The 72,089-nt window shown below is 42.0% G+C and overlaps 1 protein-coding gene across 1 annotated transcript; it reads right to left on the bottom strand.

The window, feature by feature from the left end:
• Positions 1–15,241: 15,241 nt before the first annotated feature.
• LOC145406680 (DBH-like monooxygenase protein 1 homolog) lies at positions 15,242–64,138 on the bottom strand. The gene is made up of 13 exons (XM_080277777.1): positions 64,080–64,138; positions 56,372–56,600; positions 51,551–51,823; positions 50,742–50,830; positions 46,263–46,425; positions 43,956–44,106; positions 39,957–40,009; positions 34,216–34,370; positions 26,009–26,184; positions 24,284–24,427; positions 20,934–21,108; positions 16,341–16,515; positions 15,242–15,478 (listed from the first exon to the last, which is right to left on the bottom strand). Exons 2-13 carry the CDS (start codon positions 56,588–56,590, stop codon positions 15,266–15,268), a joined length of 1,986 nt encoding a protein of 661 aa, XP_080133903.1. The 5' UTR covers positions 56,591–56,600; positions 64,080–64,138; the 3' UTR covers positions 15,242–15,265.
• Positions 64,139–72,089: the final 7,951 nt, after the last annotated feature.

The following is a 72,089-nucleotide window of genomic DNA, read 5'->3' as shown; positions in this document are numbered from 1 at the left end:
TCCTAAGACTTCTTCAGGATTTTCTTATGTGTTGACCTTGATTGATATGGCTACTCGTTATCCTGAAGCCATTCCACTTAGAAATATCTCAGCAAAGAACGTGTTTAAGGAAATGCTAGGGTTCTTCACCAAGTTTGGTCTGCCCAAGGAGGTACAGTCAGACCGGGGAAGTAATTTCATGTCAAATGTTTTCAAGCAGTCTCTGAAAGAGTTGGGCATCACCCAGATCACGTCTTCAGCTTACCATCCCCAGACCCAAGGAGCGTTGGAAAGATATCATCAAACACTCAAATCGATGCTCAGGAAATACTGTTTGGAACATCAGAATGACTGGGATAATGGTCTTCCATTTGTTGTATTTGCCGCATGAGAATCTCCAAATGAATCACTGGGCTTCTCAACCTTTGAACTACTGTTTGGCCATGAAGTAAGAGGACCCCTTAAGCTACTCAAGGAATGCTGGCTGTCGGAGGAAGATGACGTCAACCTGCTGGAGTATGTGATGAAGTTCAAAGAACGGCTGTCCACTGCTTTACAGCTGGCGAGAGAGAATTTAGGAGCAGCTCAGGAGAAGATGAAGACTTGGTATGATAAGAAGTCCAGGTTACGCCACTTTCAGCCAGGAGATCAGGTTTTGATTCTGCTACCGGTGCATGGGCAACCTCTTCAAGCCAAGTTTAGTGGTCCTTATTTCGTGGAGAAGAAACTCAGTGATGTCAACTATGTCATCGCCACACCAGATTGTAGAAAAAACAAGCAACTTCGTCACATCGACATGCTAAAGTTATATCACAGGCGGGACGAAAATAACCCAGTCTGCACTGTAACTGTTCCACCCGAGTCTGCAAGTGAAGTTCTCCCATGCAGTATGAGCCTGAGTGATAGTTTGGGAAAGAATCCTGATAACATGAATGATCTCCAGACTAAGCTTTCTCATCTAGCTCCCGAGGAAAGGCGGGAGTTTTCGGCATTACTGCAGGAGTACCCGCAAGTGTTCCGTGCCACTCCAGCAAGAACCACTGTGTTGATGCATGATGTCGATGTTGGAGACGCAAAGCCAATTAAACTGCCTCCTTACCGTGTGAACCCAGTGAAAGTTCCTCTCATCCAGAAGGAGCTTGGCTACCTGTTGGACCACAAGATGATTGAGCCCTGTCAGAGCGAGTGGAGTTCTCCTGTCACTCTAGTCCCTAAGCCAGGTGGGTCACAGCGGCTTTGCATCGACTACAGACGTGTTAATCAGATAACCAAAACAGACACTTACCCTCTCCCTCGTGTGGAAGATTGCATAGACAAGATCGGAAAGGCTAGGTACATAAGTAAGTTTGATTTGTTAAAGGGATACTGGCAAGTACCTATGACTGAACATGCTAGGATCTTATGTTTTGTAACACTAGGAAAGACTTTTGCATGTTCTGTAATGCCAACTTTTCAGAAGCTCATGAATTTTGTAACAGAGGGTTTGGCAGGGTGTGTTGTTTATATTGATGATGTATTCATCTTCAGTGACAACTGGAAAGATCACCTATGCCATGTCAGTAAATTTCTTGAGGATTTGGTTCAGGCTAATCTTGTAGCTAATTTATCAAAGTATGAGTTTGGTCAAGCTAAAGTTCAGTACCTTGGGTACGTAATTGGTGATGGTCACGTTGCACCACCAGGAGCTAAGGTTCAGGTTATAAGTGATCTTCCCAGACCTTAAAGTAGGAAAGAGCTACAAAGATTTTTGGGAATGGTAGGTTATTACAGGAGATTTGTTCTTAACTTTTCAATTCTTGTATCACCATTTACAGACCTACTGAAAAGGGAGTTAAATTTGTCTGGACCGATAACTGTGAATCCTCTTTCAGCAAAGTTAAAGCTATCCTATTAAGTCAGCCAGCGCTCGCTACTCCAAATTTTGCTAAGCCTTTTAAGATGGCTGTTGACGCAAGTGATACAGGAGCTGGGGCTGTTTTGCTGCAAGAGGATGATCAGGGTATTGAACACCCTGTATCTTACTACAGTAAGAAGTTCACTCCACCTCAAAAGAACTACTCAACTATTGAGAAAGAGCTTTTGGCCTTGATTTTGGGTTTACAGCATTTTTCATTTTATTTGTGTTCTAGTTTTGATCCCATAGTCATTTATACCGATCATAACCCACTGAAATTCCTTAGTAAGTTTAAAGATAAAAATCAGAGATTGACAAGATGGAGTCTACTTCTTCAGGAGTATTCATTAGACATACAACATGTCAAGGGGAAAGAAAATGTTATTGCAGATTGCTTATCTAGACAGATTGTTTAGACAGATTGTTTTAGAGTAATAAGAAACTTCCTTTGTAAATTTCTTTTTCTTTATGGGGAGGTGTTACATAGCCTATGATTTCATCATCCTTTGTATAATTCTAACGTACAGTATGCTGCATGTTTGATCACGATTCACCTCGTGGCTTCCATAGTGACCAGGCTTGCGTGTTCTACTTCACTCCCCCCTTCTCCCCTTATAGTAGAGTAAGTCGTTCTTTCTGTTGTTCAGCGCAGGACTGTCAACTCTTCCTCCCCTGTGCCTTCATTTCCACGTCCTTCTTGCAAGTTGAATCAAGCTCTGCTGGCCCCTATATAATGAGCTCAGTCTCTGCATTATTGCCACTTAGATCTACTCCTCATTTTGTTCACATCTCTGTCCTCCCCTTATAGTGTATCATTATTTTTGTGAGTGCTCAGGAAGTCTCCAACCATCTAGCTGCTGTATAATTTGAGTATAAGTGTTGTTACCATTTTTCTTGTACTGTATGGCCTAAGGTGTTAATTCGTAGGCCTGGTAAGGTTTTTGTGATTCATGTGGAGTTTTTGATGTCAGCCATTATTAATAATATTTTGTATCTGTAATGATATATCTTGCATTAACTGAGCATTATCCGGTTTTCTCATTTTATCAGGGCTGACTTAGATAAATTTACTCTTGCTAATTTCGGGTTAATAGAGGCTATTGCAGTTAACCATATATTTAACCTGTTTTTTGTCATTACATTATCCTTATGAGTCCTGAATGTTTAGTTGTTAGTTTGAGCATTAAACTTTAACTTGTAATTTTACCTAACTCTTTTGTTTTGAACCTGGAACTTTGCGGGACAGTAGTGATTTTAGTATTCTCACTTGAAGTGTTCATTATCTCTCTCTGTTCCGTAACAATATATATATATATATATATACCGGCACACACACACACACACACACACACACATACACAGACACACACTTCCATGCATATGTACAGACACACTTTCATGCATACGTACATATATATATATATATATATATATATATATATATATATATATATATATATATATATATAATTTTTATTAATTTATATATTTTTATTTTTTATTGGTTTTATATTTTTTAGACCTTATAAAGAAAAACCTAATCCAGAGACCCTAAAACTTATCACCTGACAGACAAATCGCTAACATATACTAAATCCTACATAGACAAATAGCTAGACCTACACTAATGGAAAAAATACCTCGACTAACAGAACACCATCGACTGCAGATATGTAATGCCTTTCTACATTACATACCAGCGCTCATCACCTGGTGACTGTCAGTCGAGGCACACTTAATATAGGGGACATCAATATATGAAAGGGGACCAGACGAGTCAGGAACAGTTCCATATACGTCAGCTGTCGGCTCTAATTAGGACAACTTTATCAAGATGGTATAATGTATTCACCTAATATGTACAAAATGTGAAGAACCTCTCCCAACAGATGACCATCGACTGCAAGTGCCCAATACCTTTCTATATTGCACACTTGCTCTCAACAGCTGGTGATTGTCAGGCAAGGAACGGGGTTTAATGTAGGGGATATCAATATTAGAATAGATCAGTGGGAGAAGGAACTATTTCAAATACGTCAACTGTCAACCCTAATTAATAGTACAATATATGCATATTTACAATCGATAAAAACCATAACCACACAGTAAAAAAGTCACATCACTCTGATCAATCCGGTCTCTCTCAAGAAAGCCATCAATTTATCAGTCATAACAATGTCCTCATCACCCAGGATGGTGGAAAGGGTGAAGGGGACGTCTGCTGCGCCGCAGTGATTTATAAGTGAAGCGCGTTCACGAATAAATTGCCGACAGCGCAGGATGATATGACTGATAGATAACACCGCATCACAGATGTCACAGTGCAGTGGGAATCGTTTTTCCATATAAGGTTTCATATGTGTTAATATGATGGCATTAAGCCGTAATCAAGCCAACACTTTTTCTTCCAGGCGACTGGGACGGTTGGCAGTGTCCCAGTCGCCCAGGTACGGCTTACACGTTCGAATATTTAGTCTGGTCCACTGACCTTGCCACAGAAGATTTATTGATTTCTTTTCGAGAGAGAGACTCGACCGTAGATCACGAGGAACGTCCCAAGTCTTCTCGAGCTCTACAGCCTACTTTGCAAGTAAGTCAGCCTGCTCATTGCCGTAGATACGACAATGACCAGGCACCCAGATCAGCGTGAATGACCTGTTGCATGAATGCAACTAATTAACGATTCCGCCCTGGATCTCGTGAGAGTCCGTAGTACAAGATGCTATTGCCTGAAGGGGTGATTTTGAATCCGAAAATATGACAGACGAGTCATGCCTAGAACTGAGAGCATAGTCTACGGCTTTGTCAATAGCAAGAAGTTCAGAGGTAAACACAGATGTATGAGTCGGCAACCACTACCTGAGGGCACATTCAGTCGACCACACACTTGCACCCACACATTCACTCGACTTCGAGCCGTCGGTGTACAAATGGTGGGACCCCAAGTGACGAATGATGATATTACGAAACAAGTGGTGGACTTCTGCCTCTGGTGCCTTGGTCTTAGGTGCTGGGAGCCATGCAACATCAACAGTAAAGCCGGGTGCTCCAAAGGCACTAGATTTTTAATCATCCACTTGTTACAGTCTCTGAGGTCCACACCAAGCTCCTGAGTCAGTAAGTGGAGGCGAACGGCAAGTGGCCGACGCACCCCCTGCATAAGGTGGTGGTACTGATGCAGGGGGGTACAGGCCACATTGCCGATATTACTTTTCCTAAATGTTCATAGTCCATAGGACAAGGCCAGGTGGTCATGGCGAAAATGGAGGGGAGGCACATTCGCCTCCACTTCCATACGAGCTAAACGGGTACACCGGACAGCTCCAAGACACATTCGCAAACATTTATTCTGCAACACATCCAATCCTTTCAGCGTGGCATCGGATGCTGAGCCATACACCTATGCGCCATAATCTAGCTTTGATCGAATAAGGGACTTATACACCATTAATAAAGATTTTCTGTCAGCACCCCATGTAGTACCCGCTAGGTACTTGAGGACATTTAAAGGTTTATCACAATGAGCAATCAAATTATTAACATGAATTTTGAAGTTCAAACGACGATCAAAATGTATTTCCAAAAACTGTACAGAATTTTGAAAAGGTACCGCCTGATTATCCAAAGTTAAGCACAAATTAGGTACGTTACGAGTCGTAAAAATTACAGTGACACACTTAGGGACGGAAAACTTAAATCCCCACTGCAAGGCCCATTGGTGGACGGAATAAAGGGCTGCTTGAATCCGCCCAGCCGAAAATTGTGCATTACGGGAAGAGTGCCATATTGCACAATCGTCAGCGTAGAGTGAGTATTTAAGATTCCTCGGGATTGGAGCTGATGACAGAATATCATTGATCATAATGCTAAATAAAGTAGGACTAAGCACACTTCCCTGCGGCACCCTGTTTTCCTGGATAAATATATCCTATGTTATGTTACGGGGCAATTTGACAGAGAAAGTCCTGTCCCTTAAGAAATTTGAAATAAAAATAGGCAAATTTCCTCTTAAACCATAAGCATTGAGCTTCATTAGTGTACCGTGTCGCCATGTCATGTCATAGGCTTTATGGATGTTCAAGGACACCCCTATCATGAATTCTTTATTGGCAAATGCCTTTGAAATACAGTGCTCCAAATTCATTAAATGATCTAGTGAACTTCTGTATTTACAGAAGCCACAATGTTGATCATTTAACAAATTTTTCGACCCAAAACAAAAAGAAGTCTATTGTTTACCATACGTTCCATGACCTTACATAGACAAGAAGTGAACACAATAGGACGAAATGAAGTGGGATTCATAAGACGACCAGCCTCTTTGGGTATCAGTATGACGTACGCAAAGTGCCATGAGTTTGGGAACGTTCGAGACTCCCAAATCTCATTGTACAATGCTAACATCTTAATCAGGCTGTCCTGATTAAGATGCTGGATCATACCGTATGTGACGGTGTCAGGTCCAGGGCTGGTGTCTTTACAGGATTTAAGAGCAAGGAGCAGTTCATCTAGAGTAAACTCTTGGTTGTACGGGGAGTCTACGTCTTCTGTGGCAAAGCTATTATCTGTAGCTCAGCTGTGCGTTTATGATGTTGAAAACGCGGGTCGTAATTGGCTGAGCTACTTACATGAGAAAAACTCCCGGCGAGGATGTTAGCAACGTCCACTCGCTCGTCATAGATGGTGTTGTTCACCTGCAGGGTGGTGACAGGGAAGTATAGGCCTTTATTATTTAATATTCTGATAGTGGACCAGACATTACGTAATGGTGGAGTACGAGTCACTGTGGACACAAAGGACCGCCAGAAGTCACGTTTGGCCCTTCTTATTATTCTCCTTGCCTCAGCCCATGCCTGTTTGTATGCAATAAAATTTTCCTCAGTAGGCTGACTATCAAAAATCCTGTATCTCGTATTGCGTTTCCTTAATGCTTGTTGGCAATCCAGCATCCACCAATGTGCTCTATGCTTCGCATGAACTGTAGAAGTCTTGGGAGTAGCAGTCTCAGCTGCGTGTAATATGGAAGTAGTTACATTTTCGACCTTAACATCTATGGTCTCCCTAGATATATCTAAATTGGCGATCCTTGAGAAGGATCCCCAGTCTGCTTTCTTACAGTTAAATTTTGGAGGTGGAGGGTCCGAAACAATGTCGCGTGTATAAGAAAGACAGATGGGTAAATGATCACTTCCTAAGAAGTCGTCATAAGGGTCCCATGAGAAATCTTGATGTATACCAGGGGAGGCCAAAAACAAGTCAATGGCCGAAAAGTTACCAGTACGATCATCTACACTAGTCGCTCTACCATCGTTCAGAAGACAAGGTTGGACTGTAGTATTAGGTCGGCTACTTGCTCCCCATGACCATCAATCCTCGAGCTTCCCCAGTGATAGTGATGGGCGTTAAAGTCGCCCAACACTAAATTATTTCCAGGAAGATGTTCAAATAGTGAAATTAAAGCATCACCATCAATGATGCCATGTGGAGGACAGTACAGAGAACAAATAGACAGATACATGTTATTAAATTTTACTCTGCACACGACAGTTTCCAGAGTAGAGTTTAGAATCACTTCCGTTTGTGGGTGTGATTTGTGTGTGTATATGGCAACTCCGTGACCTTCATATCTTCTATACGAGTGATAGTGTTTGAACTGTGGAGGATCAGGATGATCCTCCAGGCGCGTCTCCTGTAAACAAACAACGTCTGGCCTTGTATAGAAAGCAAGATTGCTCTATTTTGTAACTTATTCCCAACACCTCTACAATTCCACTGTAATACAGTGAAAGTGACAGTTTACGCTTTACGAGGGTGGCCAGTGCTCTTAGTTTTTTTTATGCCGCCCGCTAACAGGCGAGTGGCTACCGGGGGACCTTTCCCAGTACTTGCTCATGGAGATCTCCATATTCTCGTCAATAACAAGGCTCCCAGACTCCACCGAGGAAGAGCTATTCTTTCTCTCCCTCACTAGACCAGGAGCGGGAAGGACATGAGGGCGTGCCGGCTTGGTGAGTGTGGTCAAATTAATCTTGCCTGACTTGTCAGACTTCTGACTGCGAAGGAGCAGCGGCAGCCTGAGAGTACAAAGTAGCAACAGGGATGTTCGTCAGAGAGTTGGAGCATACAGGAGGCTTAGACTGAGAGGTAGGGCGTGGGGCATGAGGAGCGAATGTAAGGTCAGTCTGCGTTTCCACTGTGCACATCGCGGGACGGGACACAACCGCCGATGCATGGGAGATATTAGGCTGGGGAGTTGTATGCAACTCCTTCACCTTCTTCCTTACATCGTAAAAGGAAATGCCCTAAGTTGCCTTCACTGTGCAGGCCTCTTTCTCTTCCTTCCACTTGGGACAAACACTCGAGGAAGTGGAGTGAGCATCCTTGCAGTGAAAGCAGCACTCAGTCTAGGATGTACAGGGTTCAGTAGAATGTCCTACAGTCGCGCACCTGCCACACACGAATTTGGAAGCCCGACAAGCCTTTCCATGATGCCCATAAATCTGGCATTTTAAGCAACTAAGGGGGTTCGGGATGTATGGTCTTACGTTAAGAATTTCGTATCCAATTCTAATGTTGGAAGGTAAAGCAACTTTGCCGAACGTTAGGACAACAGTGGCGGTCTTCGTCCTCCTGCCTTCCGAGAATCTAGTAATGAGCCGTGCTTCTATAACATCCTGCTGAACAAGTTCCTGTACGAACTCTTTCTCCTTCATAACCACAAGATTCCTGCAGATGATGACACCCTTGAAGGAATTCATGGAGTGAGGAATCGTGGTCTGAACGTCATAACAATGGAACTTTCTCAGTTTAAGCAAATCCTTTACCTGACCTGAATTCATAGTTCTTACGAGAAGGTCTCCACTCGCAATTTTTTTCACTTGTTCCACCTCTCCTGCACACCCATCAGTCACCTTCTTGATGATGAAGGGATTGAGGCTCGACAGGGGAGTGGAACCAACCGCATGAATCTGTACAAACATGGCGTTTTTAACACTGCTGTCAAAACGGGTACGTGTCTGGGGCCGTTCAGTCTGGGGACAGTCCGTCCGTGAGACAGTCGAGGGTCGGTCAGGACTACCTTCCCCCCTGAAGGGAGGGGGGAGGCAACAGGGGCGTCTGCCATAGTGACCACTTCCCCCTCACGGGGGAAGTGGGAAGAAAGAGAAGAACGAGCAAGGGACAAATTAATCACCCAGGGAAGACACACCTAGTCTGAGATTCCCCTCTCAAACCACTCTCCGGAGGACGCATCTGTGTGTAACTCACACCCCAGAGCGATCAGTAGGGGTACACTCCAGAGGTGAGTAAGCAAAGACTATCTCAGTAAGCTGATCTAGACACCTACTATATCTCTATTAAGGACAGGGAGGAATATTAAAACTAGCTAACCTAACCTTTATTGATGTTATGTACAAAACTAATATCGGTGAGGGAGCCCTGCAAAGCTAAGGAAGAGCGCAACGAGAAGCACGTCTGCATCCTTCGCGACCATGCATAAAAGTCCCACAATTCTGACATCAACTTAGCATCCTTTTATACCTTATTTCACTATGTCCAAGTGAAAGATGAGGACGGTACCACGACTCTACCTCCTTCCCACAGCACTGCATCGTGACTAGCATCACATACAAGTGTTAATTAGTTGCTACAGTTCAGCATGAAAGATGGAGAGATAGCAATGGAAGGTGTCCGCGCTGATAAAACTAGTGCAAAATGAATTGTAAGTTAACACAAGCAAAATTCTTATGGATTTTCAAATTAAGATCAGCATTTCATTTCTACAAGTACTGAAAAAAAAAAAAACTTATTTGAATATAATTATGAGTATAGTATAGCGAGCTGTTTCTCTATCTTATTAATAGGGGCCAGAGGAGCTCATTTGGTAGCGCTCGTGCTTCATGACCGTAGAGTTGGCAGTTCGAGCCCCCACCAGGGTAACGTGTATCTGATGAGAGATGTAGCGGCCTCCCCAAAGATCTGTTCTTGTCCTCCAGAGCTATATAGTCCAATAGTCCTAGCTCGGGAGATTCGCTCTTTTACCCTTTCTGCATTTATCTTTTCTCCGTAAGTTAATTACATGGACGTCCCGCTAAATGAACGTCCCCCCTCCCCTCATTGAATTTCCTGGATATGGTCCCGAATTCTTTCAGTGATCAAATGTTAAGAAATGTTTGAGGCGTCACTGGTGTACTGTTCACTACAGTAAAGTTTAGTTAACCATACTGACGTCTTGATACAATGTAACCATACTGACGTCTTGATACAGTGTAAGGCTTAATCAAACAATAAATATCCAGTAACAGGTTTATTTGCTGGTTTTCATAGTGATGAGAAGCCTTATCTTTTGTTACTGTTTTATATATATATATATATATATATATATATATATATATATATATATATATATATATATATATATATATATATATATTGTGTGCACCAAGTACCCCGATGCCCCTCTGGTAGACAGTCAAAAAAACAAAACAAAAAAACAATCGCAATCTGTGAGCCAGGTAGTCTGTAATAATGCTGTTAGATGAATCCTTGACTATTATGTATCCATCCTGGATGACTCCCAATGCTGGTTGAGTGACATGTGAACTCAAGTTGTGACTCTATACAAGTCTTAATACTATTTTTTATTTCTTCAATCAATACTTTCTGAGATTTGAGTTTTCGACGCAGACACACACAGATACAGTACATTTCGTACAAAAATAATGACCATCAACTTCGTCTACGTGCCTCAGTAATAGTAATAATAAAAATAATAATAATAGTAATAATAATAACAATAATAATAATAATAATAATAATAAATATGATAATAATAATAGGTATATAAATAGTCACGAATATATAGTGATTATATTCTACAGTATAGTCACGAATAGAATCTGCCATTCTCAGCAGAAAATCAGAAATATTTATAAAGGATCCCAACCAAGTTAGATAATACACAAGAGTTCAAAGCAGTCTGCTATTATCACACCATTTTTTCCCTGTCAAAATTCCTTTATTTCCCTAACCGCTTCTCTGTGATTTTCACTTCCCCAGATTCATTTCCCTCCAAACTTTAACTCACAGTAGTTCAAGTCCAACTGATACGAATTTCGTTTTGTGAACGAAGGACTCCTGTAATTTGGTATATATGGATTTTCTTTTTGTATTTAATTTTTCTTTCCTCTGTTCATCTTCTGTAAAAACTGTATATAAATTAATTAACTAATACTCATCGTGATTTAACTGTGAAATGTATGGTACTTTTTTTTTTTTTTTTTTTTAACAACAGAAAAAAACAAAACTTCCATACGCTAGATTGCAGGTGTCTTACAGCCATTAAAAAATCTGTAACAGTTAGACTTGATTTGCTGTAGGTTGAAGTTTGGAGGGAAACTAATCTAGGGAAGCTAGTTTCAAAGAGATACAGTTCGAGGAATAAAGGAATTCTAATAGGCAGAAGTTCTGTAATCTGGTAGTGTGATAGTCATGAGCGTTACCAGATGCCTGTGTAGCACGGGGGAAAACGTGGAGAGATGGCACAATGGATGCAACTTCCTCTGAGCATTTGCCATAAACGTATCTGTAGCATAATGCAAGGGAGGCAACACTCTGTCTTACCTGTAGGGGAAGTAGTTCATTTGTAATTGCTGGGTTATTAATTATTCTTATAGCTTTGTTCTGAATTTTGTCCAGTTGTTTAAGTGCAACCTCTCCACGTGCTACGTAGACTGTAGCACCTGTCGAGCAGGGCAGTACTCCCGAGGTGGATGGAAAGCTGATGACAGGGAGTGCTGGAGCTCCCGTTCCATCAGCCCTCAGGACTAGTTCCTGACCATCCCCCTTTGCTGAACTTTTTCAGTGTCTCAGTTACACAGAGAGTAGGCCAGCATGCTCTCCAGGACAAATTTCTCTAACTATCTACACGAAACTACATACACAGTACACACTACACTTCGTTTTCCAAAATTCAAAAAATTATGGCGTCTCATCACCAAACCTCGGAGTCCTCAGGGGAGGGGGACCATAAATGCCCCCACCATCCGTCCCTCTCCCGGTGATGACTCGAGGTGCTTTGAACCACTGTCTGACTCTTTTCTTCTTCATTTCTGCAACATTTGCGGCCTTCCCTCTAACTTTCGCTCTGTTGAGCACCACCTCTCCTCCTCTAAACCTCACCTTCTTTTTCTAACTGAGACTCAGCTGTCTGAGGCAACTGACAGCAAACCCTTTTCTGTATCCTCCTACTTTCTCTATACTCATTTCAAAGCCAAAGGTAGCTGTTGTGTATATATACGCAACGACTTATCTTGCTCTCGTGTTCCTGAACTCGATTCTTCTGAATTCTCTACACTCTGGCTTCGGCTTTCCTGTCATTCTCTGACTAAATATATCTGTGCTGTTTACTTATCCCCTAATTCTACTGACTATCAAAAATTCTTCGACTATCTTACTTCTACGATGGAACACATTCTATCCATTTCTCCTTTCTGAAATTTCCATTATAGGAGATTTCAATGTTCACCACCACCTTTGGCTCTCCTCTCCTTTCACTGATCCACCTGGTGAACAAGCCTACATCTTTTCTATCCTTAATGACCTAGAGCAGCTTGTACAGCACCCTCCCCGTATCCCTGACCACCTCGGAGAGAGCTCCAACATACTTGACCCCTTCCTCACACCTAATCCTTCTGCTTACTCTGTTAATCTTTTCTCTCCATTGGGCTCCTCCGATCACAACCTTATCACCTTAACCTGTCCTATCACTCCGGTACGGCCTGTGAACCCTCCAAGGAAACGTCGTCTATGGCATTTTGGAGCCGCGGACTGGGAGGCCCTCAGGCAGTACTTCTTTGATTTTCCCTGGAATGATTATTGCTTCCATGGCCGTGAGCCATCTGGGTGTGCCTTGCACATTACAGAGGTTATTCTCTCGGGCATGGAAGCATACATTCCTTTCTCATAGCCTTTGACTAACGCAAGAAAGCCTTGGTTTAATCACGCTTGTTCTAATGCTGTCCACAACAAGGAGAGGGCCTACAAAAGGTACCGGAGCCAACCCACCCCTGAATCACATCATCTTTACGTTTCTGCCCGGAATCGTGCCAAGTCTGTTCTTCGCTCTGGTAAAAATAATTTCATCCGTACTAAATGCTCTCAACTCTCCAACTCGAATTCTTCCCGCTCCTTCTGGCACCTTGCCAAAAACCTTTCTAACAACTTCACCTCTTCATCCTTCCCTCCTATTTTCTACTCTGATGGTTCTGTAGCTATTTCTTCTACTGATAAAGCAGATCTCTTTGCACAGACTTTCTCCTCCAATTCCACCTTAGACGATTCCGGTGCTGTTCCTCCATCACTTCCCCCCTCTGACTTCCTCATGGCTGACATTAAAATTTCTTCAGCTGATGTATTTTCTGCCATCACTGGCCTCAGTACTAACAAAGCATATGGGCCTGATGGGGTCCCTCCTGTTGTTCTCAAGAACTGTGCTTCTGTGCTTACACCCTGCCTAGGCAAACTCTTTCGCCTTTGTCTGTCAACTTGTACCTTTCCTTCTTGCTGGAAGTTTGCTCTCATTCAGCCAGTCCCAAAGAAGGGTGACCACTCCCAACCCTCCAACTATCGTCCAATTGCTTTAACGTCCTGTATTTCAAAAGTTTTCGAGTCAATTCTCAATAGAAAAATTTTAAGGCATCTTTCCTATCTCAACCTTCTTTCTGATCGTCAGTACGAGTTCCGTCAGGGACGCTCCACTGGCGATCTTCTCACCTACCTTTTAGACTCCTGGTCATCCTCCTTTCGGGACTTTGGCGAAAGCTTTGCCATTGTACTTGACATCTCAAAGGCTTTCGATCGAGTCTGGCATAGATCTTTAATTTCCAAACTGCCCTCTTATTGTTTCTATCTTTATATCTGTGCCTTCATCACTAGCTTCCTTTCTGGTCGTTCTATAGCCGCTGTTGTAGACGGCCATCGTTCTTTTCCTAGATCTATCAACATTGGTGTTCCTCAGGGCTCTGTCCTATCACCAATTCTCTTCTTTTTATTCATCAATGATCTTCTAAGATGTACATCTAACCCTATCCACTCATACGCTGATGACTCCACCCTTCACCTTTCCATTCGGTTCCCACAACGCCCATCTCAGCAGTTACTTCAACAAACAAGGGATGAGGCTATGTCACACCTAATGTCTGACTTGGCTCGTATCTCTGATTGGGGTAAAAATAATATGGTTGTTTATAATGCATCTAAGACTCAGTTCGTACACCTATCAACCCGACAAAATCTTCCACAGGTATACTCACTAATGTTTGATAATATTCAGCTTAATCCTGCATCATCCTTGAACATGCTTGGGGTTTCATTTACTCTGGACTTATCTTGGAAAGATCATATTACATCTCTTGTAAAATCTGCTAAGCCGACTCCGCTCTTTCTTTACCCCCGGACAATTGTTGACTCTATACAGGGGTTTTATCCGCCCCTGCGTGGAGTACAACTCTCATGTGTGGGGAGGCTCCCCACACACAGCTCTTCTCAATAGGGTGGAGTCAAAGGCTTTTCGTCTCATTAACTCTCCTCCTCTTACTGACTCCCTTTAATCTCTGTCTCTTCGCCGCACTGTTGCATTTTTGTCTCTTTTCTATCGCTTCTTTAATGGTCACTGCTCCTCTGAACTGTCTGCTTGCATTCCTCCACCTCTACGACGGGCGCTTAGCACCCGTCTGGCAGTAAACTCTCATCCCTTTTCTGTCCAACTCTCTAATGCAAGAGTTAACGGTTACTCCCAGTCTTTCATTTATGCAACAGGTCAACTCTGGAACTGTCTCCCTCTGTCTGTATTTCCTGCTGCCTATGATCTCCAGTGTTTGAAAAGCAGTGTGTCCAGGCATCTCAAAATGATCGGATCTTGAATTTGGCTCTCTATTGTATTTTGTATTTCTCTTGGAGGGAACTGTTACTGCGGGCTCATGGCCTTTGGTTCCTTCTTCCTCGCATACAAAAAAAGAAAAAAACTCCACAAGGTTGAGCAATATTCCAGCTGAGAGCGCACATGGCTCTTGTAGATTATGGTTAACTGCTCGTCAGCAAAGAAGTTGTGTGAACGGCATTATATAGAAGCAGTCCAATACACAGCTGAATCCCAACCACTGACGCATGTTTTAAAGTTTTTCTTTCTATATCCAGATGATTTGCTCAGTTTTATGTACGATATTTTAGCAGTGAAGGAATTTTCAAAAGCTCCATTTATCCCATTCCAGTTCGAAGTCTCTTAAACTGATTAAAAGTATCTGAAACAAGAAAAATAAAAAACAAAATATGTTACTGATTTGCAGGGGGTTCAGAGAATCTACTAATACAGGGTCTAGCGTGAGAAAGCCACCCCTACCAGCGTGATGGGGGCGAGGCTTTCCACACCACAAGGGGGGCCAGCATCACTGTGAAGAAAAGGATGGGGACCAGGCCAGCCAAGGGGGTAGAAAGGCGGCCACTTGAGGTCACCTGGAGGATGGTGGACATGTGGACATGGGCACAGGCCTTGTCTTCAGGGGGTTCGTAAGGTGCCGCTCTCGGGTACCGCGTGAGGTTCGTGGACAGCTGCCAGAGAGAACACCATTTAACATAGAAACTACGAGAAACATCGTCAACTGTACTGCATTTACTCTAACCTCGCCTAAAATTGCCATTTGCATCTTCATTGCTGAGTTGTAAAAACAGATTAACACTAAGTATGATGATAGTTATGAAGAGGTGCAATGAAAGTATGCAGAGCCATAGTACTGTCCTATTCTGCCACTGATCTACGCGAAATTAGCTGACAAAGGGACGAAAATCTGTGCCTTGTTAAGGAAAAAAGTGTAGTATCATAATGAGGCTAATGTAACTGTACCGTTATGTTAGGTCAATGGAATAAACATCATGTCAAGTCAAAGGGATTAGTAGTATGTCAGGTTAAAGAGATTAGTAGTATGGTTGGTTGAAGAGATTTTATTATGTCATGTCAGAGGTATTAGTCCTCTGTCAGTTACAAGAAGTTAGCATTACGTCATGGTAAAAGAATAAGCAATATGTGAGATCAAAGGTACTAACACTAAACGTTATGTTGGGGCAAAGGAATTAGCATTATGTTTGGTTAAGGTAATTAGTATTGTTACCGTAGGTCAAAGAATGACTATAATGTTAGGTCAAAGAATCACTATTATGTTTGGTCAAAAGATTTAGCATTAAGTCAGAGCGACTGATCTTATATCAAGTCAACGGGATTAGCCAGTTAAGATGAAGACTTTCAAGAATTAGCAATATGTTCGGCCAAAACGATAGCGATCATCTCTAGACAAAGGGACAAACCAGTCAAATGTAACTGGAATGGCTTACCTTCTTGGATTAACATTATCTCTTGTCAGAGGGATTAATATTAAGCTACGTCAGAGGGCCTGGCTAGTCAAAGGTCAAGACTTACTTTCATGGAGACACGATGGTTGTATTGGCAATTGATGATGTGGCCGCCATTTGTCATCCTGTTGTTGATAAGCTGAAGGTCAAGGGTGTCCCAGGGAAGCTTGTTCACCACCTGCTGGTACCGCCGTCCGTCACCCACCTCAGGGTCTAATATAAAGTCGGCCAAATTCATGTCTCTGGAAGAAGAAAAAGGGTTAGATCTATGTCTGACGATTGCACGATGGTCATTAACATCTTGAACCCGGTACTGTTTTTCTAAGTTTATTCTTGCTATCCCCAGGCAATATTATTCATGTTAGGATAGGGGTTTTGAACACAGAGATACAAATTGCAGCACTCCACTAAGGTCTTCAAGTGAAGTACCGGGAGTGGGTCATCCGCCATGTCGTAAAGCCCAGTTTAACGACGCCTACATTAAATACAAGGTAAATTAGGCACTTGACTGTTGTTTCTTGCAAAGTACAGAAAATTTACTGTCAAAATGATTCAGTGAGAGTTGTTTTATTGATTAAGTGCAGGAATTACGTAAAAAAGATAAAGAAAGGCTGCTGATGCTCTATCAGGTCCGCCTTAGCATACGAATTATATGATCATTTTAGTGATCAAGGATTGTGTGGGTAAGATTGAAAGTTGGAATACAAATGTGGGCGATTGTGTGCGTGTATGCGCCAACGCAAGATCGTGCAAGCAGAGTGAGAGAAGAGTTCTGGACAAATGTGGAAGTGTGCATGGAAAAGTTTGGAAGGAATGAGAGAGTGTTTTTGATCGGTGATATGAATGGTAAAGTAGGGAATGTGAAGATGGATGGAATAGTTGGTGAATGGGGTGTGCCTGCTGAGATAGATAAGAATGGCAGTGCGTTAGTGGACATTTGTGCTGGGAGGGGGTTGGTGATAGCCAATACCCTCTTCAGGCACAAGATGATCCACAGGTATACATGGCAAAGTGATGAGAAGGGTGGGTGGTGAACTGAATGAAAGGAAGGCAATGATTGATTATGTGTGTGTGGATGAAAGGATGCGAAGATGTGTAATAGATGCAAGAGCTTCTAGAGGTTGGGGGAGTGGACTTTCTGACCACTACTTGATGGTGGCCAGAATCAAGATCCAAAACAGATGGAGTAATAGAAGAAGGGAAGGACGGGAAGAAGGAGTATTTGCAAGGAGAGTGGAAAGGTTACAAGAGGATGAGAAAAAGGCAGATATAAGGGAGAAGTGGAGGAACGATTGGGCAAATATGAATTGGAGCAGATGGGGGACGTGGAAGGTGTGTGCAGGATATTTACAGAAGAAATATGTGCAGCATGTGATGTGGTGTGTGGGATGAAGAGAAGACGGAGGGGGGTGCAAGGAACAGCGTGGAGGAATGAAGAGGTGAGACAGGCTGTGGCACAAAAGAAGAAGCATACAATGAATGGATGAGAAATAGGGGCGTGGAAGAAGTTGAGAGGCAGAAGAGAGAGTTATATGTAGAAAGAAAGAGAGAGGTAAAAAGATTAGTAAGAGAGAGTAAGAAGGGAGTGGATGAAGAATTTGGAAGGAATTTGAGTGTAAAGTGGAGGGACTGTAAGAAAATGTTCTGGAAAGTGTTGAAGAGAGTAAGACAGGGTGGAAGTGAAGTTAGCAGGGGAGTGAAAGATAAAAATGGTAGATTACTAGTGGAGAAGGGAGAAGAAGTGAGCAGCTGGAGAGAACACTTTAAGGAATTGTTGAACATAGAGGATGGAAGTGATGCGAGTATAAGTGGCTGGGGAATGGCTGGGTGAAGGAGGGAGGTAAGAAGACAGGAAGAAATCAGTAGGATAGAAGTTGTGGAAGCAATGAAGAAAGTTAAATTGGGGAAAGCCCCAGAAATTGATGGAGTGTGTGGTGAAATGTTGAAGCATGGGGGAGAGATAGTAGTAGAATGGATGTGGAAGATGTGCAGATTGGCCTGGGAGGAAGGTAGAGTTCCGGAGGATTGGAAGTCAGGTATAATTATTCCCCTGTGCAAAGGAAAAGGGGAAAAAGAAGTGTGTGGTAATCACAGGGGCATATGTCTTCTTAGTATAATTGGAAAAGTGTTTGGTAGGATACTTATTGACGGAGTTAGGGAAATAACAGAGGGATTAGTTGGAGAAGAACAGGGAGGCTATAGGAAGGGAAAAGGTTGTGTAGATCAGATATTCATTCGTAGATCTTTAGTGGAAAAGTTTCTAGAGAAGGGAAAGAAGTTGTATGAGGCTTTCATGGATTTGGAGATTCATATGACAGGGTGGATAGACAAGGGTTGTGGAAAGTATTAAGAATATATGGAGTAGATGGGAAGTTGTTGAATGCTGTGAAGGGTATATATGCTGATGCTAAGGCTGCAGTGCGTGTGGATGGTGAACTGAGTGAATTTTTCTCTTTGAAGGTTGGGTTGAAGCAGGGATGTGTCATGTATCCATTGTTGTTCAGTCTGTACATGGATGGGGTAATAAAAGAGGTACAAGGTACGGTAGTGGATGTTGGAGTGGGCCTGGTGAGAGAGGGTAATGTTTTGAAACTCCCTGTGCTGTTGTTTGCAGATGATACTGTGTTGTTGAGTGAAGACGAAGGGGAGCTACAAGGCTTGATGGATGAGTTTGGGAGAGTGTGTAAGAAACGGAATCTAAAGGTGAATGTAGGGAAGAGTAAAGTGAGGGTCTTTGAGAGAGGTGAAGTCAGTGAATGTACAGTGAGGTTGGATGGTGAGGAATTGGAAAATGTGAGTACGTTTAAGTACTTGGGTAGTATGATGAGTAAGGATGGAGGTTTGGAGGGTGAAGTGCTTGAAAGGGTACAGCAGGGAGGAAAAGTTGCTGGTTCCTTGAAAGTAGTGATAAGAAACAGGGAAGTGAGCAAGGAAGTGAAAAAGTTACTATATGACAGTATTGTGATACCAACTCTAACGTATGGAAGTGAAGCTTGGACGTTGTTGGAAGGGCACAAGTCAAGAGTGAGAGCAGTGGATATGAGTTATTTAAGAGAAGCCTGTGGAGTCACATGGGGAGACAGGCTGAAAAATGAGGATATAAAGGAGAGTTGTGGTGTGGATGTGGATGTGATAGGAAGCGTTAAGAGGAACACACTGAGGTGGTTTGGCCATGTGGAGAGGATGGAGGGTCTGACGAAAAGAGTGTATGTGAGTGAGGTGGAGGGGGGAGAGGGAGGGGGAGGTCGAGGATGAGATGGAGGGATGGGGTGGAGAGGTATATGAGAGAGGGGGGGTGTGAGTTGGGAGCAGGGCAGTGAAATGGCGGGGGACAGGGCAACGTGGAGGCGATTTGTTTGTGGCCACTCCGATCGGGATTGAGGCGTCTGGCAATAGATAGATAGATAGATCGATAGTTGCGGATTATACAACCATATAATTTTAAGTCAAAGTAGTCCAAACGTGCCGTAATATCTTTAGAATAACTCATAGTAAGTATATTGCTCTCACAATGTAGCCAAAAGTATGCCGTGCTGTGTGGCGTGGTAATGTTGCAGCCGAGACATGTTTGGCTGTGGTCTATGTGAATATAATCAATGTAGCTCAATACTGACATACTTTAGTGTGGTTTGTTGCTATTATAATATGTGTTTGGCACGACTAACGCACACAGGGTGGATGCCATACCAGAAAACGTTGATGTTGGCTGTAGCCTAATATGCAAAAAGTTACAAGATTTAACTATAGCTCAAGCTCTAAAAACCTTACTATAGCTAAAGTAGTGATGTGTGTGTGTGCGTGATTATCTGTGATATAAAAGTGCTAAAAGACTTGTAAGACGATAAAGAAAGTTCATTTATTGATATATCCTGTACCATAGGCAGTATCAGTAGGATACAAATAGCCTATATAACTAACCTGATTAGTAAAAAAAGCAGTAGACAACATGTTAATATTCTAAAAACTCGTGAAATCTTAGAAACTGTGAGTATAATACGCTAAAGAGAAGGTAGCTCGATTTAAAGACTGGGAAGAGTGGGCACATTCTGATGGCTGCCAGGTGAGGCTTGCTGGTATCACCGCTGGCTACATTTAAGGTGTGGGGCGCAAGTTGTAGTGTGTATCTCAGTGGCCGCGAACTGGGTACAGGGGTGAGGTGCAGGCTTCATTAACTTCATAAACAAATGCTACCCAATTTAATGGCAGTGTACCAAGGAAGAGCGCTTACCACTCTCTGTTATCGTCGCTGTTCACTCAACTCAAGTTCGGCTATATAGTTGGCCAAGTTGAGGTTCCTAGTAATGTATGTGACGTGTGAATCATTGCGTGTGGCGAGGCAGATCTGTGTTTAGCATCAAGTCATAATTATTTGCCTACCTATCCGTTTCCTTATACCTTGTCCTGTGAGATAAAGAAAAGTACACACTTCTAGGTTTTATGAATATTAGAAAATCGTGCACAAATGAGTGAATTATGCTCCCATACTAAGACTGTGTTGACTTCAGAAGATATAAGAGCTTCGGCCCAAAGGAGGATCCAAGTTCAACTAAAACTGATCTCCTTTTAATGCACATTCAGAAAGTGGAGACTGTTCATTCATTAGAGCAACTCAGAGCATTATAACACAAGACACAATAAACAAATGACATTATACACTCACTTAGGGAAGTTTTTTATGCGGAAAACATCCTTGAGAATCTCCAGCTGTGGTGATGAGCGGCAAGTGGCGAGATCGACGCGAGGATAGTGGTAGAGGTAGGCTTGGCACATCTCGTCCCGCGTTCCAAACCCACTGAACGTGGCATTAGCTCTGTTGCGGCTGTCGTACTCACACTCTAACAGGAAAACAAGTAGAACCTTTTTTCTCACTTTACCCATCTTAACGTACAGCAGAAAAGAAGAATCATTATCGTCGCCATCATTTCCTGACCTTTCTTCCCACTTAATCTAGTCGAAGCAGTCATTCTGTAATTTAACCTCACTTAGCGAGAAGAGAACTAGAATCATCATCAAACTGAATTTATCCCTGATAATCGGATCTAACTTACCCTGAAAAGAAGTAGAGAATGTACAGTCATCATCATCACCATCATCTTCAAGATCATCTCTTCCCCATCTAGTGATGGGATGAGATAAAACCCAGACAATTAGTAAAAAGAAAATACTGATGTCGAAGAACTATCAGCAACAGAAAGTTTGTGGTACCTTAGTACGAGAAAACACACACACACACACACACACACACACACACACACACACACACACACACACACACACACACACACACACACACAAGAAAAAAGGCTTGTGAAGTGAAGCCTGGATTCCGGGTTTTCAGCGATGTATGAACGATCTGTCTCATTTCACTGGGATGCCTGTTTTATGAAAACAGAAAACCCAGGACTGAAACCTTACAAAACTTGTCCTTTCAAAAGAGATCTGAACAAAGAAAATGCCAAATCCGGATATGCGTTTATTTCGAGAAGCCTGGACACACTGAGTTCATAAGGCTGGAGGTCATAGACAGTGGGAAACAGAATAAGATAAACAGTTTCAGAGCAGCATCAAACACTTGGATTACAAGTTAACTCTTTCATTCAGAAAGGGGGTGGGTATGCAGCTAGAAGGGTGCTACATGCCTGTCATAATGGGGAAGGAATGCAACACTTCAGATCAAAAAATGGTCAGAATAGTAACGACAGGAGAGAGAGAGAGAGAGAGAGAGAGAGAGAGAGAGAGAGAGAGAGAGAGAGAGAGAGAGAGAGAGAGAGAGAGAGAGAGAGAGAGAGAGAGAGCAAATTCCAGCAAAAAGAGAGAGGTTGAAAGGAATCCGTGAGAGGAAAGTTCTGAAATGAAGAGCCTTTGTGTCCACCCTGCTTAGATGAGACGAACAGCCTTTGCGTCCACCCTGAGTAGACTGGACGAAAAGCTTTTCTGTCCACCCTGTTTAAAGCCTTTGAGTCCAGTGTTTAGATGATACCAAGAACCTTTGACTCCACCCTCTTTGGAGCCTTTGTGTCCACCCTGTTTAGATTAGACGAGGAGCCTGTGAGTGCAACCTCTATACTAAGTATTGTATGTGAGACCCCCACTGTGCCCGCACATACGCCCTCTTTTGCCAGTTGTATGTAGTAAGATCCCCCTTTCCCCCCCACACATGACAGCTGTTCTGCACTCATGGTGGATAAGTTCCCTGGTCGAAATCATCAAATGGTAAAGGAGGGGATAGACATCACGAGGCGCTTGGCCGAGGTGCTCATCTCTGTAACATTGGCCTTTGAGCCTGTGGCGTGTTATTCACCCAGTAACCTGGTTACCACAGTTACCTCCCGAGGTGTTACCCTAGGTACTCATTTTACCTGCCAGTCCACAAGTAAGTGTGGGTAAAGAGTGTACGAATCGATACATTACATTTAATCTCTGCCTTTGCCATTTAAAAAGCATGGTGAACCTCGATATTATCATTCTTATTATTTATTTATGCATTTTATATGAAATGAAAAAATTATCATACATATATATATATATATATATATATATATATATATATATATATATATATATATATATATACATACACCACACACACACACACATACACACGATCAGTAGGATACTTAAGTGCACGGTCTACCAGCTGGTGACTCGTACTAAAAGATAATGAGGTGTTAAGTGTTGTGCAGAATATGTTGCATGACCAGTCAGTTTAATTTATAAACATTGGTTATAACTTCTAGTATAATGAATACAAATATAAATGTTTCTTTTTAAAATAACAGTATTATTTTTTATATGTTCGTAATGTTTGACGGAGAGTTACTGTTGAACACACATGCTAAATGCACATGCACGAGAATATGCCCACCACTGCTCCTACGGCCGCTTTAGTCTTGTTCTTGTTTCCTTAAATTCTAGCCCCTCGCAATCTTCATAGAGCCCAGACCACCTTCAGACTTCCATCCTTAACGACTAAATCATCCAATCCCAGTCGTCACCATATGAGTATCTTCAGTATTTAGTGAAGCCTCCAATTTGTTTGTTTAGAGTGTTGTTTTGACAGATTATTCCCACAATATATCATCTTACCAGTATGTAACAAAAAATTGTACACCTTGGTGTTTCGATTAATTTTCCATGTACCTCTCGAATTCAGGTTATGGCCCTTCATACCTCACCTTATGTCCACTGCTTTACCTTTTATGTTTCCTTTATCTTGCTAAAACCTGTTCCCTCTCCACATTTGTGTACATTCTGACTACGTTGTTTGGCGGTAAACACCAGCGACCATCATTTTCCTTTTCTTCAGTCTCCCATTTTCCTCGTACTTCCTGTTACTTCATTCCACTGGTGCTTCAACCAGAGGTGTAGGTATGGATTTTTATACCATCAACGTCATCAATGCCCCAGTTGTTGAGTGGCCATTCTCAGCCACAGTTGCGTGGCACATTTCTACGTAGATGCCCCACTGTACCAGTGGTTTGTTCTCATAATTTTTGCGGCACCAGGAGCGTGGGTGACATAAGATCGCGGCCAGTTTGGGAGGAGTTCATGGCATATGGACCCAACTTGACTCTCACAGTTCTCGACAGTAACAAAATCGAAGAACAGACTAAACTGGTTCTGTTAGCTGGGGATATTGTCATTCTGACTGAGGAAATAAGGATGAAAATCCCGTCTGAGGCTCTGGGATGTTACGTCAGTATGATATAACACTACAAAGAATGTAATCAATAGGTGCTTGAGAAGGCTGCCATTTACGAAGGCATGGTTCCACCTAGTGGAATTTAAAAATGATGACTTAGAGTGGGACAATGTCCACCTAAATATAACAGTCTGTCAAAACCTCTTCATGTGCCTGACTAATATTGCTCGGGATTGTCTCAAGGCATAGGACTAAGAAGTAAGAGTAGGATAAAATCAGTGTAAGTGAGGGAGTAGATGTAACAGTGTATTTGTTAGTGGGTGTTACAAAACCTCCAAAGCCACTTAGACCACGACCTGTATACTTACCAACTGTAAGGTGATCCCCGGGCATGACTTTAACCTCCTTGGGGAGTCTGTGGGACTGCTGGAAGTCGAAGGCGTAGTTGAGGTCTTCCATGAGAGGCGGCAGTTCCATGTTGCCCCGGAAGTGACGAACTCTGATGGCCCGTGCTGCAGTATCACAAAGGTTGTAACAGAGCTAATGTCTCAGGAAACAGTAAGTTATTAATTTCAGGAAAGGTTTTCAATCCATGCATTTAGGGAAGGAAATTTAGAGGTGGACTAAGAGATAACTTTCCTTTATATTTCTTTATTTAGTTATTTATTTATTTACTTTTGGCCTATAGGAGATGAAGCATTCAAATTATCACCACCAACAACAACAATACAGCCAGATTTTCAGATATACAGTAGACGTAAGCAAGGGGAAAACAGTGTCAGCAGATCGGATTTTAAGTAATTTCTCCTAACCCCTCCATGACAGGCTGTTTATACCACTGTCGCCCTCTCAGTATGGGCAATTTTCCCAAAGTTGCTTGTTTTCAAACCATAGTATCTCGGAAAGTATAATAGTTGGGAAAACAAATGAAAAACCATATTACTCACCAACTCTTCTTCTTTCGAATAAAACCATCCCCAGGTCTGTAGGTGGTCGCACTGATAAGCAAGGACAGGAAGAATATACGTATTTTTTGGCCACAAGGCAGGCTGTATTCATGTGTGTGCATGTGGCACTGACTTTCGCATTGCTCTGGACATGACAACTTCTCCATTACTAGATAAACTAGACACAGTTGCATCCAAGACACACCCTATGGTGCTATCACTTAGTCATTTCCTAGTATCATTGGAAAGAGGCTTGGCAGGAGTAGATGAGGCAAGGGTCCACATAATGCAAGAACAGAAATGGACGAGAAGTTTAAGAAAATCATCATCCTACACCTGGCACAGACATAGAGACAACTGAGGCATGTTTGCCTTGGGTGCCAGAAGACTATCTCCACCCTTTAGTGGCAAGATCAAGTAGCAGCCACTTCAAACTGTGGCATGAAAACGCTTGTGGTTATACCCATCCCTAGGCACCTCCGATCCACCAATTTCACGTCGTATATAACTGTCACCCAGAGCTTATGGATTAATGGTGAGTTGAAATATTCGAGGAGAGAATGATGACATCCTGAGATAATCCATATATGAACTTATTTACAGCACCTGGTTCCTGTTTTGGCCAAGTGTAGTGATTTTGAGTCTCTATCCTACCATGCAAACGTTTGGACAAGATCTACGAGTATAGCAGGTTAGTGTCACTGTCTACCTCACGTATTTTGATATTGTGAACCGATAGATACTTGATATCAGCAACAATGGACTGATTCTCAGGCACATGGAAAATAGCACATTTTGTTGCACAGACCTACCATATTTCCCTGATTAGCTAAGACAATCTCGCCTTTGAATGCTGGTGCCGGCATTCCAGTCTGCCAGTTATTTTATCCAGAATTTTTAAAAAAAGTATGATGAAAAATAACAGAATGTTTTGTTCATTTCCAGCGTATATAGTGGGTGTGAAGCAAAAAATTTCAGACACATGCCCAGTTATCCTGAAAACAGAAACTCAGCATGAAAAAACAATGGTTTAAAGAAGAACAGATAAATTCTTCCAACCAGTGTATAGCATGAAATTTCAGCCACTGTATTTTAAAGCAGGCACGGAAGCAGTGAATACTGTAACTGAGTGAAATAAAAACTGACCGAGGTAGTGCCCGTGGAGGAAGACGTTGAATACGTTGACACCCTGGCTTGGGATGGCTAATGCGGTGCATTCAGAGGGACAGTGACCCACTGTACGCCAGAAGGGGGTGCGAGGCGGCACCGTCAGTGAGAACAGCAAGGAGTGACCCAAAGCGAGGTTAGCAGCCTCTTCCTGTCTGATGGCACAAACAGTTATTGGTATCCACTGCTCATAGCGCTGAAAAAAAAATCTGAAAGAACATTAACATGTAACAATAAATTTACAGTTCATATTTCAAGACGGTTATGCTAGCATGTGAAGTCTCGGTCAAAGGATGACTGCTCTTCAAACTACTCAGTCTTTTGCTGCACCTCCGGTTAGCCCCATTACCCAGGGGTTTTTATGTAAGACCTCACACCATGTCTTCTTATGTCTTCCCCTCGGCACGTTTCCCTCACCATTCGTATCCATACTGCTCGTCACCCAGTAAACCTCTTCCTTTCTTTCTACATATCCGTAAAACCTCGGATGTCTCTTTTGCATGGCATCCTTAATGCACTTTATGCCAAACTGTTCCTTCATTGCTGCACTGTGTAACCTGTCCCTCAAGAAATCAATACTCATCCATTTCATTATCCTTATCTCAGTTTGCGATGCTGTGTTTCACTGCCTTACAACATGAAATATCTTTAAAGAAATTAGTTAACAGAGATGTGATTAATATAATACATTGTCATTGTTTTGCTAAAATTTCTGAGCAATACATGAAAGTGGTTTGTTCTCGGAGGAAGACAACACTATATTCTCTGCCTGAAGGTAACAAAACTACAGTATGTTAACCTTACCCTTGTCACTCTCACCACTACCAAGCCCAACATTTCTTTTTTCTGTAAAGCTGTTGCTGTATTTTACTGTTGTCTAAACCATGATAATGCAGTTACTAAAGTGAGTGAACCCAAGCTGGTGCATTTATCTCCCCTTAACAGTTACCATTGGTTAACTGTAGACTGGCAGGGTTCTCAGCCACTGCAGCTGACATGGGAAGGGAAGACAGAGGCAAGTCTTAGTGCACAAATTTCAACTGCCAGATTTCAAACTGTACCACGAGAAGTTTGAGGGTACAGGGTACTGAACCGGGCACACACCACTGAATAGCCAGGAACGTAATAGTTACCGAATCCAATGCAGAGGAGATAAAGTTGTCTAGTGGTAGTTTCAGTAAGAGTACATCGTCATAATGAAGTACTTAAAAAACTGAAACGTGTGTTTTCCAAAAGCAGTTATATTTCTCAAAGTAAAGATTTGTTCTCTGTTTCTTCTTGGTGTAGGCATTCTTGTTCTTACCAACGCTTGGTATCATTATCTAATGACTTTATTTCTGAACTGATTGGCGCTATCTCACGACAGTGACTCCGATTTAATTTATTTACTTGGAGAATTACAGGAATACACAAATGTACAAGGCACAGTAACTTAAATTAACCTCCTAATTTTGTTTTTCAATTATATTCTTGCTAACACTTGACAGTTTCATTAAGCCTGTGTTGGCTGTGAACTGGAGTTTTGACAGCCTTCAGTAACATCCTGCACTGCTAGACATAATTTAGAAGTTTAATAAAACCGTCCAGAGTGGCAAGAATAAACTTAAACAAGAAGGAGGATTCAGGGAGTCCAACGTCCACCCTCTACAGTTGGTCTAAGGGCCTATCATTTAACATTGCCTTGTGACCTTGACCTTCGACGACTGATTGTCCTAAAAATTGAATCACGTCATTCTTGCCTGACTTTTAACTCTTTCACCAGCTGAGGTTCAGACCAGATCAAAATTGTTGCAGTTCACCTTGATCTTTGACCTACTATTCTCAGTCCTTTTTTGACCTTCAATCCTTCCACATTTTTTTTTTTTTTTTTCAAATCGAATAACAGTTGTTTGAGTAACTGGATCGCACATCTGACCTTGCCCTGTCACTTTTTTTTTTTTTAATATCTTCATCCTTCGCTGACCCTCAACACTTCCACCAAGTTTGATCTAAGTCGGATCAGAGCTGCTGACGTGGGCCTTGTCATGTGATCATCAACTCTGGTCTTTCCCTGTGATCTTGACCTTTGACCGATTGTTCTCATAATCGACTCATTAAAATGGAGTAAAAAATGGCAGATGAAATTTACTATAGATAAACATAAAGTAATGCACTCTGGCAACAAAAACATTATATATGAGTATTGGCTGCTTGATATCCCAGTGACGGTAGTAACGAATGAAAGAGATCAAGGAGATACTATCAGTAACGATCTGAAATCCCTTAAGCAGTGCACAGCAGCGAGTGACAAGGTAAACATAATGCTCAGCTTTATTGCACGGAACTTCCAGCACAAAACACTCGATATAATATCTGAACTTCATATGTCATAAGTTGGACCACACCTACAGCGTCTCCGAACCATAATAAGGAAGAAACACTCGAAAGACTACAGCGAAAAACCACTAAAATGATACCGTCACTGCGAAATCTGCCATACGAAGAACATCTAAAGAAACTAAATGTCTTTTCTATTAAAAAAAAAAAAAAAAAGCGACAACTCAGAGGACCGCCTAGTACAAGTATTTATCATTCGTAACAAATCCAGCGACGTAGGATATTATAATTGGTTCGAGATACATTACGATGCTGCTACTATAAATAATGAGATTAAATTCAAAGGGAAGCCGTGCAGCGCTAACATAGGGGAAAATTACTTCAGTACTCGTGCAGTGGAGCAGTGAAATAAACTACCAACAATAGCAGTTTGTGCAAAAGCTGTGGATACATTTAAAAACCAAGTAGATTATTATTTCGAAACACTAGGCCACAACTAAGAGAGTGTTTTTTAATTCCAAGCTGACATGAATGCTGACGACAGGTGGACGATTGTTTGGTTATGAGAACATCCTGTGATTGTACATGCCTCTATTTCAGATTTAAGGTCAAGAGCTTATATAATGCACAGCTTTTCTTCTTATGCCCTTCCTAAAAGTTTTCCATACTTATTCTTTCTCTGAAGTACCTGTATGGTGTTTTTCTACCTGTTTTCTTGCTGGTTATATTACTGGGCGTGGGGTGCATAGGAGAGAGCCGTCTTCTTTCCTATCAATTTCTCTCACACGTTTAAGTTATATCTTTATGAAATTAGCTTTTTTTTTTTTTTTTTTTCATAAATAGCCTCTTAAGGGCCAACAAGCCTTCTATTACCTGTACTTCCTACGTACTGTACTCGTATGAACGCCTTCGTTCTTGTCATACCCTGAACCCTTCCATCGTTTGGTTTTAATAGGATAAAAACTGTGTAAGTTGTCCATGCCATGTGGCCTTGACTTTTGATATACTGTTCTAAAAAAATAATAGCTCAACTTTTGGCTGACCTTCAACCCTTTCACCAATTATGATTACTCTCCATCCCCAGTAAATCCCAGTACTCTCGCGTGTGTATAATAAAACATCATAATGAAGGAAGCAGACGACAGAATTGAATATGGCAGGATTTTGTCAAGCAGTTAACAGATAACTAACGAAGCTAAGTGAAAGGCAGCCTGTAAACTAAGACAGAAAGAGTTTACTGAAGTACCTTACGGAAAAAAATGAAATAAACATTTTTCTAGGCGGGGATGAAACAGGATTTATTATCATTAATGGACTCAGAAACTCAAAGCGTTGTATAGCAACCGGTAACAGCGCAAATAAAATGCTTGGCTTCATCACAAGGAACTTCAGCCATAAAACACCTGATGCAACATCATCAACTTTATACGTCGTTAGTTACACACCCAGAATACGGTGTGCAGCACTGGTCCGCAAACGTTATTATGGACGAAGACAAATTCGAGTGAGTGCAGCGCAGAGCCACAGAAATGATCCCATCGTCTCGAAATTTACCCTGCGTTAGAGCGACTAAATATACCAAATATGTTTTTCTCTACAAAATCGACGATCACTGAGGTCTAAGGAAGTATTTAAAATTCTTAACAAATTCGATGATATCAAACAGGATAATTTGTTCGAAGTACAGCTTGATACTGTGACTAGAAATAATAGAATGAAGCTCAAAAGCAAGAAATGCAGGGCTAAAATAGGTAATTACTTCAATACTTCCTCAGAGGCTTTTTATAATAAACTAGTAGGAACAGTACTTATTGCAATACACTATTTATAGGTTTAATATTCGGCTAGGCAAATATTTCAACAGTATAGTCTATAACTAAATGTTGTTATTTCCAGGTTGGTGTATGCTTACTACAGCGAGACGTTTGCTTCATTTTGGAAACATTCGGCGATCGTGTATGCTCATTCTTTTACAGATCTAAAGATTAGATATTACCTAATGCGTAGTTGTTCCTCTTCTACCTCTCCTGTAAAACTTCCATGCCCCTTTTTCTCGAACAAACATGGTTTCTTTTATTCCTTTCTTTTCCCTGCCGGCTTTACCCGATGGTGTGGTGGAGTGGGGGCAGTGCCTTCCTCTTTACTATACTTCACTCTAACACGTCGGTTATATTTAAGCAGAATTAACTTCTTTGCCAACAGATTACCTTGTCATGGGCCAACTGGCCTGTTATCCCTACTTTTTATGTACTTCTGTCTACACCACAGGTCTGAGAACCGAAAATTGGGAAATGTTATCGATCTGGACTGGATGAAAACTCAGCTGATGAATTTTACCCATGAACATAGCTTGTGGATGTCCCAACTCCTAAGCATTAACTGGTTCACACACACACACACACACACACACACACACACATCGACATTGCACGCTCCACCTATCTACCCATTTTCCATGTTTGCATTACAATCACTTCAAAAAATAGCACCTAACATTACAATATATATATATATATATATATATATATATATATATATATATATATATCCATCATCCAATTCTACGTTGCCCCATGAGGAGCGAAGAAGCCCGGGGCTAGGCAATTCCGTCCTGACATTTAAGATGAAAGTGACCAGCCTCACTCATCCCTGAGTGGCATTATATGAGCAATAACCCCAACCACCCCTTGGATATAAACCTATACCGGCTCAATCCGATTGGAGCGTTGTAATTACCCATTAAACCACCAGGCGCCATAATCTGGTTATATGGTTACCACCCAGCGTAGTAATGGTTTCCTGGTGTACAGGAAACCATTAGGCTTGTCACTCAGTGTAGAGTCACCCATAGGCAGAAGGAAGAGGAAAGAATGAAGGAAAGAAAGACAAAAGAGGGAATGTAAAGTCACCCGTAGGCAGAAGGACGAGGAAAGAATGAAGTAAAGAAAGACAGAAGAGGAAGGAAGGAATGGAGAGAGGAGAGGAAAGGGCAGACACCCGAGAGCAACACTACATCGAGTGAGTGGATGGTGAGCACCCCCACCTACCACATATACTGTATATATATATATATATATATATATATATATATATATATATATATATATATATATATATAAAACGCTGTGTTAGTGCAAAATTCTTTCTTTTCGATGTCTCAAAACGCTAATTTTCTCCGTCTTTCTACTGGTCACGGTCTTTCACATGATATTGCCTTGGCTTCAACCACACATACTTCTAGCTTTCATCATCATTATTATTATTATTATATTTTTATTTGTGTTATTATTATTATTATTATTATTATTATTATCATTATTATTATTACAATTACTAAAGTTGTTGTTGTTGTCATTGTTGTTGTTGTTGTTGTTATTATTATTATTATGATGATGATGATTATTATTATTATTATTATTACTATTATTATTATTATTAAATAAATTGATATTCTTTACTTGCCATTCAGAACAAGCCTAATACTCAGGGGAACGTTGTCGCTGAAAGCCAAGCAGGAAAGGGAACATGAGAACAAAGGGTCTGAAAGGTCTAAAGAATACAAGGTCTGCCCTCGCTTCGCTCCCTTCCTCCCCACCAAAAAAAAAGTTCAGCCTTATGAATGAAGTCACTGGCAGGAGAAAAACAGTGTCACGCGATAATTTTCCCAGAGAAATGCTATCAAAATTTCTTTTTTGTTTTCCAACGATGCGCATTTTTATAATAAAATTTTGCTCAAGCTAACAGTAAGACATACCTGTCAAGTGCTGAGAGTTGGGGTGAGGTTCGTGCTATAATAAGATATACCTTCTTTTTTTTTTTTTTTTTTTTGTTTCTTAACCCGCCCTGTCCCGACCGATTTTCCACCACTGACTCCCCCAAATCCTGACCAAATTTGGAAAAATTTTTTTTTGGCTCAATCCTCCGCCTTTGGTGAGAAACATCGAAAATTCATAGAGATATCGCTCACCTGAGGTTCAAAATACTGAATACAGGTAGAAGTACCCTTTATCTTACTGGGTTTTCTATCAACATGGCTCCAAAGAAAATGTGTTCTGTGGGAGGGTAACTATTCCTCACCATTCATAAACGGTATTTATTTATTTATTTCGTACGAATTTATATGTAGTACGAGAGTATATTGGTTTTCACACCGTAATATAGGCAATATAAGCATTGTTTCACTCACCAAACACATCAACATACCTGAACTTTTTTGGCGACATTACCTGATCATCATTTCTGACTGTTTCTTCCTCTGCTACGTAAACTTTGTCCTCCACATTGTCACTGATTGGGGAATCACTCTGGCCTTGAATTTCGTACAGTGGTACGACATGTCTTTACTGGCCAGGTCACTGGTAACAGGTGAATTGCTGAGACAATGGCGTGTGGGGGGGGAGGTCTTGCGGGGTAAGGCATTGTCCCTGCCTGGCATCTTGTAGAGGAAAGTGTCCCATGTATACGTACCAAAAATCGCATGCAAAATTTGAAAAATGTGCAAATAACAGACTTTGCAATTGCAGTGCATTTATATACATCAACGGGACTTGCAGTGGCAAAACGTTCAGACATATATATAAATCAATGGGATGCAGCGGGTCAAGAGTAAGGATCTTTTTCTTAAGCCCCTGTCACACATACGCGACTCAAGGGACGACCACAGTGCGACTCAAGGTCGAGTCCTAGTTGGCTCCCACACCTCCCGACTGGCCCCGAATCTGCTTTGCTCATGACTGCCTAACGACCGCGCCAGGACTGCCTCACGACCAGTCGTGACATCCTCAAGAACACCATAAGATCACGAGGTGAATGCAAGGCGATGAAGCTACAAGTTTTCAAATTTGAAAATTTAAAGAAATTTTTTGTCAGCCACGACCGTGACACAACCCCCCACAAACACAAGACGACTGCATGACGCATTTGGGGAATGCACCCCGAACCCCCCACAACACCCCCACGACCCCCCTACGACCGACCTATGGGGTGGGGCATCACACCTGAACCACCAATGACACCCAGTGTGGGGCCGGGGCATCACACCTAGACCACTAAGGACACCCAGTGCATCATCATGGACCTCTCCAGTGTCTAGTCAGTTGATAAGGGACAGCAGTCATAACGTTTTTCTTTTTGTCGGCAACAGCATCATGACATGCAATGACTGCATCATGATGTACCCAATTGAGCTAAGACTGCTTCACAATCCATGTACGACACTCCCAACTGCGATGCAACTGTGATATGACTTTTGGCAAGTCGTGAGACGGCCACGATTTTTTAATGTGTGCATTAAAAAATTGTGAGGCCCGACGAGTCGTCCCAGCGGCTCACGAGTGCCCTAAAGAGTCTGGGCTTTGTTGGTGAATCAAGGTATGGTCGATGAAAAAAATGCGTTATGACCTTGAGTTGCGCCATGGTCAGCCCTTGAGTCGTTTGTGTGTGACTGGGCTTTAGGGACAGAAGTTAGCCTACTGCTCCACTGTATATACGACACATTTGGGCCATGTCCGTCAGTCTCTTCCCTCAGTGAGAACAATTTGTGGGCAGAGAAGTATACCAAGCCTCTCTTAGCCTAGGAGTATTAGTTAAAGAGGTAGAAGTGCAGGTTAATATTAGGCAACAGAAAATAAGAAATGGAAGAAATAAAAATTAAGTTTAAGCTTTGTTTCCAATCTTACTTTCACATTCCACCACAGCATGACAAGAGAAAAGCGAACTTGGTGATAATTCCAATAACCTGTAGAGAATGGTATAACAACATTCATTTTGAGTGTGTGTAAAAGAAAAGAATGAAAATCAATGAACGCTACAAACATGGTCTTGAATCACAGTGTCATAAGAACTGATTCCCGAATATCTGGATTAATTACCTCAGTTTCTCCGTGTAGTAGATGTCCATGGTCCACTCCACAGTAATTCCCCGCTTGAGCATGTAGTTGTCGTAGTGGCTTTCAAACAGCAGGTAGGTGGAGCCCCCGTGCAGGTCACCCATGGGAATACCAGCTTTCTCTGGCAGCATCTCGCCCTAGGAACACACGTCACAGTGGTTATAATTCATCATCATCATTATCATCCAGACCTCCTTTCCCACCCCAGGGCAGGATGAGGAGTAACAATGTCCAGACAGCCCCAAAATGCCCAGTCCAATGGGCCACGCTTCCATTCACTCATCATTCAAGCCCCCAGAATCCTGGCTCTGTCTGTGTTACCTATAATTACTTTCTTTTTTTCAGAAGAAGAACAGGGGAAGGAAAAACAAAGAAGAAAATCCGTACCCCAGATAACAGTGTCCTCTGTTCATAAAAAATCTGTAACAGTTGGACTCAGACTGCTGTAGCGATGGTACATTAATGCCTTGGAAAGTCCTCCTGTTGGCTTGAGAGATTTCGTGATATCTCTTCTAGAGTTTTTTTATTTTATCTGAGCTGTATTTGCATTGGCCTGGGAGATTTTGTAATTCCTCATCCTAAGCAATTTATTGCCAGACTTTCCTAGGGTTCAGCTGAGAAATGCCTTTGTTACTGAGTTTCTTGCTGACTTATTTACTTTCAGGCTAATTTGAAATCGGCTTTTTTAAGCCTCACCAGAGCCTCTAGGACAGTCACAGAGTGATCAGTAGAAACTTGATTCATATTTGGAATGATCATTGAGTTAGGAATTTTTATAAAGAGTAAGATTCTTTTTGAATGACAAGTTAAATTCAGAAAGTGCCTTTTAAAGCCCATTGTTTGGTTCAGGGCTCATATTCAGATTTCTAAGTCATATTTACAAAAATTCTTAAGCTATATTGATGAAAACTCTTAGAATAAGTTTTATAAGCAATTAAGAATTCTCTATATAATAACCGAACTGAAACTTAAAAAATTAATCATTGGTCTTGGCCACGATTCATTCTCAGGCCCTCGCGCTTCATAGGCATGTACGTTACCACTGAGCCAAAGAGAGGATCCCCGCTTTGCCTCGAGGCAACAGGGCTTTTATAGACCCAATTACATCACTATTTTCTCCCCTTGGTGATTAAGTTGATGATTTTTGAACACGGTAGCATGGCACTGGAGACCACCATTGGGGACGCTGCATACCACACCGAACAGCTCATCCCTGGGATGTTAGGACTAGGACACTGTCAGCTAACCAACAACATCATTGCCCTCCAAGCCTTGCCTCACATCCCACACCGCTGCCAACCAATGTAATAACCGAAATGAAACTTAACAAAATAATCACACTATCCTGTCTGAAATTCAATCTCAGGCCCTCTCGCTTCCGTATGGAGTGCCAGGGCCTGAGACTGAATCTCGGCCAGACCAAGTGATTAATTTGTTAAGTTTCATTTTGGTTATTACACTGGTTGTCAGCGGTGTGGGATGTCAGGTGAGGCATGGAGGACAATGATGCTGGTTAGCTGACAGTGTCCTATTCCTTACATCCCGTGGATGAGCTGCTCGGTGTGGTTCGCAGCGTTCCTAGTGGTGGCCTCCAGTGCTACGCTACCGTGAGTTCGAAACCCATCAATTTAATCACCAAGAAGAGAAAAAGGTGATGTATTGGGGTATAGAAAAACCCACGTTGCTCAGAGCCAAAGCGTTGATCCTCTCATTGGCTCAGTAGCAACGTGCACACCTATGAAGCGCGAGGGCCTGAGATCAAATTGTGGCCAAGACCAGTGATTAACTTGTTAAGATTCAGTTTTGTTAGTATATAAAAAATTTAATTTGACGTTTTCAAGAATTTTAAATCTGAGAATTTTACAAATTTTTACAGATTCTTTATTAATAAGCCTAGTCAAAGTCATAAATTGGCCTCTTATGCATTTTTTTTTCATTTTGAGTCAAGAAATTAGAGGCTCCAGCAGTGAACATCTTGGCTGTTTTAGTTTTCTCTTAAACATATCTCCTTTGGCCTGGAAGATTTCGTAACACCTTAGCCTCGGCGCCTGGTTTTCTCGGACTCTTAATAGCTTTGGCCTGGGAGATTTCGTAACATCTCTTCTTCAGTGATATATCTTGCCTATTATCTGTTATTATTTTTTCCGCTTTGCTTGTTACAGATACAAACTATGTCATTACTAAACAGGCAGGAATAATAAGCAATGCAATATGAAGACGTATTACAAAAAAGGAAACAGTGGCACAAAGACTCCCATAGCAATGAGTATAAAGCAATAACAGTACAGTGTTTGGAAAACTTAGGTCAAGTAAGACGTATGACGGTACAGTGACTGCCATATCAGTGCAGGTCTTCATGTTACGGGGCATTTGTCATGGGGAAATAGGCAAAAAATCTAAACTTTTTTTTTTTTTCACCTCTGCCTTACGTACTGTATTGACTCGAGATTATTCTGATGTATAATAAGACCAATTATTTGCTTATAAATAGGTTATTTTGCCATTCATACTATGCATGGGTCGTGCAGGACAGACCTGGAGTCAGTGGAATGTGAAGCTCAGAAACAAAACTTACTAGAAATCTATGCTGAAGCTGCTATTTTAATGATCACCTGTGGTGAATTAATGTTTATCACTAGTAATACCCTAGTCAACACACAAATAGAAATCTATACTCAAGCTGCTATTTTAATGATCACCTGTGGTAAGGTAATGGCTGTCAATAGTAAAAGCCAAGTCAAGACACAAACTATATATCCCACATTCTGTATTCCATGTACCTGCGGCCATCAACATTTTCTAATAAGGTGTGTAGCATGCATAGTGTTCAGTGCGCCACTTTTGTAATAAAAGTTTCATATTCATACACGCCTTTCCTTCAGCATAATAGTACTTCTGTGTCGAATTATATGTGTCAAGAAGAATTAAACAAGGAGATAAGGCAAAATGAGTTGTCGTCTCTCAGTGAGCCGCCTTGAAAAAAAAAAAAAAAAATCTCGTGTAACTCAACTATTTATTGGCCAAAATCAATTAATATTCTATCTATCTATCTATCTATCTATCTATTGCCAGACGCCTCAATCCCGTTTGGGGTGGCCACAAACAAATCGCCTCCAAGTCGCCCTGTCCCCCGCCATTTCACTGCCCTGCTCCCAACTCACACCCCCCTCTCTCATATACCTCTCCACCCCATCCCTCCATCTCATCCTCGGCCTCCCCCTCCCTCTTCCCCCCTCCACCTCACTCACATACACTCTCTTCGTCAGTCTTTCACCCTCCATCCTCTCCACATGGCCAAACCACCTCAGTGTGTTCCTCATAACGCTCCCTATCACATCCACATCAACACTACAACGTTCCTTTATATCCTCATTCGTCAGGCTATCTCTCCATGTGACTCCACAGGCTCCTTTTAAATAACTCATTTCCACTGCTCTCACTCTTGACTTGTGTCCTTCCAACAACGTCCAAGCCTCACTTCCGTACGTTAGAGTTGGTATCACAATACTGTCATGTAGTAACTTTTTCACTTCCATGCTCACTTCCCTGTTTCTTATCACTGCTTTCAAAGAACCAGCAACCTTTCTTCCCTGCTGTACCCTTTCAAGCACTTCACCCTCCAAACCTCCATCCTTACTCATCACACTACCCAAGTACTTAAACGTACTCACATTTCCCAATTCCTCACCATCCAACCTCACTGTACATTCACTGACTTCACCTCTCTCAAAGACCATCACTTTACTCTTCCCTACATTCACCTTCAGATTCCGTTTCTTACACACTCTCCCAAACTCATCCACCAAGCCTTGCAGCTCCCCTTCGTCTTCACTCAACAACACAGTATCATCTGCAAACAACAGTACAGGGAGTTTCCAGACACTATCCTCTCTCACCAGGGCCACTCCAACATCCACTACCCTACCTTGTACCTCTTTTATTACCCCATCCATGTACAGATTGAACAACCATGGAGACATGACACATCCCTGTTTCAAACCAACTTTCAAAGAGAAAAATTCACTTAGTTCACCATCCACACGCAATGCAGCCTTCGCACCATCGTACATACTCTTCACAGCATTCAACAACTTCCCATCTACTCCATATATTCTTAACACTTTCCACAATCCTTGTCTATCCACCCTGTCATATGCTTTCTCCAAATCCATGAAAGCCGCATACAACTTCTTTCCCTTCTCTAGAAACTTTTCCACTAAAGATGTAAGAATGAATATCTGATCTACACAACCTCTTCCCTTCCTAAAGCCTCCCTGTTCTTCTCCAACTAATTTCTCTGTTCTTTCTCTAACTCTGTCAATAAGTATCCTACCATACACTTTTCCTATTATACTAAGAAGACAAATGCGCCTATGATTACCACACACTTCTTTTTCCCCTTTACCTTTGTATAAGGGAATAATTATACCTGACTTCCAATCCTCCGGGACTCTACCTTCCTCCCAGGCTAATCTGCACATCTTCCACATCCATTCTACTACTATCTCTCCCATATGCTTTAGCATTTCACCACACACTCCATCAATTCCTGGGGCTTTCCCAGATTTAACTTTCTTCATTGCTTCCACAACTTCTATTCCTACCTCATAATAGCATTTCCAAGTCAAATTTCATGTGTCTTGGTGAATTAAATCGGAATATGAGACAAAATGTGTTGTTATCTTTCATTGGGCTGTGTGAAAAACTAATGTTCAATACAAAATATTTTATAATTGGCCATTTATTGATCAGTTTTGTTTATTCCAAAACCATTACACTCAGACCTCTGTGTGTAAGAAAAAAAATGTCTGTAACACTGAAAACTCCCTTTCTTATTTCCACAACACAGATCTTGAATAAGCTGTATGGATGACTAAACACAACCATTACTTTTTGTCATATAAAGCAAAGTAAAATTTTCCTTTAAATAACCCAATTTGCAGCATAAAGAACTAGCAGCATTTTTATTTACACGAGTAAAGTTTGCCGCGACAAACGCCCCTTAAGAACGACTGTTTAATTGGTTAGTTCCATTGAATGACAATAGAATATAGCAAAAAATTATTATTTTTTAATTACTCTACTGGAAAATGATTATATTAATAAATTTTTGAGCTGAAATTCTCTTATAGCAAACCATTCTTTCCCAGAGCTTATTGAAATCGACGGGAGGAAACAAATATGAAAAGCAGGACGTCATAGTGCTGAAGGGATTATCGAAGATTGTTGCTAACAGATTCAGCGCCAGGGAGTCTCTTATACTGAATACATATTGACCAACTATAGCAAGAAGAAGATAAAATTACATCATCATATTAAACGGACTGAATTATTAAGAAATCTTTAACCACCTTACTCTGATGTGACAATATTCAGATAGACAGTGCAATACACGCGCGAGGTTATAGACAAAGACTATAAAGGTTCTAAATTATGGTCATTAACTGAACCCTCAGACGACGAGAAGCCACTCCTAAGTTGACTATAAGCATCAGTAGTATATAATATGTAAAAATTTGTGTCCTCGTCACAGGGTATAGAATATACCATAGCAGTTTTCAATCATCTGTACAAGGAGTGGTCAGCTAAGGCGCTCAGAAACGAAACAGACTAGACTCATAAAGCGATATTATAACGTGAAAACAGAGAAAAAGAACCATTGTTTTCCACTTATATTTTTAGTATTTGTCTGCTTTCATTTCTGTTCGTCTCATGTCATTTACCTCACTGCCGACGGCCCAGAGGATGAAGAAGCGCTGGCACACGAAGAAGTGTTCTGAGGAAGAATTCATAAAGGATATAAGTTTTTTTTTTTTTTCATGAAAGTCTGCAAATCAGAGGAATATCAGGAATATTTTTTCTTCATTTTCATTTTGGTTTGGTTAGGATGGTGCTTTGAAACTTTTTTTTTTTTTTTTTTTTATCAGGAATAATTGTGTGTGTTTGTAGAAGGTGGGGGCGCTCACCATCCACTCACTCAGTGTAGTGCTGCTCTCGGGTGTATGTCCTTTCCTTTCCTCCCTCATTTCCTTCCTTCTTCTTCTTTCTTTACTTCATTCTTTCCTCGTCCTTCTGCCCACTAGTGACTTTACACTTCCTCCTTTGTCTTTCGTCCTTTCATTCTTTTCCGTTCCTGCTGCCTATAAGTGACTTTATATTGAGCGAGAAACCAAAAGGTTTCCTGTACACAAAGAAACCGTTTACTTCGCTGGGTGGTAACCATATAACCAAATTATGCCGCCTGGTGGTTTAGTGGGTAATTGCGGCACTCCAGTCGGATTGAACCGGTGAAGGTTTATTTATATCCTAGGGGTGGTTGGGGATATTGCTCACGTAATGCCACTCAGGGATGAGTGAGGCTGGTCACTCATCTTAAGTGTCAGGACCAACTTGCCGAGCTCCGGGCTCCTACACTCCTCGTGCGGCAACGTAGGATTGGTTGATGGATGGATGGATGGATGGTGTGTGTGTGTGTGTGTGTGTGTGTGTGTGTGTGTGTGTGTGTGTGTGTGTGTGTGTGTGTGTGTGTGTGTGTGTGTGTGTGTGTGTTTCATCTAGTGTCGCTATGAAGTGTTTAGCAGCTGTGTGAATGAATAAAAGTATAATAAAGTAATCTTACACATAACTAAAGACTTGTGCTTAAAGCTTTAGTCGGAGAGGGCGAAGCAAGACCCCAAACTCTGATTTTTTACGGATATTTATAGAACGCCTGTGACAGATATAATTAGCCTGGATCAAATATTACAGTGCGCAGTCAGCAAAGATGTGGAGACGCAACACACGTTCCGGCTGGTCAGACTGGTGCACTCCGTTTGTTTTCCCATTTTCCTTGTTCACCCAGAATTACAGTTGGAGGCCTGGAGGCAACTAGAAAGACCAAAGGCTGGAAGTTTGCAGAAGAGTTGTTCTTTATAGGAAAAGAGAGAGAGAGAGAGAGAGAGAGAGAGAGAGAGAGAGAGAGAGAGAGAGAGAGAGAGAGAGAGAGAGAGAGAATTAGCCCAGTGATATAATTATGCCTGTGGGTTCCAGAGACACATTGAATATAAATAATAATAAGATATGTGCAAACAGGTCTTTGCCGGAGGTGGAACCCACAATTATAGAAATTAAATCTCGGTGAGTGTTTGAGTCTCCCATCTTTAGCGACACAGTATTTTCTAAATCTAGGTCTTTCTTTCTTTTTGTGGGAGGCTTTGAAACCACACCACTTACGTCTGAAGTAGTGTTATGAGGCTGGCGGTGTTGATAAGATATAGTTTAAAGGATTTGAAACATATGATACTGCAGTCAGTCAGTTATAAGAGAGTGAACCATCATGTCTAGTCCCGAACACAAACAAGATTGCGATGCCAGCACTATCTTAGGCACATCAAGTGTGTGAATGCGAAGCTTAATCCACATCCCAGTATTGTTATTACCACAGAAGCCAATATTATTTGTGATGGTATCTCTCAGCTTCTGAGTTCGTTAGCAGCATATATAATTGTGAAAACTACTGTTGTTTATGTTGTACTACTACTCTGTAATAGGGTACGTCTGTATTGTTAAACATCTGTATTATTAAACTATATTTGTCCTAGTTTCTGTTCATCACAGCAGACAAGCATTCAGCAACTGATACAGAAATATCAATGAACTATGTAGATAACATAGGCCTATTCAGCATATATGTTTAAGCGATATTTACATGTACCAGTCATGGAATTATATAAATGTCCACAGTACTTTATTTTTTCTAGACCAGCAGCAGTTGGGGTAATACTGCCACACTGTCGACAGCTTCATTCCCTAGTCCCCGTGCGTAACTGTCTTTTGAAACTACATTGCTAATTACAGCACATGGCAAAGACATCACTCCATGCAAATGTAAGTGGTTTTTATCAGATATAAATCAAGTTCCCGTCCAAATATTGAAGCTGAGATTTCTGGTAACTTAACAATGATCAAACCACTGCCCTATCTCTCCCTCATAGCTCCTCTACCCAGTTCATTGTCCACTAATGTACGCAGAGTCCCATATGAATGTTTTCAAAGCGATTCTATCTGCTTCGTTTTTATCTCCTTTATTAATGATGTTCAGAAAAGCAATTTAAAGAACTTCGGACCAATATAAGACATGTAAATAAATAAAGGAAAAAATATGTGTCCGTTTTATGTACTTACATATCTGAAAGTAATCACTGACCGTACAACATAATGAAATACAGTTTGTGTCTTTGGAAAACGTAGTATTTTGGTGCTATTCTGCTAATTATTGAAACTTTAACAAGGAAATGATGAATACTTATTGAGTACAAGAAATGAATCCTCTAAAACGGGATCTGTGTGAACAATGGAATAACACAGAGGAAGACTTTCCGTCACCAAATTATCTGAAATTCCATATGGGAATAATTATTGGAAGATCATTAAAACTGGACAGACAATGGCGAAGCTACATAACCAGTAAAATACAGCATAAAGTTCCGAGACAATGAGCATGACCCTCCACCTTGACCTACCATCCATCTGAACAAAAATATGAAAACTTCTTTGCATCCCCCACACACAATTCTCCAGCAGAGTGCAAGAAGGGACATTGTCCAGAAATCTCGTTTTTCAAGGAAAGTAAAAGAAGATGCCAAACCCCATTAATAATTCAGGTTTTCATTGTTTATCTGTAAGGTACATGTGAAACCCTCCCCAATAAGTCAAGAGATTGACGTTTTTACCACTGAGAAATACGTCACTTACGATCGTACTTCTTTGGCGAAACTCAAATTTAGTGTATTTTCAGACACTGGCTCTCCTTGCACACAGCCGGAGAACTCATGTGCCAAGTTTGATTAAGATGGATTATTCATTTACGAGAAAATCCCACTCCCTGATGCTGCACCTTGAAGTTTGGCCTTGACCCGTTACCAAATTCTGCTCATTCCTTTTAAGAATAAAAAAACTTATTCCCAAACCACCACACAGCGTATGTGCTAAGTCTGATAAATAAACGGAAAAGACATTCATGAGATAGCTTATGCTGCGCCACGACACTGTGCCATGAATTTTGATCTCGGCCTGTGACCTTGACGTTTGACTGTTCTGTACAAAAATCGCATTACTTCTTTTCCAAACCCACACACAGTACAGTATAAGTGCAGAGTTTGATCAAAATAGTATCAGGTATGCGTGAGATAATTTGTTAGCATATACAAACAGACTCAATCACAGAAGCTACTACCGTTAAAAAAAATGCAAAAAAAAAAAAAAAAATCATCGCTTAAAATTTATGAAAAGGTTGCCGGAAGGTGACGCTATTGTTTGGCGCAATTTTTCAAAACCCGAAAAATGTCGTTTTCCAGTCCTGTACCCCATCCATCCCTAAGCAAACATGAGTCGTGAAATGGTGGCGAGGGTGTTATCGGCTTTGGTTATATGCCGGTTTGTGCAATACTTTTCACTAGCTTTCATGGATTCACAAAAATCATAGCAAGCCAATGTTTGTTTCATAATAGTCTTTATGAAAACAAATAGCGGTAAAGCAACTCTCACTCCCTCCTCTCACCCTGCCAGGAATCACTTCTGCTCCATTCTCCCCTCGGCTCATCCTGCCGTCATCCCCTCACTACCGTTTTCTGCTTTCTCGCTCCTCTCCCTCATGACCCGTCGGCAAGAAACAACCGTATGTGCCCGTAATAGGGACAGGGCAGCGTCACTGCTTCATCGGCAGGGAGTTGTACAGTACCTACCTGGCATGTTGGGTGTGTAGCACTCATAGCCTGGGTGTCCCACATACTGCTCCAAAACCCGACTTGGATCAGTCCCGTCCTGCGTTTGGCACTCGTACGCCACAATGTGATGAAGGTTACTACGAGCGTTCTTCCCGTATATCATGTTGAACTGTAGAAATAATAAAGCCATGAACAGAATATGCGCATGAACATACAGTAAATGCACCCATAAATAAAATATTCACCCAATGACATCTATCCAAACCCATTCATATTTGCTTACATTCATTCTAGTCATTTTACTTAATTTCAATAAGTCTGGGCACAATCAGGATAATTTATGTTCTTTAAGGTTCCCTCAGGTTTAGTGCGTAATCAGTTCAGGTTAAATATATTCAGTGAATGTATTTTTATTATAATTAACTTGACTTACTTCAAGATCGCTGTTTTTAATTAACTTTTGGTCCGCTGAGGTCACTCAGTGTTCATCAAACCCAGTCATTGATCAGGCGAACTTTACTCGTCTAAACACGGGAGCAAAAAATTAGTCCCTTTCATACCAAAGTTTCCAAGTCTTTTCTTCGTCATCATCATCGTCTTCTTCACGTGCATTGTGATACGCAAAGTGAACCTATATGAGCCCAGAGTGTGTTTGCTTTCTTGTTGCCTATCCCGAGAGGAAGTGTTTTGTTACTTTTCCCAAAGCAATTTTCTTTTCTGGGTCTTCTTGGTGTTACTTTTGTTGTTCTTACCACCATATGTTGCCAAGGCCTCATAACTTTATTTCTGGGCTGTTTAGTCTGAAAACTACTATGCTTATACTGTATCTGGACCTGATATCTCGAGACAGTTTTTATATTTTCAATTTGGACCCTTGAATATAATTTATATACCCCAGAGTGTAAATAGGCGGATACAGAACCACAAAAAGTCGAACGCGAAATCATCAGAAACCAAAACACGCAAAGTCTATTTACAGACTTTAAAAAACACCCAGCCCAATAAAAGGACGGGTTTCCAGAGGGCCTTAGCGCACTGAGCCGGAATGAGAGTTTTCTGTCCGTTCTTTCGTCCGCTGTCTGGAGGCCGCTGTCGAGGTAAACTCAGTAATGGACCGATTTAGAAGACTGAGGTGTTGACTGAATCCTCTACGGTGTGCGCCCGTTGCAGTGATGGGCATGCCCAAAGTCACAGTGACCAAAACTGTCTTTAACATCGGTAAGGGATGTCAAAATGCAGTATTTATGACCTCATCTCAATTTAGATACAACCCACTGCAAACTGGCAATCTGCAAAAACTTTAAATACCGGCCTGTGATGGAAATAGGTAGAGAACTAGATCGGTGGGTAGGCAGAAAGTCTGAAGGTGAAGTATGCAGGAATGTAGACAGGAAGGTAAGGAGGTCGGGAGGGAGGGACGTAGGCAGGTAGGGAGTTGGGGGAGGGGAGTAGGTTGGTAGGTAAGGATGTCGAGTGGGAAGCAGAGGGAGGTAGGTAGGTATACAGGTTGCTAGGGATGAAAAGAGGTAATAAGGGAGGCAGGCAAAGCGGTAAGGTAGGAAGAAAGGTAAGTAGTTAAGGAGGTAGGTAAGTAGGGAAAAACAACAAGAAGTGTAAGATATCCTTTATATGGTGATGGAATTATTTGCACCTTAATACCACAGTATAACAGAATGGCTGCATAACCTGAGATCGACGCAAAAAATAACGAATCCACTGTAAACGATAAGGATCATACGAGACTGGCTTCGAGACCCTATCGTGGCAAAATGCAGCCAGTAGCGCATTTTCGAAAGCGATCACGGTAGAGGTGGGTTCAGTTCGAATATGCCCCCTACTCTGATTGCTCTGTGACTCTTTCCATTTGGGCTAGAAACAGATACATGAATATGCACATGAGAAACAAGCTTTGTGAAATATCGTGAATTTTCTTGCAAATGTTGCCTCTCTTTTGATCACTGATATTTATTCATTTATTTGTTCAGTGTTTATATATTTATTCATGCATTCGTTCATGAATTTACTGAAGGGCAGAGTTACGAAAAGGTGGGGTTGGGTAAACAAGATTGGATAGGATGAAAGAGTACAGCCTGTGACAGTGGGCATTATGCACGAAGTAACGTTTGTGAGGTAAAGATTTAAATCAAAGTTTTAGCCCAGAAGAAAATCAAGAACAGGAAGAACACGACAATAAGAATACATTGCTCTCCGGTACCTTTTTCAGCAGGTAATAATATATCTGTACAGTCTAATTTTATTTCTGACTGAGATACGGGCCTCTGTTTTCATGCGTTCCAGCTGTGTCTATACAGCGACAGGACTCACCCCAACGTAATGATGTTTCTTTTGCCACTTTGGTATCTTCTCAACATGGCACCAGTAGAGTGTGTCCTGCGTGTGTGGCAAAGTGGCTCTCTGATTCACCCGCCACACCTGCGCATCCTTTGGCACCTTCTTCTGGTAGAATGGCATCAACACAAAGGCGTACCTGATGGAAATAAAGAGTATACAGAAGCAGGCGGGGTATACAGACTTAAAGACACGGTAAAATATACAAAACATACATTAACATAATAGGAAGAAAGTTCACAAAAATGTGTGCACAGAGCAACAACTATTAGTGTCGAAGACTCATGGCAGCAATCCATATAAACCAGGAAGACAGAAACAATTGTATACGATTATAGGTAGGCAGATTTTTCTGGCTCGTTGGACCAGTCCAGGTGAATCTAAACTGTCGGGGCCTCTCTAGATACTTCTGAGACCAGTCCTTTCCTAAATGCTACCCCTGGGGTAGGTTTTTTTTTTTTTTTTTTCAAGAATACTCCCCCAGTATCCCTGCTTGTCGTAAAAGGCGACTAAAAAGGTTGGCGGAGGGTTAGTGCCCCTCCCCGGAAAACAACTAACTAAAAAGACAAACAATAAGCCTCGGACAAGGACTGACCAAAAGATGACGACCAACGACCGGACAAAGGACATGGTTATCGGAACTTGGAATGAAGCGAATGATGAGGTGAAAGAGAGAGAAATTGTCCAGGTGCTTGAGGGTGCGAAAGTTGATGTATGCGGAATAACTGAAACGAAATGGAGGGGTGAGAGTGTGAGAGAATGGGAGTATGGATGGGGTATATGTGCAGGAGTAGGTGAGAATGAGAGGGCAAAAGAAGGAGTATGTATAGTTGTGAGTAAACAATGGAAGAAGAGCATAAGAGAGTATGGATCAGTTGGGTCAAGGATTGTGTGGGTAAGATTTAAAGTTGGAATACAAATGTGGGCTATTGTGTGTGTATGCACCAACGCAAGATCGTGCAAGCAGAGAGAGAGAAGAGTTCTGGACAAATGTGGAAGTGTGCATGGAAAAGATTGAAAGAAATAAAAGAGTGTTTTTGATCGGTGATATGAATGGAATAGTTGGTGAGTGGGGTGTGCCTGCTGAGATAGGTTAGAATGGCAGTGCGTTAGTGGACATTTGTGCTGGGAGAGGGTTGGTGATAGCCAATACCCTCTTCAGGCACAAGATGATCCACAGGAATACATGGTGAGTGATGAGAAGGGTGGGTGGTGAACTGAATGAAAGGAAGGCAATGATTGATTATGTGTGTGTGGATGAAAGGATACTAAAATGTGTAATGGATGCAAGAGCTTATAGAGGTTGGGGGAGTGGACTTTCTGACCACTACTTGGTGGTGGCCAGAATCAAGGTCCAATTAGGATGGAGAAATAGAAGAAGGGAGGGACGGGAAGAAGGAGTATTTGTAAGGAGAGTGGAAAGGTTACAAGAGGATGAAAAAAGGCAGAGTATAAGAGAGAAGTGGAGGAACCACTGGGCAAATATGAACTGGAGCAGATGGGGGACGTGGAAGGTGTGTGCAGGATATTTACAGAAGAAATATGTGCAGCATGTTATATGGTGTATGGGGTGAAGAGAAGACGGAGGGGTGTGCAAAGAACAGCGTGGTGGAATGAAGAGGTAAGACAGGCTGTGGCACAAAAGAAGAAACCATACAATGAATGGATGAGAAATAGGGGCGTGGAAGAAGTTGAGAGGCGGAAGAGAGAGTTATATGTAGAAAGAAAGAGAGAGGTGAAAAGATAAGTATGAGAGAGTAGAAGAAAGTGGATGAGGAATTTGGAAGGAATTTGAGTGTAAAGTGGAGGGACTGTAAGAAAATGTTCTGCAAAGAGGTGAAAAGAGTAAGACAGGGTGGAAGTGAAGTTAGCAGGGGAGTGAAAGATAAAAATGGTAGATTACTAGTGGAAAAGGGAGAAAAAGTGAGCAGATGGAGAGAACACTTTAAGGAATTGTTGAACATAGAGGATGGAAGTAATGCGAGTATAAGTGGCTGAGGAATGGCTGGGAGGAGGAGGGAGGTGAGAAGACAGGAAGAAATCAGTAGGATAGAAGTTGTGGAAGCAATGAAGAAAGTTAAATTGGGGAAAGCCTCAGGAATTGATGGAGTGTGTGGTGAAATGCTGAAGTATGGGGGAGAGATAGCAGTAGAATGGATGTGGAAAATGTGCAGATTGGCCTGGGAGGAAGGTAGAGTCCCGGAGGACTGGAAGTCAGGTATAATTATTCCCCTGTACAAAGGAAAAGGGGAAAAAGAAGTGTGTGGTAATCAAAGGGGCATCTGTTTTCTTAGTATAATATGAAAAGTGTATGGTAGGATACTTATTGACAGAGTTAGAAAAAGAACAGAGGAATTAGTTGGAGAAGAACAGAGAGGCTTTAGGAAGGGAAGAGGTTGTGTAGATCAGATATTCATTCTTAGATCTTTAGTGGAAATGTTTCTAGAGAAGGGAAAGAAGTTGTATGCGGCTTTCATGGATTTGCAGAAAGCATATGACAGGGTGGATAGACAAGGATTGTGGAAAGTATTAAGAATATGTGGAGTCGATGGGAAGTTGCTGAATGCTGTGAATAGTATGTATGATGGTGCTAAGGCTGCAGTGCGTGTGGATGGTGAACTGAGTGAATTTTTCTCTTTGAAGGTTGGGTTGAAACAGGGATGTGTCATGTCTCCATGGTTGTTCAATCTGTACATGGATGGGGTAATAAAAGAGGTACAAGATAGGGTAGTGGATGTTGGAGTGGCCCTGGTGAGAGATGGTAGTGTTTGGAAACTCCCTGTACTGTTGTGTGCAGATGATACTTTGTTGTTGAATGAAGACGAAGGAGAGCTGCAAGGCTTGGTGGATGAGTTTGGGTAAGTGTGTAAGAACCGGAATCTAAAGGTGAATGTAGGGAAGAGTAAAGTGATGGTCTTTGAGGGAGGTGAAGTCAGTGAATATACAGCGAGGTTGGATGGTGAGGAATTGGAAAATGTGAGTACGTTTAAGTACTTGGGTAGTGTGATGAGTAAGGGTGGAGGTTTGGAGGGTGAAGTGCTTGAAAGGGTACAGCAGGGAAGAGACGTTGCTGGTTCCTTGAAAACAGTGATAAGAAGCAGGGAAGTGAGCATGGAAGTGAAAAAGTTACTACATGACAGTATTGTGATACCAACTCTAACGTATGGGAGTGAAGCTTGGACGTTGTTGGAAGGACGCAAGTCAAGAGTGAGAGCAGTGGAAATGAGTTATTTAAGAGGAGCCTGTGGAGTCACATAGAGAGGCAGGCTGACAAATGAGGATATAAAGGAGCGTTGTGGTGTGGATGTGAATGTGATAGGAAGCGTTAGAAGGAATACACTGAGGTGGTTTGGCCATGTGGAGAGGATGGAGGGTGAAAGACTGACGAAGAAACTGTATGTGAGTGAGGTGGAGGGGGGAAGAGGGAGGGGGAGGTCGAGGATGAGATGGAGGGATGGGGTGGAGAGGTATATGAGAGGGGGGGGGGTGAGTTGGGAGCGGGGCAGTGAAATGGCGGGGGCCAGGGCGACGTAGAGGCGATTTGTTTGTGGCCACCCCGAACGGGATTGAGGCGTCTGGCAATAGATAGATAGATAGGAATACGCCGTGTGAATTATTAATGTCAGAGTTATTAAGAGATGTGATATGGCAGTCTGTTTACCATCTTTCATAAACTGATACTGAGACTGTTACTACACGCTGTTAGAGCAAGATAGAAATAAAATTACCTTAAACCAGCGTTACACTTCTCATCCTTGTGGAATTACTACTGAGGAATAATTGTACTACCGTCTTTACTTTTTATATTCCTTTGAGATTAAAAAGTTTTATGTTTTTCTCCAGACATGATTTTTCCACTAGTTTAGGCATAAATGAGTGGTTTCAATTAACGTCTTAGTGATCATTAATTTCATTAAGAATCTGCATTATATCACCTTCCCACATTAGTACTGGCTGTCAGTTATGCGAAATCCATTTTTTTTTTTTTTTTCCAGTTCATTGACAGTCTTTGTGCTATCAACTGTTTACCCCCGACCAAAAACTACACTTTTCTTTTGGTGCTAAAGTGCAGCATTGTGTACAAGCTGAAGTTGAAGACAATGCAGCTCGTCAGTTCAGCCCAGAAGACGGGACGAATAGTCCAGTCTGGACAGGTTGAACTGCTTCGCCAGAACTTCCATGAAACTGGCCCAGTCAGCCTGGACTGGTCGTGAAAATGCACTGTACTTTGTTTACTCTAATTTGACCCAGATTTTCGTCTTTTGCAGCTAATTTCGCATAGCTCAGTGGTAGAAAAATACAATACTACTGCTCTGTGACAGGCATCATATTCCATTGCTAATGTATTCTTACAGTTCAGCATTCATTTTGGAGATATGGAAAGTTCAGGCCAAGATAGTGTAACTTGAGTATAGTAGTTGGCCAAGTAACAAACATATGACATCCGTGACGTACTTGTTACCCCGATGAGGACCGTGATAGGAAGGGTGTTCGTCACTGGGGTCCCTGGATCCCCACGCGTACAGCAGCCGCACAGTCTCATTCTGTCGTAGAAAATTTGGCACACAGCTTTTAATTCCGTCAGTCCAGTTATATATATATATTTTTTTCTCTTTTTATTCTTGCTGGATTATTTTATTCAGACCAGGAGGGACTTATCCAAGTAGACGGGTTATATATTGCCGTCATTAACTCTTTCACAGGTGGTCTCTCCCAAACTCAAAAAAATCGACTGGTGACAGGAATAAACAAAATTAAGAACCATTAAGCAACTTGAATATAACTGTATGCCCTTACTCAGGGCAAAACCCCACAACCACAGGCAACTCAGAAACACAACCAGAAAGGGCAAACAGCATCACACCAGCATGTTTTCTTTCTTTCTTTCTTTCTTTTTTTCTAGCAGCATTGTCCTGGCAATATCCCTTGATAACTTTTATGGAAATATTTTAGCACAAACTTTCACAGTCACAAGCAATCTCTGAAAAGTTATCACCATCATCGAGTTACCGGAGAAAATCTGCCACAAAAATGCTCGTGTGACGCCTGGTTAACACTATAGGTGACACACGTACAGTATATAGCGCTACACATTAGCTATACAATATAATTTCACACTGTTCGACATTCACACAATAGAGACAGCAACACAACATGTCAAGTGTGCTCGACTTTGTACTGATGTTCGCCCACGTAAATCGGTCTGGTATCTCCTTATCGTGGGCCTACTCAGTCCCTCCCTACAACTGCAATCACACACTTACTGTAAGGACGTAGTCGTGCGGGTCGCAGGTATTGATGTCCCTGGCCACAACAAGGACGGTGTGCGTGTCGTTCTCGCGTGCGTGCAGCGGCCGCCAGTCAGCGTGGTCGTCGAGGGGCGGTGTGAGTTCACCCACGCCGTGGCGGTCCTGCAGGAACAGTTGTCCGTCCTTCACCCAGGCGGTGATCATGTCCCCGCCAGTCATCCCGCCATTAGACGAGAACCCGAACCCCAGCCAGCCACGGGTGCGAGCATGGATCTCCCACACCACCTCCTGCATCGGAACAATGGTACTTAGGAATACCAAAACAAGCATAACATTGACACAACAACATTGTCAGGGAAATTATAACACACCAGCCATCCCGACACCAGACACAGGCCGAAAACACAAACCCTAGCTAGCCATAGGTGTTGACATGAATCTTTCATGCCACCTCCCGTCGGGGACAGAGACACTTAGTAACACACACACACACACACACACACACACACACACACACACACACAAAGAGCATAAACTGACACAGCAGCAGTGTCAGGGAAAACGTATCACGCCAGTCATTATGCCGTTGGACGAGAATATGAACCCCAGCGGCCACGGGTGCGGGCATGTATCTCCCACAATATACCTCCTGTACAGAAATATGGACACAGAAGACACTGGTTTCTCTGCCTTAACCATTCGATTGTTGGGATGAACAAAATCGTTTTGTGTTATCCTAATTTGATTCCTGGGCATACCAAGAGCGGAGAAAGAGTCACTCGATTTGGATTTTGGAGCATTTACTAAGATTTCTCTCCCAGCTGAACAAAATCGTCTGCTGTTAGTCTTAAAAAAATGTTCAAGTGCCTCAGCTACCAGAAAGTGTTAAATTGTAAGCAAACCCTTGATTTCCCAAATCACTTATGGAATACTTAAAATTGGCCCATGTGATTAGCCTGCATCCCACATTACAGAGAGTAGTCAGCAGAAAGTTCAGATATGTTCTATCATCTCGTGCATCAAATATTACCGTCAGTAACTGAGGGCTTTACCACAGTTTTGTCTTCATAGTTCTAACATTGTGGTCTTTAGACTTGGTTTTTGTTTTTGCTGCTTAACCCCGGTCCATCTGTTCGAGCAGACCCAACGACCGCGTGTAACCAGATTGTCCCTGTGGGGTTGTCTTATAGGTGTCCTATACTGGTGATGTTGTATGTACGTCTTAGTGTGACATGTGCTGTACAGTGCTCCATTATGTATTATGTTGTGTGGTCCTATTCTACAAGCAGGGCACGTGTCATCTGTGATTCTACCCAGCCCATAGCTGACCTGGTAGGTAAACAGGGCTGGGTTATGTCCTCATCTAAGCCTAGGTAAGTGATCTCGATCAGATCTGCTGAAGTATACCTCCAATGAGTGGATGTCAGGATGCGGGCCTTGCAATATAGCGCTCTGATCAAGTTGTGTAATACCTTGCAAATGAGTATGTAGGTGTTTCTTGATTGCTTGTGTTGGATTGTCTGGAAATGGGATATTGTTGTTTGATATTGTATGGTGATTGTTTTATGTGCCAGGGTGTGTTGTGTGTCTCTGCCATGTAATGACACGGGCGTTATGTATTGGCACAGACTGCTACATAGAACTGTGTACATACCCCTCATATCAAGGCAATCTCTGACAGGCAGGACTTTAGTTTCAGAATATAAATGAGCTGTGGCGGTCGTTTTTGTGCAGCCAATGGTGATGTGTCGGGCGTAGTTCTGTATGATTTGCAAGGTGCCGCATTAAGTACTAGATAGGATGGGAGCCCATGCCGGGGAGACATGGCATCACTGATCTAATGTATCGTTTGTAAAGACAGTATTTATTGAGCAAAGTCTGGCCCTGTAGTTGCCCTGAGTGCACTGAGTCTGGGGGTGCATCGTCTCTTGATGTCTTGTAAGTCTGGTGTCATATGTCACTCCAAGGATCTTAGTGGAGGTTGTGTGTGGCACACATACTGTACATTGTCAAGTGTAGGGTGAGCACAGTACCTCTGTTCATGTTTACTGCTGGTGATGAGTGTTGTGGTGGATTTGGTTTGGGCGATCGTTAGCCTGTTCTTCTAGACTCGTTTTTGGAGTGTGTTGAGGTAGTCCTGTTGCAGTGTACAGGTTGTGTCTGCAATGCGCTTTGTGGTTGTTATAATATCTGCATATGAGACAATATTTGTGGGTGGCTGGGGTGTAGGAATATCATGCATTTGTAACTCCATTAGGGAAATTTCGAGTTCGTGATGACTTGCCATGGAACATAACATGTCCATGTCTACCAAAAAAATAGTTGGCTATTTAGATTTAGCAAACACCGATTGTCTACCTTAATGATTATCATGTAGTCGATTTGTGTTAATGGAAGTCGTCTTTATTACAGATGAGGATAACATTTAACTCCGTGAGTCCGATGACGTCTTTCGTATTCTATTCTTGTTATCCCCACCATTATTCCATATAGTGGGGATATAGGAATCGTCCCTGTCCGTCCGTTCGTCCGTCTTTCCATCCGGGCCTGTATCTCGGAAACTACCAGGTGGATTGGCTTCATATCACACAGAAAGAGTATGTGTCGTAGTTGATGCCAGTAGTAAAATTACCATATTGTCTGTACTTTACGAGCCATGACCATGTAAGGAGAAATCTGTTACATTTTGGAAAGTTCTTGCTGGATTCTCTTCATATCTCACAGAAAGTTAGAGTATGAGTCATAGTTTATGTCCTTGTATATGAAATTGCCACACTGTAAGTATTTTAGGAGCTATTTCCGTGTAAAGAAACTAATCTGTAAACAGCTGTGTCTTGGAAACTACTTGCTGGATCATCTTCACTTCTTAAAGAAGGATATGTACGAGTCCTAGTTTATGCCCCTATATGTGAAATTACCATATTTATTGATGCATATCTAAATATTTTTTTACCTAATGGTGGGGATACGCCTTTGCTAAAGGCTTGTTTTTACAGGTTTTATACAACTTACCAAAGACCTTTTGAACTGGAGATGTTACCTGTAGATTAAGTTATCCCCGTAGCTACCAGAGATCCTTCCTAAACTGAGTGAAATCGTCTGGAGACATCAATAATATAATATAAATGACGTCGTTTAGGTGAAAGGATAAACATTATGTTGTGTTTAACCAGTACCAAGAAAAGCATTATCATTTCCACAGTAACAGGAAACACATAACACAGATACAGTAGCACCAGCATTATCTTAGCTTAGATTCGTCTGAATGTGAACCCAGTGGACTACAGGCTGAAATGCAGACCACCATCACACTCTCAGGGGATGAGTAGGGAGTTGGGGGATGTTTGTATAACCGGACAGCTCCACCGCCCAGTTATATCAGTGCCACCATATGATACCGTCTCTTTCCAGGACCATACCAACCCTGAACCCCACTAACTAACGGAGTAGGAAGGATTCTGGAACAAGAGAGAGAGAGAGAGAGAGAGAGAGAGAGAGAGAGAGAGCATGAAAGTGAGATAACTATCTAAAGTGATCCAAAAAATGTTCCATGTACATACTGTTCACTAATTAGGAAGGCAATAACTAGCTCACAGTAACAAAGCCACAACACACTTTCCTTTACAGGGTTACTGTGGCTGCTCTCTCTCTCTCTCTCTCTCTCTCTCTCTCTCTCTCTCGTGTGTGTGTGTGTGTGTGTGTGTGTGTGAGAGAGAGAGAGAGAGAGAGAGAGAGAGAGAGAGAGAGAGAACTTGCTGAGTCATGTTACTGCTGAAACAAACTGCACTGGGTGAGTGGAGGGGTATGTGGGTAGGTAGATGGGTTGATGGGTGTATGGCGGAAAGGTCCATTGAGGAATAGGTCCATGGGATAAGTAGGTCCATGGCTGGAATAGGTCCATGTGGGTAGACAGGTCCATGAGTGAATCAGTCCTTCAGGGAAATGGGCCCAAATGGAAACATAGGCTCAATGGGTAAAAATATATCCATGGGGGAAATTGGCCCATTGCAGAAACTAGGTCCATTAGGGGAGTCGGTTTTTCCCTTGGAGAGAAAATAGTTGCTTGAGGGAAAACAGCCGCAAGACGGAGATAGGTCCATCAGTGGAAAACTGGTCCATGGAGACAATAGGTCCATGGTGGAAATAGGCCCATGGGGAAAGTAGGTTCAGATGGAAAATAGGTCCATATGGAAAATAGGTCCCTGGGGAAAAAATGTTTATGAAGAAAAATTGGTCAATGGGGAAAATAGGATCATAAGGGAGAATATGTTCAAGGAAAAACAAAAATAGGGAAACCTCGTCAATGAGAGAACAGATCCCTGGGGAAAAATAGGTAGACTGTGAACTACCCCTTAGGGGGTGTGGATGGAGACCGGCCTAAGTGCTTATGATCTTGATACAACGTCAGTGTTACTGTTAGCATGTTGTGCTATAGGCAGTGTAGCAGGTAAATCAAGTCTTACTAGTTATTCGTATGAATAAAACAAAGACATTACACTTGTAACAAAAGAGATGCAGTCATCACTGTCGTCGTCCTGACCTATTTTTTCCACCTAAGGATGGGGTGAGATAGGATGCAGAAAACAATGCAAGGGAAAATAGGAAAGTGGGAGAACTGTTAACTGCATACCTAGTAAACTGGGTCGGATACAGTCACTGTGAATTAGTACTATATTTAACTTCTCTGGGGTAAGCCTGGTATCCAGCCAGCTTCACTGAGCGAGTTTGTCCCATACAGCTGCCTGGGGGAGGTATAATATCCAAAACAAATCACTGAGAAAAAGATGCTACTAAGCCTCCTATGTGATTCAGACAATGACCTCTTGGCCCACGCACCTGCTTGTTTAGGTCCGGTGTCCAGAATACTCTGAAAACGCCGTCAGGATCCAGCACGGCCTGGTGTGTGTGGGCGGCGTGGTGGTGGGCGGGCAGGGCAGACAACTGCACTTCGGCTGCCACGTCAAGTTTGGGTCTGTCGTGTCTGTCTGCCTCACTGATGCCAGTCATAACAGCCGCCACCGCCACCACCCGCCACAACAGCCCCGTCAGACCCATACCTGCAACACTGGGGAGGGACAAGAAAAAAAAAAGTTTTAATTAACACCAACCGATCTCACGAGGGTCGTTTACTTCTTCAATCTGTTTACGACGTTTTTATTCATACTAAGTTCAGACGATTATATTTAGCGCCTGTCATTCAATCCTTTGTTGTAATGCAACCATCAGGTGACTCTACACTGAGTGTCAAGCTGAACGGCTTTCCTTAATCCAGGAATTCTTTAACTACGTTGGATGGTAACCTTACAACTTTCCCCTGGGGTAGAGGAGGAAATATTGTCTCGTAATCCCCATGAACTTGAAGGTAGAATGGGGAGTAGTGAGGATTAGGGCTTCCTCACACTGTTTCTACCTCTGGGAAAGGGATAGGAAACTTCGGATCTGAGTGTTGTGTCTGCCTATGGCCCGGTAAACAGAGAGGTTCATATGGTTGTGTGGAGTATGGGAGGCGTAAAAAATGAATAAGAATGGAAGCAGTGATTGTGTTCAAGAATGCAAAGAATACGGTGTGGTGTTGTGTGAAACAAAGATGAAAGAGAGTGAAGTGGATGAGTGTTAAGGTGTTAAGTACGTAAGGTCAATGTGTCTGTACGGGAGGACGATGACAATAAGCAGCTTAATTGATAAAATATACCTGGGAGAGAGTATTGAAAGGATTATAAACGTGTACTCGAGATGTGTAATGTATATGTTAAGTTCAAAATGGTGGAAAATGTACCACTGGCAGAAGCTGTTGTTGCTCAACCCCAGACCATAAGTCAGCAACTTTCCCGTCTGGGATTGTCTCATAGGTTTACTACACCGTTGATGTTGTGTTTGTGTCTTTGTGTGGCATGTCCTGTGCGGTGCTTCATAATGTATGTTATGTTGTGTGAGTCTTTTCTGCAAACTGGGCTCGTGTCATCTGCGATTCCATCCAGCCCAAATCTTAGCTGGTAGCTGAGGAGGGCTGGGTGATGTCCCGATCACACTCCCTCAATCGTACAGCTACATGTTCACCCATCAGAGCGTCTCGTGGTTCGTGTCTACGTTGTCAGGTGTCTAGTGACTCGTCGCACAGATAGATGGAGAGACTGAATCTATCCACAGTCGTGCAGGCCTCGCGTTCTTTCATGAGTGACTGTTCAGTACATGTTATTGAGTAATTTGAGTTGTGAAGAAATGTCGACGTCTCGGCGGTTGTTTTGACTGTGTTCATATCAGGCAGTGTTTTTAGCGTCAAAGTCCCCAGCAACGGTAGGCTTAGGTGTCTGTGTTAAGGGGAGTAGCTGAGGGTTGTATTGAGCTGGTATAGTACGGGAGAAGTCAGGGGGAATATAATGTTAAAAGTGTTGATTTCTGGCTTGTGACCAGATGTGACACTGTGTTGCTGCATCATTCTGGAAAAGGGATTGTGTTGATTGTGTTGTGTCTTTGTAGAGGACTGTTGGGTGAATGTATGTAACGAGGCATACACCACTGCTCTCATTTCTGTCTAAACGAATGTGTGAGTAGTGTCTGATTTGGGGGATCTGCCCTTTGTGTGTGTGTGTGTGTGTAATTCACCGGGTCGGTCAGGATCACTTGATGGTCGTGATCGTCAGCATTTTACCCTCCCGGAAGGGAGCTGAGAGCTCATATAGTCCGATCTAAGGGCGAGGCTGTGACCTTCACACACCCGTCGGTGTGTGTGTGTGTGTGTGTGTGTGTGTGTGTGTGTGAGAGTTGCGTTTCTTGTAGGAGTGCTATATTTATGCGAGGGCGGTGAAGGGATTTTTCTGTTTCTGATATATATTTTTTTTTAATAAGTGTTCGAGGCTATGTGCGTCGAGTGTATGTCTGTGTTGTAGATGTGCTTGTGTGCAGGGATTGTGTTGTGATGTTTGTGGTGGGGTGAATAGGGAATGGGTTATTGGAAGGGATGGGGGAGTTGTGTTTGGTGTGACAGGAGGCGTGCTTGTGGATGCGTTGTACCTAACACACACCCATGTACTGTGCCGTTGTCTGACATCTGTTATTGTCGTGCATGTGATGTGGATCCATTCTCTGCAAGAAGTGCATTGGGGAGATTCACCTATTCGTCTTGCGCTTGTGAGGTGTAGGGAGCAGGCAAGGCATATATATCGTGTTTGGTGCCCAGGATTCCAGTAGCCAAAAGTTTTTACCATAACGCGGTCGGAGTTTCCATGGCTATTTTAGAAGGGGTAAGGTGACAAATTTTAGTACCATTAAAATATATATATACTGTACAGAGAGAGAGAGAGAGAGAGAGAGAGAGAGAGAGAGAGAGAGAGAGAGAGAGATTTGACCAATTATACTGCAATTTTTCATGTAGGTAGCAGAGGCCAAGATTATATCATTTTTGAACGAAACGAGGTTATATTCTTTAAGCGAAGTTCTCTGCGAGCAGAGCAGAGTACCACACTCCGCCATTCAAGGCAGACGACTTTATTTCGTTCCAGCAATTTTCCTGAGAATCCAGTGTTAGAGCAAAGCAGAATAACACCCACTGAGCGTTATATAAATCAGGAGTAGGGCTTCCTAACAAACTTATTCGAATCCATCTCGTAACTAGGATGCTGATTTGCAGGATAAAGAAGAGGCGTGGGAGTTTCAGCTCTCTCCTTTCCCTGTCGTGTCTGCAAGTCTTAATGGAGAATGACCGTCCTGTTAAGATTTTTTTTTCTTTTTCATGGAAGACAAGAAACCCTTGAGAGTTTACTGTAGAGTCTTCCTGCCCATTTTTCCTCCTACAGAAACAAATCTGATTTACTAGATGGAAATGGTGGTAAAACTTGTTTGTGAATCTGGCCACCTGTCGTACTTAAGGGTCAGACAGCCGTATTTTATGTGCCTTACCAGACTTCGTAGCAGTTATTACCAAATTTTGTACCAGTTTTTTATTTTTTCAATTTTTTCATAGTTTTCCTCTTTTTTATCCGATTTTTACTGATTTTGAAAACCTATTCATTATACATTTAATATCTTGATTCTTGATATTCTCTTCTTTTATTTGCGTGTACATGTTTATTGTTGTCATCGTTTCCCTCAATAATGTGCTCTACAATAAGGAAAAAAAAAGTTTATCATGTAAAATAAGTCGATTTGGAATAGATGCTACGAAGCCTTCTTTCTCAGCTGTCACCTAAAATACGTCCCATATTCTAACCAGTAAAGTGTGCTTTGTGAGAGCGTGACGAGCGAGCGAGTGCCGTATTATCACAATTTCCTTCTGATATATTATTTTTTCATGATGGTACCTGAACAATGAAATATATACTGGAACAAAAGACATTCTTACATACACCCACACAGACAGAAAACTCTCTCTCTCTCTCTCTCTCTCTCTCTCTCTCTCTCTCTCACACACACACACACACACACACACACACACACACACACACACACACACACACACACACACACACACACACACACACACACACACACACACACACACACACACACACACACACACACACACACGCAGTCACCACTGCCAACCTGTCGTGCCGACGAAACAGAACTGATAAAGACTTGGTTGCTGATGAGATGATTAAAGCCAGAAATGGGGTGTTTTCCCTTGTTGATTTCGCCATCAAAACATTGCAAAAAATGTTAATGTACAATTTTATGCGGAATCTCCGATATTTAATTGCCAGAGATGATGCCAAAACATAGAGTGCTACGACGGAAAATCTTTTTTAATTTGAATTCGTAATTGAGGCGATCAATGACTAGAGCCAAACACCCCCTTGGAAAACTTGAGATTCCAAGGGGTTCATACGGCTTCACTTGTGAGGAAGGAAGAACAAATGAATTTTAAAAAGTAATTTATACACCAGATTACAGGTGTCATCGATTCATAAAAAGATCTGTAACAGCAGGACTTCAACAGCCACACGGTGAAGTTTTTGGGGGAAACCACTCTGGGGAAGCAAGATCCAAAGAGATGCAGGTCAGGGAATAAAAGTATTTTGATAGAAGTTCTGCGATATGGCAGTGTGACAGGCCATTCATGAGCATTACCAGATACCCGTGTGGCAAGGGGGAAGGAGCGGAGAGGTGGGACAATGGATGCAACTTCGTCTGATCATTTGCCATAAAAGAATCTCTAAAATAATGCAAGGGAGGCAACATTCCTTCTTGCTTGTAAGGGAGGAAATTAATTTGTAATAGTAGGGTTATTAATCATTCTAACAGCTTTGTTCTGAATTTTGTCCAGTTGTTTTAGTGAAACCTCTCCACATCCATTCCTCAAGGGCGAGCAATATTCCAGCTGAGAGCACACATGACTCGCAAATTATAGCTAACTGCTCGTCAATGAAGAAGTTACGGACTCTGAACAATAATCCCAGTTTCTTTGAAGTGGTTTAAGCAAGTGATCTAACATGAGAGGTCCAGTTGAGGGCATTGTTAAGTGAAACACCGAGAATTTCAATACTTTTTGAGACAGGAATATTAGTACCATTGAAGGTAATAGAGGAATCAGGCAATATGTATATATTAGTAAGTTGTATACATTTGATTTTCCTAGCGTTAAATGAGAGTTTTATTTTGTCCCCACTCTTAGATGTCTTGATTTATGGAGATTGGCCTATTGAGTTGTGGTTTAGAGATACAAAACACTATGAATTGGTGTTTAAGAGTAAATGAATTGTGAAGCATTGAGTCATCTGCATATTAATGAGTGGGATTATGGGTGACAGATTAGAGACCATTAATATGAATTAGGCAGGAGCCAGGACTGATCCTTGTGGCACGCCAGCATTAATCAAGTGGAAATTGGAATATACAGTACATCATCTACTTTTAGTCTTATCTTTCTGTCGCTGAAATATGAGGAGATCAGGGGAACAAAAGGTGATAGTCCATAACAAGGGAGTTTGGAGAGCAAAGAACTGTGCCACACTCTGCCAAAAGCGTTAGAAATATCAAAGGCTACTGCATGGGTTTCTCCATTTTGGTCAATTGACTGATGGATGGTATGAGTCAAGAGATTCCGTACATCACCAATGGATCTTTCATGACGAAATCCGTACTGACTGCCACTTATTAAGTTGCTGGATTCAAGATGTTTTACAATATGCTAATTGATCACAATCTCATATTCTTTACCTAGAGAAGATATGATAGCTATTGGTCTGAAGGCAGAGGGATTAGAGGAACTTCCTTTCTTCGGAAGTGGGTGGATATTGGCTTCTTTCTACGCATTAGGGAAGGAAGAAGTACGTACGCATAGCCTGGATAATTTAGCTAGAACAGAAGCTAACTCTGGGGAACACTTTTTCAAAACAGTTGGAGGAATTCCATCTGGACCTGGAGCTTTATTGGTTGGTAACTTACCTAGGATTGATTTTACGTATCTAGTCTGTATTTTGGGTGAAGCAATTTCGGGAGAGTCAAGTCCTAGTACAGGGACATTCTGGCTGACTTCCTCTAAGGTAGAATTTCTGACAAATGTACTGGCAAGGATATTCGCTTTGCCACGCGTGTCTTTTATAGTTTTGACATCTGAAGATATTAGTGGAGGAATGGGTGATGACTTGTTGAAGTTATTATTGAAAGAAAGGAGAGTTGACCAGAATATTCTGTTGTCATTAGGATTATTTAATTTGGATGCTTGGTTTTGAAGAAAGTTTGATTTAGCAAGAGGTATTACTGCTTTTGCGTGGTTTCTAACAATCTTCAATTGACTGAGCAATTCAGATGATTTTTTATTTTAAGGAAATGTTATATGCACAGGACTTTTGAGTCGTTGCTCTGGCACAGATGCTCTCAGACCATTTTGGGGAGTCCAATCTTTTACTGAATTGTTGACTGTGTATGAACAATTCCATACCAGCTTGTATTAAGTCATTAATGTGGGACTGGGTAGAATTGATGTCACTGGAGAAGAAAGACTGTCATGGAATATGAGCAAGATAATTTCTAAATCCATTCCAGTCTGCCCTATCAAAGTTCCATTTGGTCACCCCGACAGGTTCAGGACGGGGATGTTTAGGGCAACTGACTAAAGAGGCTTTGATGAGAATGTGGTCGGAGGATCCAGGTGGTGACAGTGCCTCTATCCTGTATTGATCTGGGTTAATTGTCAGGAAAAGGTCCAAGAAATAGGAGTTATGGTCAGGTTTATCTGGTATTCTGGTTGTTTGTTTTACCAATGACGTGAAATCAAACGATTCTGCAAACATCTCGCATTCTAAACCAGTATCGTCAGTCCCGGCAGAATATAATAACCGTTCTACACTATGGACGTTAAAATCCCCCAAAACGGTAATTTCACTGGTGAGGGTGATATTAAGGTTGGTCAACTATGTGAATATGGAGTCAAATACGCTGGTTTCTGAAGTAGCATTGGGGGAGCAATAAACTATACAGATACATTTTGTAATATTTAGGTAATATAGTTTACGTAATGAATAATCAAAGTTAGCTGAAGTGAAGTTCAGAACAGTGTCAATCGCAAATTCAGATTTGATAAAGGAACAGGTGCCACCCTTGTTAAAGAAGTTTGTGAGGAGATGGAAACTAGGAAAACAAAATGGGGATATACCAGTAGAGGGAGAGATTTGGGTTTCTGTGAGGAACAGGTCTAGAGGGGACACTGACTGGAGGAAAAAGTGAACGGAATTCAGACTGGTACTTAGACCACGGACATTAGTGAAATATAAGGCCGAACATGCGCTTCTCCGCTGACGAAAATGAACAATGTTTTCAACAACTGCTGTCGGCACAGCCGCTTGATTGCAACAAGGAGGACCCTGTGCCGCCATCCCTACCCTGCTAGTGGTGGCTGTCCGAGATACCTTCGAATTTGCTGATAATAATGCAACAGCCATTGCTAAAGAGGGATGGAAATGGAAAGTGTGATATCTAATGTGCCTGTAATGTGGTGTCGACAGTTGAAAGTAGAGGTTTAATGAGAGTATACTGGTCTACTCTATGTGTTTATAAAAACAATGAAAATGTCAGCAATGGGAGATGGTCAGGAACAGGTCCTGAGGGCTACTGCAACGGGAGCTCCAGCTCTCCCTGTCACCAGAGAGATAGGAAAGAATCAGCTTGAATTAGAAAACGAACTGAAGTAGAGGACATGATAAAATACATTAAAAAGAAGAAATGGCAGCGAGCGGGAAATATTTGTAGAAGACACTACATATGGACAAGGAAAGCAACCGACTGGGTAACAACTAATTCAAGACGACCAAGAGCAAGACGAGCAAGTAGATGGTGTAATGAAATATAAAATAACTTCAGGAGATACAGGATCCCAGACAAAAATAAAAGAGCAACCGATGACAACAGAAAACTCGATAGAGATCTTGGGATTTTGGAAAGGAAACAAACAGCACAAGATCAGGTGAGGCCTATGTCATGCAGTGGAATGTTACAGGTTGACTTTGATGACTTAAAAAGTAATACCCTCATGTTCTATCATCCATTTTCGCTTAGTCTCTTATTTTCCTTTCACTTTCTCAGCCGTTGCATAAAATACTGTGGTTACCTTAATCCGGGTACGGAGGAAGGAGTGAACACTGTCCCACCACCGCCTATCACCCCTCGCTTCGCACTACTGTAATTTACCAAGCACCGACCGCCTGTCACGTGCTTGCACACACACACACACACACACACACACACACACACACACACACACACACACACACAGTCGTAAACCGTCTTGATCCAAACTTTCGTATGAGATTCCCTGTTTACATTCTTGATCCATACAGCCACCGAACACTTCACAACAAAACAGGAGTGACTATTATTGCGGGGAAAAAAAAAAAATACAACGAAAAATCATTTCCGGAAAATTATTACTTGTCACGGGACTTGTCTTTATTGAAGAAATGGGTTAAGCTTCTCTGTGGCTAAGGTTTCCCCAAGGACATAATCAGTCTACCATTACACAGACCCTGCCAGAACCCCGATCCCCCGCCACTGCCTCCACTCATACACCACACGATATGGGGGCGTAGCTGCAGATTTTCATCATCATCATCATCATCATCATCAGTATCATCATCATCATCATCATCATTATCATGATCATCATCACCTTCTTCTTCTTCTTTTTTCTTCTTCTTCTTTTTTCTTCTTCTTCTTTTTCTTCTTCTTCTTTTTTCTTCTTCTTTTTTCTTCTTCTTCTTCTTTTTCTTCTTCTTCTTCGACTGCTTGTAAATCCCCTTATCTGCTCCCAAATGAACATGAAATTCAGCATGTATTAACTATATTAGGACAGAACCCTTCAAGTAACAAACAAGAAGCGGTGCCAGTGCCTAGCAAACCCGTCTCCGGCAATTATTTTAGTGCTGACGTATAAACACAACAGGATATCTAGTCAAAAATGTCACATATCAAATCTGAAGTAAATCGGGTGAAAATTGACGATTTTATGCCCATTGAAATTTTAGGCCCTACCCACCTGACATTGACCGCTTCACCGCTAACTGGGGGGTGACCCCCCTGATGTAATGAGGCATGTTATAGGATGCAGATTTGAAAGATGCACCTTTAGGTTTTGGATTCACGTCGATATGACGAATTTGAAAGGTGTCATGGAGAAAGAAAGATTTTTTTTAATTTGTATTTTTTGGGACTACATCCTGGGCCTTAGCCCAGTTTGGCCTAAAATTTAATCAGGCGATCACAAGATCATATCCCATCATCCCTGCAATTTTAGTCAATATCGCACCAGTAGTTTTCGCGTAAAATTGTTGTCAGACAGATAGACAAACAAACAAATAGAGTGAAAACAATACCCAAGGGGAGGGGACGGATAAAAAAATATTTTCGTAGTCATTTTCTCTCTCTCTTTCTCCCCCCTCCCTCTCTCTCTCTCTCTCTCTCTCTCTCTCTCCATATCAAAATTCTGGGATGAGGATGTTTACCTACTGGAACTCCCCTACCCCTCCGCTCTCACAGTTCTGGTTATGCGCCTTTAAAACCTCCGGAATTACTCTCCATTAAAAACAAAATCGAACACATTTTATTTTACAAGGACACAGCAACAACTTTTTTTCTGGTTGCAGCGCATAGCAACCTGTTGCCGACTGCGTCATTATGCATAGGAAAGTAACGTCTGAAACAAACCTTCACTACACTCATGCCACTATTCCTACAACACCCGTTAATACACACTTCAAACCAGTAGTCCCTCCCCAGCGACAAGAAAGAGACATGTGCCGCTCTGCGTACCAGATGGAATTGTTATAAGCGACCCCCAGTAACAACAGTAACGAGAACAAATGGGAGTTGCCGTGGTCGGGACGGCTCTCGTATTTTAGTCCAGCTAAAGCCAGATAACTCCAGGCAAACAAGAGTGAGTCACAGAGCCTGAAAGAGACACTATTGTGGTGACAACTCTAGTACCGCATTCCAGCTGACGCCAGACCATTTTATTAAAGTAAGCATGAGTTATAGGAGACACGCCAGACCATTACATTCAATTAAGCATGAGTTATAGGAGACCGAGGGTTAACAGCGTTACCATTAACTCTCATGATCGTATTTACTCTAGTATTATACTACCACATAAGCCTGTCTTCATCTACACCCCGTAGGGGTCATCTCCCCACCACCTATTTTCCCTTGTGAACCTATTTTCAACCTATGGACCAATTTTCCTACATAGACCTATTGTCCTCCATTGTTCCAATTTTCCCCAGGGACCTATTTTCACGATGGACCTATTTTGCCCATAGGTCAGTTTCTCTTTCTCCCATAGACATTTTTTACCCCATGTACCTATTTCTTCCCAACAGACCTATTTTCCCTTCAGGACCTATTTACCCACGGACCCATTAACCCTCCATGGACTTCTTTTCTCTTCAGTGACCTATATTCCCCATAAACCTATGTTCGTCATCGACTTATTTTCTCCAAGGACTTATTTTCCCTCCATGGACCTATTTTTTCCATCCACCTATTATTCCCTGTGGACTCATTTTCTCCCCCTGTGACATCGAATCCCCACATGGATCATTGTTCCCCTTCACGGACCTTTTCTACGAAGTGGACCTACGTTTCCACCTGGACCCATTTCGGCCAAGGACGTATTCCCCGTACACCCATTCTCCCACATGGACCTATTTCAACCATGGACCTATTTAGCCCATGGACCTGTTCACCAATGGACCTTTTTCAACCACCCACCCACCAAACCACCCACTCACCCACTGTATAAGCCCGTCTCCTGCTTTGTCCTCTGGGAGGCTCCGTATCCACCCACCCACCCAGAAAGTTCGACCAACCACAAAGTCCACCCATTCACCCACCCACAAAGCCCACCCACCCCTCACGCCCTCATAATTTACTCACTCGCCCCTAACTTCACCTAACCACACATCCCTCACCCTCACTCCGCCCACACACACACCCCACCTACTAGCCCCTTCCAGTCACCCCATCCACCCACTCTACCCACTCACCTCATCCACTTTGCCCACCCCATCCACTCACCCCATCGTGCCTACCCATGGCCACCTAAAACACCAGGCCTGAGTAAGGGGCTCGCCTGATGACGCCACAGGAGCAGGTGAACCATCCCTCTGTTGGGTCTGCCCGATGAACGTATATCCCTTCAGGATGTCAGTGTACTAACCTGTATTTTAACTTATATTGCTCACTCAGTTCTGAAAAGCTTAAAAAAAAAAAATGTTCAGTACGTACAGTAACGATACCTGGTTTCTCTACCCTCCCCTCCTCCCTACCCATGGCGAGAAGGATGTGAAAGACAGGGTGAATTAAGGCCAGATGAATGGATATTGGTAGTTCAATAACATTTAGTATATAAATGTGTGTGTGTGTGTGTGTGTGTGTGTGTGTGTGTGTGTGTGTGTGTGTGTGTGTGTGTGTGTGTGTGTGTGTGTGTGTGTGTGTGTGTGATCTGTTCCCCTGGATTATCTACAACTTTGTCTTCCAGGGGGTAAAGAAACTATACATCGTGACTGTACATTTCGCCTCTCCACTGACAAGAATCCTGATGCTGACATACCTGAACGATAATGTGACTACTTTCAGGTTCTTGACAGAGGAGTCTTGAAATGGCCACTGAATTCAGTCTGCTCTAACACCTTGTGAATTTTCCAAGTATATAAGGAAAAAATTCTTCCTTCAGTAATAAAAAAAAAACTGTTGTAAGGAAGCTGTTCATTGGTCTTCATTTCTCTCTTTATGATCTGAAGCAGTTATGACTTAGTGGCGTCTCTGCAAATATGAAATTATCACATTGCAAGAAATACATTCGCAATATACAACACAGTGACCCTGCTAAGGCATCCAGTAACAATATGGAAAGCAACTGAAAAAAAAAAATAGTTTTCAACACTTAGCGCTTGAATGTTCTTACATCTATCTATCTGTCTATCTATCTATTTATCTCTATATCTACTGTATATATCTATATCAATTAATCAGTCAATCTATCTATCTATCTCTATCTCTAAAAAAATAGTTTTCAACACTTAGCGCTTGAATGTCCTTACATCTATCTATCTGTCTATCTATCTATCTATATATCTACTGTATATAACTATATCAATCAATCAATCAATCAATCTATCTCTATCTATCTATCTATCTATCTATCTCTATCTATCTCTATCTATCTATCTATCTATTTATATATGCAAACAAAACGTAGTATTAGTTAATAGTGGAAAGCGTTACATGTGGATAGGATTATTGATACTGCTGATATTGCAGGCGCATTTGCATTTACGAGCATTATGTTATTACCTCCGCCAAGGAGGTTATATTTATGCCGGCGTTGGTTTGTTTTCGGTTTGTTTGTCTGTCTGTCTGCTAGCTGGATTACTCAAAAAGTTTCGAATGGATTATGATGAAATTTTGTGGAAAGGTGGGACATGGACCAAGAAAGAAATTATTGTATTTTGGGGCGGATCCGGATTCGAATCCGGAGTATCCCGCACAATATCTCCAAAAGTTCTCAATGAATTTCAATGAAATTCTGTGGAAAGGTGGCTTATGGTCCAAAAAAGAATTCATTAAATTATGTAGCGGATCCGGAGACGGATCCTATATCCACGGATCTCTTAGCAGAGTTACTCGAAAAGTTATGAACGGATTTTTATGAAATTTTGTGGAATGGTGGGCCATGGACCAAGAAAGAAATTATTAAACTTAGAGTAGGATCCGGAACAGGATCCGGCGCATCCGCACAATATCTCCAAAGTTCTCAATGAATTTTAATGAAATTTTGTCGAAAGGTGGGCCATGGATAAAGAAAGAATTTATTAAATTCTGGGGAGGATCTGGATCCTATATCCACAGATCCGGATCCGGATCCTTTTTAATGGCAATGGCAATGACGGAGGTATGTGCTCTCCAAGTGCTTTCTAGTAACTTATCATTCTATGCTTGCTTGCGTGTGTGTGTGTGTGTGTGTGTGTGTGTGTGTGTGTGTGTGTGTGTGTGTGTGTGTGTGTGTGTGTGTGTGTGTGAGTGTGTGTGTGTGTGTGTGTGTGTGTGTGTGTGTGTGTGTGTGAGTGTGAGTGTGAGTGTGTGTGTGTGTGTGTGTGTGTGTGTGTGTGTGTGTGTGTGTGTGTGTGTGTGTGTGTGCATTCCAGTTATATGTCTTGCTTGTACTAATATTTTCCTGGTTAATTATAGAATTAGTATTATATTAGTATTAAAAAAAATTAATGTATACATATTAAAGTAATGGTGAGTTCTGCGTACATTCGAAGATAGCAGTATCACGTGAGATGAACCAATGGTACCAGGATGACAGAATGAAGTAAAACTGATGACTATTGTGTAGGTATGCAGCAAGCCAAGAAGAAAGAGAATGGGCTGTTTAGAGCAGTTCATCGGCCCCTGTCACGTCACGAGAGCGTGACTCGGTATTTAACTATCTAGGTAGCTTTGTCCTACCCCTCCCACTCATCCCACCTACCCATCCTATCTAGTCACCTCACTCACTTACTCCACCCATCCCGCCTGTCCACACACCCAACCACACACCCGGCCCATCCCATCATCCCTGCCTGTCTACCCACCGCACACCAGCATCCGCCCACCAACCTACTGACTCGGCCACCAAGCCTGGACAATCAAAGGATGACTTGTAAGTTTCCACACAGTAGCTGCAGTATAGCAAAAATTTAAAGTGCCAAGGTATTGGAATGAGTGCATTCCGAAACGCTGGCACATTAAAAATGCTGGTCATAGCTCTGGTATTATTTTCCCATATTACCTCAGCCAATGAGGTTATGTTTTTGCCGGCGTTGGTTTGTTTGTCTGTTAACAAGATTACTCAGAAACTAATGAACGGATTTTGCTGAGATTTTTCTGAAGGGATAGGGTATTGCCCAAGGAACAATCCATTAGATTTGGGGGGTGATCCGGATCATCATCGGGATGAAGGAATGTTTTGTTTGTTTGTCTACACGATATCTCAAAAACTTCTCAATGAATTTCACTGAAATTTTGTGCAAGGGTAGGCATCGCGCCAAGAAAAAAAAATAAATAAATAAATTTGGGGGCGGAACCGGATCCGGATCCCGCAATGGCATTTGCGGAGGTATTCGCGCTTTGAGTGCTTTCTAGTTAAACCGTGCTTTCCAAGTCACCAAGTTTTGAGTTTATGTTCAGGCGATATGCTAATCCTTATTAACTTATCCACTTAAAGTTTTCCATAAAAGGACTTTAGTTTTTCGCATTTCAGACTTGCTCAGAGATAGCACATACGATGCCGTATAAATACAAACCGCGAATATTTGTTCCCCGTCCGCCTTACTCACATAATCTCTGCTTGTGCATCTCTCAGTCGTGTAGTTATGAAAGTAGGTGTGTTTTCTGCATTCCCCTCTCCTGTTATCTTTTCATCAGAAATATTTCACAGTTACGACAGCTAATCGACCGTAGGGTTGTTTGGGAATCAGCGTCCAGGGATTGATTTAGCACTATCCTTTCCCTGTTTCTGCTACGAGTCAAATATATCTTAGTTATGGCGGGGAATTCATCGTTGGTACACATTGATCATTTACTCATCTCCGCCCATTGTGCAAAAATATACCTTAGCTATGATGCGGAATATATCGAAAGTGTGTTTGTGAACCAACGTCCTGTCTTTTGTGGGCATCTTTTACCTGGATCCCTATAGTGTTTTGTCCATGCTCTTTGTGTGGAACTTCCTGAGGTTTGTGTATGCAGGCTGACCTCGACTTCCTTTGTGTTCTTACCTAATTGTACCTAATTGTTCTTATCTAATTGTGTCTTTATAGGAATGAGTCAAGCTCGGACTGTTGCGTGTATTAAAGCATTGTTTTTCATACATATCCTTAAATTTATGTATAGTTTTGGCACACACTGTTTCATTCGGTAGTGCATTCCACTGATCCATTGCCCTATTTGAGAAACTGTATTTCCTTACGTCTTTATTGCCTCCTTTTTATGTAGTTTCTTGCAGTGTCCTCTTGCTGATGCTTCCCATAGGTTACATATTCATTTATGTCTATCTTGTCTTTCCGAGATGTAGTGTTGGTAGATTCAGTTTTTCTAGTCTTTCTTCAAAGCTAAGATCCCATAAGCTTGGTACCCATCTCGTAGCTGCCCTTTGTACTTCTTCAATCTAATCTATGTGTTTTTTGAGAAGAGGATACTAGACTACCGATGCATACTCCAGGGTTGGTCTGATGAATGATGTTATTATCTTTCTCAGCATGTCTTCATTTATATCTGTGAATGCTATTCTCATATTAACAAGTCGTGTATACATGTTACACACCATCTCACTGATGCGGTCAGCCAGAGATAGTCTGTTATTGATAATCACTCTTAGGTCCTTCTCCCTTTCTGATATTTGTAGGGTTGAATCTCCTAACTTATAATCTCAGTCTGGTCTTTTTTTCACTTTTCTATCTATCTATCTAGTGCCAGACGCCTTAATCCCATAGGGGTGGCCAGAAACAAATTGCCTCCACGTCGCCCTGTCCCCCGCCATTTCACTGCCCTGCTCCCAACTCACACCCCCCTCTCATAAATACCTCTCCACACCCTCCCTCCATCTCATCCTTGGCCTCCCCCTTCCTCTCTCCCTCTCCACCTCACTCACATACACTCTCCTCGTCAGTCTCTCACTCTCCATCCTCTCCACATGGCCAAACCACCTCAATATGTTTCTCCGAAATCTTCCTATCACATCCACATCCACGCCACAACGCTCCTTTACATCCTTATTTGTCGGTCTGTCTCTCCATGTGACTCCACAGGCTCCTCTCTAATAACTCATTTCCACTGCTTTCATTCTTGACTTATGTCCCTCCAATAACGTCCAACCTTCACTTCCATAAGTTAGAGTTGGTAGCACAATACTGTCATGTAGTAACTATTTCACTTCCATGCTCACTTCCCTGTTTCTTATCACTGCTTTCAAAGAACCAGCAACCTTTCTTCCTTGTTCAACCTTTTCAAGCACTTCACCCTCCAAACTTCCATCCTTACTCATCACACTACCCAAGTACTTAAAAGTACTCACATTTTCCAT

Source organism: Coenobita brevimanus, chromosome 71 (genome assembly GCF_032717465.1).
Source record: "Coenobita brevimanus isolate Jiangsu-jjx chromosome 71, ASM3271746v2, whole genome shotgun sequence".
Classification (NCBI taxonomy): Eukaryota; Metazoa; Arthropoda; class Malacostraca; order Decapoda; family Coenobitidae; genus Coenobita; species Coenobita brevimanus.
This window is presented reverse-complemented; position numbering and strand designations above follow the sequence as displayed.

Bases quoted from the DNA above. Each gene is read 5' to 3' on its own strand.
- LOC145406680 (XM_080277777.1), bottom strand. From the start codon at position 56,590: ATGGGTCTGACGGGGCTGTTGTGGCGGGTGGTGGCGGTGGCGGCTGTT. The intron at 51,824-56,371 runs GTGCGTGGGCCA...GTTCCGATGCAG, and splicing joins CACCGGACCTAAACAAGCAG to GAGGTGGTGTGGGAGATCCA. The intron at 24,428-26,008 runs GTCAGTTTTTAT...GTGATACTGCAG, and splicing joins CCTCCACGGGCACTACCTCG to CACGGGCCATCAGAGTTCGT.